We start from the raw sequence: 72,089 nt of genomic DNA on the forward strand, positions 1-72,089 counted from the left end.
AGAGGAAACCCGTTACACGTTTCCATTAGTAGCAATGGATCTTTTATATGCACCGTCCCACAGACAGATCGAGGGATATCCCAATGGGACTACCGATGGGGATCGATCCTAGACCGACCACGCATGATGCGAGCGCTTTACCACTGAGCTACATCTCGCCCTCTGCACGGGGCCGGGACGTAGCCCAGTCCTAAAGCGCTCGCTTGATGCGCGGTCGGTGTGGGATCGATCTCCGTTGGTGGGTCCATTGAGATATTTCTGGATTTCAGTATATCAAAGGCCATGGTATGTGCTATCCTGTCTGTGGGATGGTGCATATAAAAGATCCCTTGCTGTTAATCGAAATGAGTAGTCAATGAAGTGGCAACAGCAGGTTTTCTTTCTCAATATCTGTGTGGTCCTTAACCATGTCCGACGCCATATAACCGTAAATAAAATGTGTTGAGTGCGTCGTTAAATAAAATATTTCCTTCCATCTGAACGAGGTATATATAGAATACTAAACGAACTTGACTGTTGTACCATTTTTATGAAATGCGTGAAAAGGTTTGGTATCTGGCGAGCGAAAGCGAGTCCAATACCAACACTGTTTACGAGTTTTATTGAAAATGATATGACAGGCATGCCAGTTTAGTATTTTATTTATTACAAACCAACTGCAAACAATCCGCAACGTAGAAGTAAGCAGATGTCGGGACCTACTACACGTTATTTTTCTACGAATTGGGTCAGCGAGTGATTTACATCCGCTCACGCGTGACAATATTAAACTAGTTAAGCCCCAGTCCCACTGTAGCGAATAGTTTGGGGAATCAATACGAATAAAGAAAAATGGATTCACCTGCGAATGGTGGCGATATTTTGTTAAAAGATTCTGTGTCCGCATTGGTTCTACCTCAAGACAATTAATATGATGCGGTACGATGATCTGTGCGAATCAATAAGAACTGAACACGAACTGGTAGGATGCAATGCGATGGCATTACGATGCAGTACAACGCAGTACGATGGTGACGGAGAATAAATACGGATGCGATGAGATGCGATGCGAACACGATCAGAATTAGTAGGAACCAGTACGAACCAATACGAAACAGTGAGATCCAATAGGCACTAGTACGGCGGGTCACGACTGTATAAATATCGCCAGCATTCACAGCGATCCTCAGTACATCTGCAGTTCTGCTAGAGTGAAGAGATCATGCCAAGAGGTTCCATAATTAGGAAGGGCCACGGGGGTCCTGCTAGGCGCGACAAGGCGAAGGCCAAGGCCCCACCCACCAGGAAAGCTAGCCCACATCCACAAGTCACCTCCATCGAAGAAGAAGGTGATCTGCCTATTGATCCGGTGGAGAGATCCCCACAGCAGGAGACTCAGACGGGCAATGAGATGCCATCCATCAAGCGCAAGCGCAAGAAGGCTCCGCCCCTCAATCTATATCGATGGCGTCCTTCAGCTCGCTGTGGTTGAAGACTTGGGCATCGGAGTGGGAGCCGGCCGTCCCGATGTCGATCCACATGAACTTGTACTCCGCATCGACAAGGGCCATCATAATGATAGAGTGAAAGCCAATGTAATTGTAGTACAATGATCCCCCCTTGGCCGGACATCGGATATGCACGTGTTTGCCTCAAGGCGTGGGAAAACTGCCATTTCGCTGCAAACAAATCTGCAATCGCCTGCCACTCCTGAGGTGTCGTTGGGCAGGAGATGACCTCCACTGCCAACTCTGCCACAATGGCACTGCTCACGTCAAGCACAATCTTCGAGATGGTGTTATGAGCCACTCTGAAGCTGTACATGAGGGAGTGGTAGCTGACCCCTGCAGCATAGTAGCGGAGTGCGATGGACAGCTTCAGACCAGGTTCCAGAGGTTTCCTAAACCAGGTGTTCTGCTTCGTGATGCGATCACCGATTCTCTGCAACAGCTCATAGAACCGGGCTGGTTCCATCCGGATAAAGTTCTGGAACCCTGCCACGTCTTCGCGCTCCAATTCCCCCATCAGTTTCTCGTACATGCCATACAGTGGTCTCCTGATAAGCCATTCTCGGACCCAATATCTCCTCCGCTGTTGCCGGCATGCCCGACGTCGCACATGGAACAAATGGACCACAGTTAGGGTGTTAGCAGCATGCTGTTGTTGGACCACCAAGAGACCATTCATGAAGTGTACTCTCTGAAGAGGAGTAAGTAGCGCCATAGCTGCTCATGAGTACAGATGTTCACTGCTCAAAACTTTGTCAGGTAATGAAACAAGCAGGATTTCACCCTCAATATATACCAACTGCCCCCTAATTCGTACCAGTTCTGATTGCATCGTTCTACATCGTTCTGAATCGTACTAAATCGTTCAGCATTCTACCTAGTCCTTACTGAATCGCTGTACATCGTGTCAATTCGTGTCCGTTCTTACTGGTTTGTGTCTCATCGTTGTGCATTCCTATCAATTCGTTGCGATTCTCACTGGTTCGTGTTAGTTCGGTCCACACATTCCTACTGCATCGTTGTACATCGTGTCTACACTGTGTCAATTCTTATTGATTTGTACGTTATCGTTGCACACCTTATTTCATCGTATCGAATCGCACCAGGAAAGCAACACGAACCGGTGCGAATCCGCAACGAACTGACAGGAATGCACAACGATGAGATATGAACCAACAAGAATTGACATGAATTGACACGATGCAGTACGAATAGGCTTCAATTCGCAGGACCCCTGCGAATGTTTTGAACATTTCAAAACAATCGTATTGGCTTGCGGTTGTGGCCGATCTAATACGAAAGAGACAGCGAACTAATAAGAAGTAATTCGAACCTTTACGATGATGCACGATGCGCAACGAATGCCGGTTCGTATTAGTTCGCAGCCAAAAACGCTACAGTGGGACTGGGGCTTTAGATATTGAGTTTAGACATGAGCAATATCTTACACTGGTGCGTAATAAAATATTTGTACATAATAACATACGATGTTCATATGACATTGATAATGTTAACAACCCCCCCCCCCCCACCACACACACACACACACACACACACTACGAACAAAACGAACATCCCCCCAACAACAACAAACTAAGTAATTTTAAATTAAATTAAACTACATTACTATTCGTGTGTGTATATAGAAACTGTCCACCTGAGACGTTCGTGGAATTATATTAATATACACTTTAATATGGTTTTATTTCTTCTATATTTACCTTCCTGGTTTATATACAGCGAAACCTCTCAAGACCGGACCCTCTGCAAACCGGAATTCCCTCAAAACGTGACACTTTACAGAGTCCCCTTTTTTAAAACCAAGACAGAACTTAACCTCTCTAAACTGGATCTTCATTAAAACCGGACATTTGTCTTGGTGGTAAGGGTGCCCGGTTTAGAGGAGTTTCACTGTATTTAAATGTATATATTATGTGTGTGTGTATGTGTATTTATTAATTTTTCGAGGGTTTTCTTCTGACACACACATGCATATCTGTCTGTCTGCCTTGTCTGTCTGTATGTATGTATGTATTCAGGGTTTCTGCTAGAGGGTAAAATGGGTATGCGGCATACCCAGATTTTTTTTTTTAAGTTAACCTTTTGACAAAATTAATTACTCTTTATCATTAATGTATTATTTTCTTAACCCTAACCCTAAACTTAACCCATTTTCTTTCTGGGGGATGCCTCTCATACCCCCTGTTGACTGTGGTTGCATTCAATGACATAGTGCCATACCCCAAAAATTTCTTTCTGGCAGAAACACTGGTATTGAACATGTAAATAAAAACCTGTTCCAGAGTATACCAGATAACAAGAAAAAACACAGAAATAACACAATTTCCTTTTTAACCGTAAGCGCTTTCATTTTCAACCTTCAGTCGTACTGGTAGAAGTTAAATGATGTATTCTCAATCTTAGGGGCGGGACGTAGCCCAGTGATGTGCGGTCGGTCTAGGATCGATCCCCGACTGTGGGACCATTGGTCTAATTTCTCGTTCCAGCCAGTGCACCACAACTTGTCTATCAAAGGCCATTGTACATGTATGTGATATCCTATCTGAGGGATGGTGCATATAAAAGATCTCTTGCTACTAATGGAAACATTTAGCGGGTTTCCTCTCTAAGACTACTAGTATATGTGAAAATTACCAAATGTTTAACATCCAATAGCCGATAATTAACAAATCGATGTTCTCAAGTGGTGTCGTTAAAAACAAATATTTCTTCTTCTGAGACTTGTGCCCCGTCCCCTACACCTCCCTCAGATATTATCACTACGGGTCTGATTCTATGTGTTGTGTGTACTTCCAAGAAATATTCAGCTTTGGTCGCTTCGACTTAGAAATCAATATGCAGTGTTCCTAGAATTGTACATATCGTGTCGTTGTGAATTGATTTCTCTAGATCTTGGGTACTTGCCAAGTCACCTGCACACATTTATTAATTATTTTAAGTAAATACATATATAGGAAGGAAGGAAATGTTTTATTTAACGACGCACTCAACACATTTTATTTACGGTTATATGGCGTCAGACATATGGTTAAGGACCACACAGATACTGAGAGAGGAAACCCGCTGTCGCCACTTCATGGGCTACTCTTTCCGATTAACAACAAGGGATCTTTTATATGCACCATCCCACAATCAAGATAGCACATACCACGGCCTTTGTTACACCAGTTGTGGACCACTGGCTGGAACGAGAAATGGCCCAGTGGGACCACCGACGGGGATCGATCCTAGACCGACCGCGCATCAAGCGAACGCTTTACCACTGGGCTACGTCCCGCCTCTATACATATATAGGCGCGGTATCGTGGATTTTATAAAGGGGGGGGGGGGGGGGGGGGGGTGTCAAGACATGATCCCCGGAAAATGTATTGAAAAGAAAGAAGAATATTTTCCTGAGCAGGAAGGGCTGCACACGCACCTAATATTCTACATCTTTCGCCGAAATGTGACACGGCGTCAACAAACATGTATTGCCAGAAATGATTTGTGTATTTGGTAGCACTGGTTAATCATTATTGTGTCTTGTGGGCGGGACGTAGCCCAGTGGTAAAGCGCTCGTTGATGCGCGGTCGGTTTGGGATCGACCCCAGTCGGTGGACCCATTGGGCTATTTCTCGTTCCAGCCAGTGCACCACGATTGGTATAACAAGGCCGTGGTATGTGCTATCCTGTCTGTGGAAACGTGCATATAAAAGATCCCTTGCTGCAAAAGGAAATGATGTAGCGGGTTTCTTCTAATAACTAGAACAATTACCAAACATCCAATAGCCGATGATTGATTAATCAGTGTGCTCTAGTGGTGTCGTTAAACAAACCAAAAGCCTGTAATCCATAAAAGAAAAATAGTATTTATCAGCTGATCTAGTTTCAGTTGTGAATTTAGGAGGGGGATGCGAACGTGCGTGTATGTGGGGGAGGGGGTCGAGGTTCGAAACCCTCTATTCAAAGCGAATATTGTTTTAAGAATATTTTCGAGACGAGCACGAATCAAGCCCTCTAAAGCCTTCGTAAACCAGTCTAGACCCCCCCCCCCCCCCCCCCCCCCCCCCCCCCATAATTCTCACGCTCCAGTTAGCCGTAGGATCAAAATATATCGGTCGGTCTGAGATAGATCCCCGTCGGTGATTATTGGGCTATTTTTCATTCCAGCCAGTGCATCACGACTGGTATATCAAAGGCCGTGGTATGTACTACCCGTCATCAGAGGAAACCCGCTACATTTTTCCTAATGAATCATGGGATCTTTTATATGCACTAGGAAAGTGCATACCACGGTCTTTGTCCAGTTGAGGCACCTCAAGCGAGCACTCAACCGACTGAGCTAAATCCCGCCCTATAAAGTAACAATAATAATAATAATTATGTATTGTAATAATATACTGAACCGCTTTATAAACACAACACACATTGCACCAAACATTTCATTTAATAAACAAACTGAAATCAATTGCATATCATAACTTGATGTTCATTGTGTCTAAAGATCCCACACCGACCGGCGAGATGTAGCTCAATGGTAAAGCACTCGCATCATGCGTGGCCGGTCGATCCCCATCGGTAGTCCCATTGGGATATCCCTCGATCTGTTTGTGGGATGGTGCATATAAAAGATTCATTGCTACTAATGGAAACGTGTAACGGGTTTCCTCTCAAAGACTATGTCAAAAATTACCTAATTTTTAAAATCCAATAACCGATGATTAATAAATAAATGTGCTCTAGTGGTGTCGTTAAACAAAACCAACTTTATATCGCTTATCTTGTTCGGTATATCAGTCAGAATACATGCAATACCTTTTGAATAAACAAAAATAAAGTTTGTTTTGTTTAACGACACCGCTAGAGCACATTGATTTATTAATCGTCGGCTATTGGATGTCAAACATCTGGTAATTTTGACAGTCTTAGAGGAAACCCGCTACATTCTTCCATTAGTAGCAAGGGGTATTTTATATGCACAGACAGGAAAGCACATACCACGGCCTTTGTCCAGTTGTGGTGCACTGGATGGAACGATAAAAAAAAAAACCTCAATTAGTTGAATGGATCCACCGAGGTGGTTAGATCCTGCGACGCAGGCACCTCAACCGACTGAGCTAAATCACTCACCCAACAGTGAACATCTGACAACAATGACAGTTGTGGTAAATCGGTTAGTTTGTATCAAGGGGAATGACTACCATTCCTGTAAGTGTTTTTGCCTCACCTTTTTTTCTCATATTCCATATTTGTGAAACTCCAAGCGTCGATCCAATCAATATGCCCCACAGATGGTCGATTGGGTTTTAATCTATACACAACAGCAAAGTCGTGTAGTCCTTAACCTTTGCTGTGGTGTATATATACCCATATCCAGGTATGTCATTGGACCATACACGAATTTCGTGAAAATTTAATGCTGTAGTCATTACAAATAGACGTGTTGTCGGTTTCATAAATTAAACGCAGTATATGGGAGCAACGGATATTACTATCCTAAAACGTAAAACAAACAACAATCGGTATTAGGTGAGTTGAGTATTTATTTATATTTCATTCATTGTCCTTTGTCTTGTTTGTTTATCGTTTACCGTACGGTTGCGTAGCGTTTTATACTAATACTGTTACAAAGACAAAAGCGAGAATAATGTTACTATTAACACAGCGTAATTTACGAATGTAAATGAAGTAAGAGAAGTCTCAAGTTGGTGATGTAGTTTCTTGTATTTGACTTTCCAAACATGAAACGTGATTAATAAGTTAACAACATGGTGATACAGATAATATACAAGTCAGAGCTCTTGACGATCAAAAGAAAGTATACCAATTATTTTTTCAAAGTATTAAAAACAACACAAAACACAAGTTGATGGAAATGTTATATTTTGAAAGTATAATAATTTGGCGATAAATAAACACGAGTATACTCAATAAAACCCATAAAATGATAATATCACAACAGCACTAGGGGTGAAATGTGCGATTTCATAAAGGACCACTCATAACGAAGGTGAATAAATTTGACCACAAAGAACATGTTTCAATAGCATGTATGTCCACCATGTGCAAGCAAGCATGGACCTGATGTCGGACAGAGTTTGTTAAGCGCCTAATGACATCAGGTATTGCCCTCCACTCCTGCCTCAGTGCCTGTACCAACTGATCCCTGTTCATTGGAGGGTTAGGACCACATCGAATTGGCTGGCCAAGATGATCCCACAAATGTTCTATCGGCGACAGGTCAGGTGAACGGGCTGGACATGGCAAAACATTGACGTTGTTTGCGGCGAAGAACTGTTGCACCACACGAGCTGTGTGAGGTCTGGCATTGTCCTATTGAAACAAGAGTCTAGGATGGTGTTGCAAGAACAATAACAGGACGGGACGTAAAATCTGGTTGATGTAACGGTGTGCGTTAAGATTTCCGTCAATGACAATAAGGTCTGTCCGCTGTTGGCCACAGATACCGCCCCAAACCATCACATATCCACCACCAAACGGTTCAGTGTCCTGAACACAGCACGGAGCTGTTCTCTCTCCTGCATGTCGGTATATCCGAGTCCTGCCATCAGCTCTGGATAAATGGAACCTGCTCTCATCAAAAAAAAGAGTACACGTTGCCAGTTCCGATGTTGCCAACGTTGAAACTGACGTGCCCAACGTAAACGTCGAAGTCGATATTGCCTTGTCAATGTCATCCCTCTGAATGGTCGATAGGCCCTGATACCATGCTGTCGTAGTCGACGACGTACAGTGTGATGACTGATGACATGTCCAAGGCCAGTCGCTGCAGATGACGTCATAGTGAGGAATCTGTTACGTAAGTGTAAGATGCGGAGATGGCGGTCCTCGTTGGCTGTTGTGACGAGGGGTCTTCCACTTCATGGTCTGTCTGCAGTCCTGCCAGTCACCCTGTAATGCTGTATTAACCTGGTGATCGTCAATTTTGTGCAATTCAGGATTCTTGCCACATGGGCATAACTGGCACCCACCTGCACCATACCAATAGCTCTCTCTCTTTGTTCAGCAGTTAGCCTTGCCATATTCGCTGGTGTTTTACTGTTGACTGAGACATGTTCTAAGCAATGGCACCCTTTTTTATACCCTTATGTGCACGAGTATCATGTTTCTCGTGCAGTATAAAGTTGATGAATAAACTCATTTTGCACGTGCGGCATCGCCCACACGCAGCAATGTGCGACTATTCGTCATTGATTGCATTATAACGAACAATACTGGAACCTATCTAACCTTCCATAAACGTGTATTGTGTTTATTTATAATAAAAATAATATGTATACTTTCTTTTGATCGTCAGTTTATACATATATATATATATATATATATATATATATATATATATATATATATATATATATATATGTGGTATTTAACACAGATCTTTACCAGTTGAAATGCACCCCCGACAGAATGACATAAGAACTGGGAAATATACGTGAAATCAAAGTTGTATATATGGTTAGTTTTTAATGTACTAGTATTTCGATATTTATTTACACATTTTCTCAAATAATCTTCGATTTAGGTGCGTCAACTATTACAAATGATAATATACTTGAAAACCAAGACAGCATACACTGACACAAACATACTTGTACACGTATGTAGGTCAACCTAGGATACGGAGTTTGTGTGTGGATGGTTGTACGCTTTCTGAGACGTAAAGATCTATTACTCTGGGTGTCATTTCTTTGAACGCACCAGTGAATAGTCAATAATAACGCACCAACTTCTACACATCGATATAATGACGGTTTCCATCAATGGAATTGCTGAATAGAACACTTGGTGGGTTTAACCAACGTCAATATTATGAACTGTTGTCAAAACTCATCGGAATTTACCGCAGGTCTGTAAACAAGCGAAATGGAACGGCGAGAGGGGGAGTGGGGTGAAGAGGTTGAACGGGGAGCGATCGAGATGAAGGTAGATTGCTCACAATCTGATTAAAATTAGGTCTACTGGTCTAATAATTATTGACCAGTGGAGCTAATTTTAATCAGATTGTATTGATCGCAGATATAATTATTATGAAGGGTCCAATGGGTAAACCAGTGAAATCACATTTTGGTCATTTTCGTAATAACATTGTATTGTCTGCGAGAGGCCTCGGTGGCGCAGTGGTTAAGTCATCGGACTACAGGCTGGTAGGTACAGGGTTCGCAGCCCGGTTCCAGCGCCCACCCAGAGCGAGTTTTAACGACTCATTGGGTAGGTGTAACGCCACTACACCTTCTCTCCCACTAACCACTAACAATTAACAACGAACCCACTGTCCTAGACAGACAGCCCAGATAGCTGAGGTGTGTGCCTAGGGCAGCGCGCTTGAACCTTAAATGGATATAAGCACGAAAATAAGTTGAAATGAATGAATATCGGTGAGATATTCAATATTTTACCTTTACTGTTAAAGTTTGTTTTGTTTAACGACACAACTAGAGCACACTGATTTATTAATCATCGGCTATTGGATGTCAAAACATTTTGGTAATTTTTATTCGTAGTCTTCAGAGGAAACCCGCCATATTGTTCCATTATCAGCAAGATGCCTTTTATATGCATATTCAAGGCCTTTGATATACGTGTACCAGCCGTGGGCAACTGGTTGGAACGGGAAAAACAATCGGCGAATTAATCCTACGACGCAACTACCTCAGGCAAGCGCTCTGTCGCTTGAGCTAGCTCCCGTCTCCGGTTTCCTTAAGGGGTCGGTCCGAGATCGATCCTCGTCGGTGGGCCCGTTGAGCTACATGTATTTATTGTTCCAGCCAGTGCACAGAAACTATCATATCAAAGGCCGTTGGTATGTGCTATTGTATTACATTTTAAAATTTTAAATAAAAAATTGACATTCAAAACGTTCAAGCCCTAAAAGAATATACACCATTGTCTACGATTCACCATCCATCAATTCATCTATCCATTCGTTTATTTATCCATCCATCCATTTTATTTTCTAGACAATTAACGATTACGCGAGATGACGTCATCCTACACTATAATAGACCGAGTGGACAGGGCAAGAACTGCCGTCCAGGAACTGATGAAAGAAGACTACGTGTCAGTTGACGCTGACGGGGTTAGCATGTCGAAGACAGGACCTCTAACTGTACTACAAGTGGGCAAAAAGGACGGTCACGTCTTTCTCTTTGATGTTCTGACATGTCCTCAAATATTTAAAGATGGTGGATTACAGGACTTGTTAGAGGGCGTACAAGTTCTGAAGGTGAGTCTTTCGCGGATACCATATACACGTAGTTCTGTATTGAGCAGGGTTAAAACATTTCATTTGTGGAACTTGTCTTGAGAGTGGCTGTCTTCCTGCAGACATACCAGAAAAGATGTATCGACATAGAGAGTGATAGTGCACCTTTAAAGAAAAAGTGTTTTTTTTATTTAACGACGCCACTAGGGCAGATTGATTTTTGATCTTATCATCGGCTATTGGACGTCAAACATATGGTCATTCTGACACTTTTTAAGAGGAAACCCGCTGTCGCCACATAGGCTACTCTTTAGCGACACACAGCAAGGGATCTTTTATCTGCGCTTGTCACAGGCAGGATAGCACAAACCATGGCCTGTGTTGAACCAGTTATGGATCACTGGTCAGTGCAAGTGGTTTACATCTACCCATTGAGCCTTGTGGAGCACTCATTCAGGGTTTGGAGTCGGTATCTGGATTAAAAATCCCATGTCTCGACTGGGATCCGAACCCAGTACCTACCAGCCTGTATACCGATGGCCTAACCATGACGCCACCGAGGCCGGTCCCTTTAAAGAAAGCACCACAGTTTTATGTCACAACCTCGGGGCCGTAGCTAGGATTATTATTATTTTTTTTTTTTGGGGGGGGGGGGGGGGGGGGGGGGATGGAGGAGCAGATGAATTCTTGGACCGAACGAGCATGGAAGATGCAAGACACTAGTGGGTCCGTAGCACATCCCCCCCCCCCCCCCCCCCCCCCCCCCCCCCCCCCCCCCCGGAAATGTTTGTATAATCAGTCAAATCCTAAACAAAATTCTTTATTTTTATTTGTTTCTTATAAAAAGAAGAATGGACAACTAATATTAATAAAAGACCACTACTAATGGCTAGATAAGTGTGACTGAAAGCAGCATAAACAATAAAAGATCGTGGTCACAACAATAGTAAACACCGTTTCTGATCTTCAGGTTACTAAATTTTCGAATAACTAGTCAAAAATTGCAAATACGATAAAAGGGTATGTTTTCCTTGAGCAAATTGAAATTGAATTGTATTATTTATGGATGCATGTCAGCTAATATTACACTGATATGGTATCAGTATGTTGATCTATAGTCCTTTCCATCAGGGAATGTCGTTTTCTGATTATTGTATTTACTATAACTTATTTATTTCTGAGCTGATTGTTTTCTAAATTGCACACAAAAATAGTTGGGTTCTTTTATTATTATTATTATTATTATTATTTCCAAATCCCAAAATTCTTTTATTTTATTTTACTTACGTCAAATCAAACTGAAATTATTTACAAAAAACCCAATGTTCATGGAGGCTGGGAAGGACTATAGGTTGTTAATATCCGTCAAAATACGTAATAATGTTAGGTCTACGGTGTCACGAAATGATGTGGAAGCAGCCAATTACAATCATGTTTGCACTAACAACTAGGTGTGTGTACAGATGACCCTCGCGTATGACCGATATTCATAGCTTTGTAAACGCCTGTAAATACGCGTCCAGCCCAGTACAAATATATAGTTTTTGAAAATAGAATTTAAAGGTCTCCTCTCTCGTGTGGCCACCAGCAGCAGCAATCACTGCGCGACATCCCCTTGGCATAGACTGAATGAGACTCTGAATCCGGGCACGTGGAATCCTAGCCCATTCTTCCTTCAGTGCATGTGACAGTTGCGGAAGCGTCCGAGGCTCCGGTCACGCTGGCGTACACGTCTGTCCAGTTCGTCCCATAGATGTTCAATGGGGTTGAGATCTGGCGATCTTCATGGCCATGGCAGCACATTAAATGTTCTCATTCTGTAGGAAATCCATTGTTGCACGTGCCGTATGCGGCCTGGCATTGTCCTGCTGAAAGACCTCTCTGTCGATCCAAAATGGGAAGCATGTGACGGCGAAGAATTTCATCCCGGTAGCGTACAGCTATCAGGTTGCCTTGTACGAGCACAAGTTCACTTCTGCCGTTGTATGACATGGCTCCCCACATCATGACACTCCATCCACCGAATCTGTCAACTTGGGCGACGCAGTTGTTGGCAAAACGTTCATTGCGGCGTCTGTAAACACGTTGTCGTCCATCACGTCGCTGTAGAAGGAAACGTGACTCGTCGCTGAACCATACTCGCCGCCAGTTTCCCCAAGGTCCACCCCTATATATTCGTGCACCAGCGAAGACGTAAATGTCGATGTTGACATCGCAGGACGGGGCCAAAATACGGTCTCCTAGCCCGTAAACCAGCTTCTCGAAGTCGGTTCTGAATGGTTTGTGCAGACACCCATCTCAGACCAGGTATGCGTCCAGCAGTGTTCGTTGCTGTGGCAGTTCGGTGACGCAAGTGCAGAACCCGGATGTAGCGATCTTGTGCTGCAGTTGTTATGCGAGGTCTTCCACTTCTGGGCCGGTCTTCAGCTTATTGAAACTGCTGGTACCTGTCCCAGAGACGTGACGTGGCGTGCAACTGCTGACTGCGATTCAACTAACTGAAGGCGGCCTATTGCAATGTTTCGATTCGGTAGGCTTAGTCTTGGCATCTTGTAACTCGTCTACGTCGAAATGGAATCATTGCAGCTTTAAATACCCATCAATACCCCAATCTTTTCCCCGAGTTTCACGTGCATTCGCCAAAATCTCACGCTTATTTCCTGTAATTGTCGCACAACGTGCGTTAAATTTGTTTTAGGGTGCATTTCGGCATGCTGTCCCATTCCAGGAACATTAACAAACATGGTCATTTAGCAACATTGTACAGAAAAAGATCTTTTGTAAAATCAAACACTTTTCTTCTTTCCCTATCACCTATGCGTTTCTTTTTTGTTTTAGGGTGCATTTCGGCATGCTGTCCGATTCCAGGAACATTAACAAACATGGTCATTTAGCAACATTGTACAGAAAAAGATCTTTTGTAAAATCAAACACTTTTCTTCTTTCCCTATCACCTATGCGTTTCTTTTTTGTTTTAGGGTGCATTTCGGCATGCTGTCCGATTCCAGGAACATTAACAAACATGGTCATTTAGCAACATTGTACAGAAAAAGATCTTTTGTAAAATCAAACACTTTTCTTCTTTCCCTATCACCTATGCGTTTCTTTTTTGACAGAGTATATATATATGTATATGTTTATATATAAGAGTATATGTTGTTCTTAAAGACAAGATCTCACGATAGTTAACCTTACACGAGTTGCACGGATTGAATAACTTGAAATATATACAGTGCGTGTACGTTCCTATTCAGATAACGCTCCCAACCATAAGCTATTTTGCAAACATAATTGTTGTTTTTATACAGCTTGCGTCTGTTAAAGGTGAACAGTTATATTTCTGATTAATGGTTACGTTGCCATAATTCAGTGTATACAAAAAATATAAATAATAAGGACTTGGTTACTGTAATTAGACGAATACATTACTTTTTCAAGGTATTTATTTATTTATTTGTCATTATTTTATTAGTTCATTTGTTTCACTAGGTGATGCACGCATCGTCCAACGACAGCACTTCACTGAAATGTCAGTTTGACATCTTACTACAGAACGTCTTTGATACGCAGGTAAATTTTGTCTTTCGATTGATTTTTATTCTGTCCCAGACCACTGGCTATCCAGAGGCCGGGCCCGGGATAGACATGCCCGAAACAGTGGTATAGGGCATGTTAAAAGGGTAATTCACACACACACACACACACACACACACACACACACACACACACACACACACTCTCTCTCTCTCTCTCTCTCTCTCTCTCTGATTGATTACAGGTGTTTCAAACTCGTCTAGAATTATTTGATGACCATGAACCAAATTATGGCTGTAGCCTTAATACTAAATAAAGCTTGTCGTGTATTATTTCGTCTTGATATCATTATTGCTGTTGCCGAGACTAAAGTCCCCGCCCCCCAAAAAACCCCAACAAAAACAACAACAAAAAAACAAAAAACAAACAACAAAAAACCCCCAACAACAACAAACAAACATAAACCTCAACATACAATACAACAAAACAAAACACGATTAAATATACTATTCTTTCACAATTGCCATTGTTTGTCTAGCTGAAGAAGACCCTAGTTTAAAAAAAGTTAGTCTGTTTTGTTTAACTACACCACTAGTGCACATTGGTTTATTAATCATCTGCTATTGGATGTCAAACATTTGATAATTTTGATATATTAGTCTTAGAAAGGACACCAGCTACATTTTCCTATTAATAGCAAGGGGTATTTTAAAAAGCATTATCCCACAAACAGGATAGCACATACCACAACCTTTGAAACATGTATACCAGTCGTGGTGCACTGGCAGGAACCAGAAATATCCCAATGGGCTTACCGACTGGGATCGATCCAACACCGACCGCGCGTCAGACGATCGGTTAACCACTGGGTATGTACCGCCCCTAACACTAAATTAACACGTTAATGAATCGTCCACCTGCTACAACATGAAACCCGACACACCTGTTTGAAATCGGACCATTCTGTGTTTGGGATAGGGGTGTCAGCTGTCTTCTTGTGGCGTTTGTACTAGTCGGAACAATACACGTTTAATGTTATGAGTGAATCCTAAACATTCAAACTGATAGCCTGTAGATCAGATTCAAGAAGCTATATATATTTTTTAGACCCTCTAGTGGTCTCAGATTTCGAAATTGATAGTTTACTACACTACATGCATTGGTTTAACGTACACTACTATTGGACGATTTGACGCCAACAAACCAATCACCTTGTCGGTACTAAATATGACGTCATCACGATTTGACAAAGCACACACAATGACGTCACGTAGTTTAAAGCGTTTGCGTTTGCGTCTTTTTGGTTTCAGTGTTAAACTTGTAATAGAATGATAGTTTAATGCAATTCATTATAGATTTTCTTTACAGAATATATAGAACTTTGGGTTCTGAAAATTATCTGTGAACCGTGAATAAAATACGAAGTTAAAGCAATACCCAGAATAGTAAAGTAGTTTACGTCGTTTCTGTATACATGGACGTGTAGCCGATGTAGGCTATATAGAAAATAAAGGCTTTCTAAAAAACCCACCAAATAGCTGGGGTAATAAATAGAATAACAAACTCAGTACCAGTTATTATCAAATTTGATAAATTTTTCCCTCGAGGGACATAAATTTGATAATAACTGGTAACTCGTTTATTATCCTCTATTTAATGTCTTAGGTTGCAGATCGGTTGATAGAAGAGAACCAAGGGAGACAACTCCCACCCAAAGCAAAGTTACTTGACGTTTGTGAGAAATATGGCGTCGATGTATCTTCAATGAAGAAGAAAGGTGACATTGAGGTAAGCACTGAGTGGAGTAAGAATGTGTGTGTGTGTGTGTGTGTGTGTGTGTGTGTGTGTGTATGAAGTGATTTTTTAAAGATACATTAAGGCAACACTTTCACTGTTAAGTTCTAAACAGATAATCAAAAGGCTGAGACTCTTTGCTTTCATTCTGGATTCGTTCTCTGCGTACTTAATTATCATTTGAAGATCAAAAAATAATAATAATAAAATAAATAAATAAACAGACAAATAACACAAATTATAACTAATCAAATAATTATTTTTAAAAGGTGGTATATAGTTAGCACCTTTTGAAAACTGTCTATATGGACAATTTTAACCAATGAAATTATAATATGTTATAAATATAGTAATTAACAACGCACTCAACACATTTTATTTATGGTTATATGGCGTCGGACATATGGTTAAAGACCACACAGATAGATATTGAGAGAGGAAACCCGCTGTCGCCACTTCATGGGCTACTGTTTTGGATTAGCAGCATGGGATCTTTTATATGCACCATCTCACTGACAGGGTAATACATACCACGGCCTTTGACATACCAGTCGTTGTGCATTGGCTGGAACAAGGAATAGCCTATTGGGCCCAGACGAGGATCGATCCTAGACCGACCGCGCAACCAAGCGAGCACTTTACCACGGCTACGTCTCTCCCCCCCCCCACCCCAGTTCGAGGTGAATGCGTGACAGGTTTAGAATTTCGATTGGGCCAATTCTGATTTTTAGAATGTCTCAAGTAGTGTATCCATTGTGTCCGAATGTTTACATCGGTTGAACACGTGGTGTTGTAATTGTTTGTATGACCGTAATCTGATTTAAAAATTAAATTAAATTAAATTTTAAAAAGGTGATATCACAGAGGTTTTTGAAGTTTTAATCGTGCAGTTCGCTGTGTGTGTTGTTGGGGAGACTGTGTTTTGATGTATTCGACGATTGTGCAATAGTAGACCTACACACACTTCGCAATTGCACATTTCCGACATTGTTGAAATGTCCATGGGGAAGTTAAGTATGCGTCTGTCACATTCATGGGGACGAAACTTCAGTAAGTCTATCTCAGGTCCGTATGAACGATAATTGGTTAGTGTGTGTGCGTGTGGGAGAGGCGTAGGCACATTCTCTAGTGGGGGGGGGGGGGGGGGCACAAGTCAGTTTCTTTTCTTTATTGATAGGGAGTAGGACGAACAAAAACGTGGAATGTCGTATTTGTTTAAAATATTTAACTGTTTAATAGGGTTACAATTTTATTATTTGGATACACATATGTTAAACAAATTATTGGGTACAATGGGATAATGGACGAAAACCGACGGGGCACACCAATCAAATTAATAATAACTCCACTGGTTAATAACTGTTACCTATGGATCAACAGCAGCCCGTTGGAGCTCATGTCCAGTTGACCTTTCAATTGACCAGTAAACACCTTATTGCAGAATCATGCCAGTGATTTGAAAAGAAGTTGAAAACATTCGGAATTTTGCCGAGGGTATACGAAATGATTCGGTTGAATTACGAAGTATGCCGGAAACTAATTTCAATATAAAACTTTTACTGTTGAACTTTTGTTTCAAAACAAAAAACAAAACAAAAACGTGATAGTATAGCCATAAAATCTATTTATTCTTGTACACAATCCACAGTTTATTACTGCTCTTTCCCCCTGTTTTCTTAACGTTGAAATAGGCCAGCAAGTTCGCCTATTGCTCGAGCGACAATCTAATTGAAATGGAGCTCGGCTATATGAACTACGGCCGTAACAGTCGAGGACTGCGTATATAAACTTAATGCAAAATAGTTACGATTATTATTTAATCACGTTGCAATAAAGTATTAAAATAACTATCATTATCTTAAACACCAGTAATTTAAAATGTACTTTCTTTTCATACAATCTAAAAAAACAGCAACAACACCCATGACAAAATAATATGGTGGTATATTTAGACACACATCTTTTTCTTACTTTAAAAGATACTGAACTTCGACTTGTATCTCGAAATTTGGACTTATTTGTCGAGTGCTTAAGTTATTATCTTTAAATTATCTCTCAAGCTCTCTAGCATGACCATATGCCACTGAAGATACGCACGCAATGACATGACATAATTTGAGAGCTCAAGATAATAGGTTCAGCCCTCAACATCAATATAATAACTCGAGATCTCAACATAAGGCCCACTTTCCTTTAACATGATCTGCACGCGGAAACGTGCATTTTCATATCTACATTTTCGAAATCCGACATCTTCAAAGTACTTTTAAACCACAAATAAACACCGATCGACTTTGTTGTTTCTGCGCATTCTGAAGGCACACTCGACTTATTATCTCGAGCTCTCGACTTATTATCTCAAGCGTATTACTGATTATTAGTGCTCAACTTATTATCTCGAGTGTTCGATTTATTATTTCCAGCGCTCGACTTATTATCTTGAGCTCTCAACTTCTGCATCAGTACTGTACAGACAAAAATAGAATTTCGAAAGAAAAAGACATACATGTTGTCTAGAGTTAATACGTTGAGCGCTTGACATAATGCATTGATAGCTTGAGATAATAAGTTGAGAGCTTAAGATAATAAGCTACATTTTCCCATTAGTAGCAAGTGATCTTTAATATGCACTTTCCCACAGACAGGAACACAAATACCACGGTCTTTGACCAATTGAGGTGCACTAGTTGGAACAAAACCCAGCCAGTTCAATGGATTTATCAAGGTAGTTCGATCCTGCGACACAAGCACCTCAGGCGAGCACTCAACCGACTGAGCTAAACCCTATCCGCGCCCAGCCAGAAAGAGAATTGCAAAAGATAAAGGCATATTTGAGCGCTTGACATAATAGCTAGAGATATTTTTTCCAGTAGCAGCAAGGGATCTTTTTTATGCACTTTGATAGGCTTTTGATATACAAGTCATGGGACACTGGTTGGGACAGGAAAAACATTCACAAATCATCCACTGAGGAGATTCGTTTCTGTAACCAAAGAACCTCAGATGAGCACTCTACAGACATCTAGATCCTGCTCCATTGAGATAAGGCAAAAAAAAAAAAAAAATAGGTGTGTTTCCGGTCGACCGACCGTCCCTAGTTTTACCCCCTGACCCTAATTGTTTTTTCTCTTAAACTGAAAAAAAAAAAAAATTATATATATATATAATAATAAAAAAAAAAAAAAAAAAAAAGAAGTAAAAATAAAAGAGGACAACATCACCAAACAAGAGTATTTCCTTCCTTGCACATTGTTTACGTACTATTATACCATACATTTTGCACATGTAATTCCCTTCCGAAAAACATCGAGAAAAGCTTTTGTAATAGAGTTCCTTCCCCTGATTAGCTACCACCGAACAGCTTGGTCGGTCACGGAAGTATCCGAATGTATGAACATAGCCTTGGTACAGGTTATTTCGATTAAATATAATCGTATCAATTCAGCTTAATTCTCGTCTTCACTTAAATCAACAGGTCTTATTATTAATGCATCTCAAATGTTTGCATAAAGTATTTAAATTAAGAACAACGAAATTAATACAAATGTCCCATTAATTTAAGGAAATACACAAACAGTGCATACCAATACTACTACTACTACTACTACAACAACGACAACAACAATAACAATAATGATTTTGATGATAAATAATAATAATAATAATAATAATAATTATTATTATTATTATTATTATTATTATTATGATAGTATTCAATTTTTAAAACAACCCCCCCCCCCCCCCTTAAAAAAAAAAACACACAAAAAAACCTTGATAGTCTCGTGGAATAACTCGGGAGGCAGTCTATTTAACGTCTATAGGCATGGCGTCAATAATTGCCAACGCTGGCGACGTTTCAGTTTTGGCACTTGTATTCTCCAAGTGTCCTCATTTGATGGAGACCAGGCGTATACTGCCTTTTCCACATACGTACACTCTTTTGCAGATTTTCGAAAGTATCCATGGTAAGTGTCCGAATGGATACAACTTGACTATAACATGTTCCAGTGACAATGAAACGATCGATTCCGGCAGAAGTTTTAATGTTGAAGGCAATATCACCTTGGGTGACGTGTTTTAAGTTTTAAAAATATTAAGTGTTTCAAATTTATTTGTACATTCGTTGATGATGAACCGCCAGAACCAAAACAACCAGAAAGAGGGATTTCCCTCCGAAAAAAACTTCAAGGTGAGTTCATTTTTAAATGGATTAAATTTGTGTGACAATTTCCTGGCATGAGCTTTCATACACACACCTGAAAGACACTAGGGATTTTGTCTGGGTCTGCATTCATGACATCAAATGGTTGTACTTGTAGCTAAACATATGCGGGCGTGGGTGGGTTAAAAATTAGACGTGTGCGGTATTATCGGTATTTTTTCTCTTTTGGAATGTACCAAGTACGTTTTTTGGCTGTATCGGTATAGTTCGTGACTTTTCGTGAACATTAATTTTACGGAAAACCCCGACCAATAAATTATCATTGCTTTAAAATAAACAAACACTTATACTTTCGAGAGATTATTTTAAAAGCAAAATGGTAAATGTTAATTAGTATTTGTGTGCCATTAACAAATCTTCTCGATCACTGGCGAAACAAACATGGCGGACGACCAGTTTGTTGTCGTTTGCAACACGCAATCTGACGTTTGGGTCCATTTCACCCATTGCTACTGATGAAGTGTACGGTGCGCCCCAAAATTGTGAAACGTCCACATGTCACTGTAAGCAGTGCTGGTGTCATTGTACCTGTTGAAATACCAACCCTAATGAAAATAAATACCCCCCCCCCCCCCCCCCCCCCCCCCCCCCCCCCGCAAAAACAAACAAAACAAACAAACAACAACAACAAACAAATTCCCTAATTAAATAAAACCAGACCTACACATCTTGTTTTAACAGTACCTGATTTTTTAAAACAGTATTTGAATTTACTTAAATAAATTTTTAAAACAGAGATTCAGAGGTCAAGTGTTATTTTAAAGGTGCTATATCAAAGTATTTTCACATTCATTTGCAAAAAATAGCTACAAATGAACTGACCCTACAATTAAATATACACAATTAACTCTAGAAATAATAAAAGTAGTTTTTTTAGAACTAATTTAAATGTGTATGTATAAAACTTTAACACATTCTAAAGATTGCCCTCCAAAATAAAAGAAACAAAACGAAACACAATTTCTACTATTAAATAAATGAAACGATTTAATAGTAATTTTATTGTAGGCATACCAAATCTATAAATATGTTTGGCAGGAACCTTTAATGCATTTAATATAAAGAACACAGTAACACCTTTCTTCTTTAATTCTTTTGAATATTGAAATCCTGTATAATTTCTTCACAGTGCTGGCAAGAAACATGGAGAAGGACTTTCGCAGAAAGATGAACTATATAATAAACTGGTTGAAAAGTTTGAAAACGATCACCTGGATTTCCCCCAGTCTTCTGTGAAAACCGACGGCTCATATTTCCTTCAGGTACCATATCAAATTATGGGAAATTCATAAATTAACCTTAAAAAATAAATGGTTTGCTGTAGCTCATTATGACTGATTGAGTGTTTTTTTCTCTGTATTATTCTGAATGTATTTTTGTTTATTTATATTGTTGTAATATCAAAAAGAGAAAAATGTTAATGATTGTATGAGTCAGTTGGGCATATACAGCAAATCATTTATTTAAAGTTATAATATCCGGAATATTTTTAATATCTAAGCATTTAGAATAGATCATCTTCCTGTTGTTTCTTATTGCGGCGTGTGAAATATCGCATCGATTCAACTACGCGAAGTATCTAAGTCAAATGGTTTTACGTTAGTTGACGTATTAATGGCAGGCAAAATAGCGGGCTTCCTTTCGAGAAACAACGTCATGTAAGTATTTGAATTTTGACCTATATACGCGAGCGCTTTGTTCTCTCTACGAAGATCGTTACTTCAAATGCAGGAAAGCGAACAAGATAATCTATTCTAAATGCTTAAATATTAAAAATATTCCGGATATAGTAACTTTAAGGCTGGCCTTGCATTTACAATATATATGGAAACCAAATAACATTTATTAAACACAAACACAAACATTTAACAATGTTCAGTGGATGGAAATGATTTATTATGGAAGTCTTGAATCATGCTGTCAGGTAGTTTTTATACATCTGTTTTTGTCCATTTGTCCATCCATCTGTATGTATAATAATTTCTTTTTGACCGGACCATATATTTGATTCTGATGTATACATGATCATTAAACTTGACATGCTGGAACAATTTGGGATGGGTTGGTTGTGCATATCATTATTAGCTCATGGTGACCTGTTTTGTTTATTGCACATTTAGGAAATCCTGGTCTTTAATATTCCATACTACATTTAATATGCAAGACAATGAAAATGCATAAAAGTACAATTTGGGATGGTAACGTGTCATTTACCATAATACTAGGTTACGATTACGTACATTTCATGCTTCTAAATATTGGTCCTGCTATTTAAATATGCATACCTGTACATAAATACATTTGTCAGAACACCACAGATGTGTATGCTTCTCTCTCAAATGCTTGATGAGTGAATCATGTACCTTTATACAGGTACTGGTATATGGGTTTTTTGTTTTTGTTTTTTTAACAGTGACTATATTAGATGGTGGTTTTCTTAACTAACTCCTGTCAGTTTCTAATCTGATTTTTTTCCAGGTCCTCTGCAATCCATTATGGTATGTGACCAATCACCACACCACCATCAATAGTGCTGCTATCAAAAAATCAAAGGTTCTTCCTATTCCGCCTGCATTTGAAGATTACGATGGCTACAATGATGTTCGGCGTAAAAAGTTGAAATGTGAACCATTATCAAGTCTGCAATTGAAAAGTCATAGTGAAGCTTTATACAGTTTACTTATGAAACCAATTGTAAATAGTTCTCCACATTGGGAAAAAGCAGGGATTGAAATTAAACAGCTTGCTGATTGTTTCAAGATGTATAAAAACCATATGGATGAACAAAGTAAAACAGTCATGAAAAACCAAAAACTTTAACACCCAGTCCGTACAATTGACAAAGATACAACTATAGAACACAGAAGGTCATGTATTGCTGTTAACAAAAAATATGAAATGGTTGACCAAGCCGTTAAGTCTTCTGGTAAGCTGAATCCAGTACTCTTCGATGAATTTGTTCACTTGGAAAAACCATTTGCAACAAATGATGAACGCTATCGGTACTTGCATGATCTTCAACTGTCTGGCCCAGTAGATATACTGCGTTTCAGCCCTGGAGGATCAAGTACAACAACAGTTTGCTTGTGTCAAGTTGAAGAAGATAGATGTGAAACTCAAATTCTAACTGAAGGTGCCCTATTCCTGCAAAAAATGAGGAACAACTTGAAGGAGTTTCACACAAGAACTCAAAGACGGTTGTTTAAAGAAAAACCGAAAAATGTGGCATGCATTTTGCCCTCCGTGGCAGATGTCCTGTATAAAGAGCTTGCTCTTGATGCGACTGCTCATCCTTCAACCCAAAAACGTATCCGTTTTATATTCTTGGGAGAAACAGGCCTTATCAAAGATTTGCGAAGTTTAAATCCTGGTCGACCAAGTAATGTGTATGACACTTTCTTTGATGCATTGGCAGGAATTGTGGAGAATATTGCTGCGGCTGATGATCGACGCCATGGTACAGCACACATGTCTGAGTTTATTTCATTGGAGGAAATGATTAACAAAGCAAGGGATGTCTGTCCTGAGGGAACCCCGATACCTTCAAAGAGTTTAGTGCGACTGCAGTTTGCCCCTAAAAAACCCTATGCAAAGGTTGCGCTCAATTTCACCAGTCGGATAAAGGTGCAATACAAAATTCAACGTCGCCAACTCCGTCTTACTCATCCAGATGACCATTTCTGTAATGCCCAGTTTCGATACTTAAAGGAGCGAGCTATCAAGTTGAAGAACAATTGTACCCTCATGTTTTGCGATGATAAAGCCAAAGTACCATATGGTGAACCTGGAAGTTCAGTGTCAACGGGTGTCAGAGGAAAAGTGAGTATTGTGCCAACATCCACAACCCTGGTTGCCTTAGATCACGATATGACCAAAGCATCCCTGACCCCATCGGTTGTTCTTGACTGCAATATACCTGAAAGTATTGACAAGTCCTTTGTTCAAGGAAGGGTAACAACTGTTATCAATGACTCCATCTTTCAGACAGCATCACCATTTCGTCATGCTATAGTCCTTGCCAAAGTGATGAAACAAAAAAAGGATATCCCTCCTGTATTGTTGAAATTTACGGATGGAGGAACAGATCAGAGAAAAACCCTAGAGAGTGTCAAGTGTGCTTCAATTTACCTTTTCAAAAATTTAAATCTGGATATGTTACTTTTAGGAAGGTGTGCACCAGGTCATAGATATGTCAATCCAGCAGAAAGAGTAATGAGCATCTTGAATATTGGGTTACAAAATGTATCACTTGAGCAAGCAAAATCTTCTGATGAAGTAGAAGCATTGCTGAAAAAGTGCAACAGTGTGGCTGATATCAGAACCATGGCAACAAAAAACCCACATATTAAGCCTGCTTGGCTTGAACTTGTACAACCTCTACAGTCTTTGATACAGAATCGATTTCTGCGTCTGAAGTTGAAGGAAGAACCTATTGGAGTGCTAAATCCTGTAACTGATGAGGAACTAGAGGAATTTAAGCATGGTCTCTCTGAACTGTTTCCCGATCTGCAGCTTGACAAACTACAGAAAGTTCACACTTCAAAAGTAGAGTCCTACAACAACTGGATGGACAACCATTGCCGAATACGCCACTACACCTTCCAAATAAGGAAGTGCCATGATCAAGGTCGCTGCTCAGCCCCAAGACTTTCGTGGGAACAGCTTGAGTGGTTGCCAGACCCAGTGCTTGATGAGACCGGCAACCATTATAAAACATATCATGATGTTCAACACATCGACACCACTGAGAGTGATCGACCATCAATAAGTTGCAAAAAGCCTGCTGTGAAAAGAGCGTGTGAACAAATATCTGACTCTGAAACTGAAGTGGACCCAATGATTCCTGAGCCAGATCCCCATCTGTGCACTATTCAAAATGCCAGAGCATTGGCCGTTTGTGTGGAGTGCCGGAAGCCAAGGATGGTGTATGCTCACCTCAAACTCTCAGAAAGGCAAACCATTTCAGTTGCTTTGTCCATTAGCGAGTTCGACTATACATGTGGTGCACCAATTCTACCACCAACTCACTCCCTTGTCAAAAAGGTCATGTGCCGAACTGCCATGAACTGTTCAACACATGTTGAGCTGGCATTTTATGGCAGACCAGATATGTGGAAAACTGACATATGCTGCCATTGTGGTGCTGAAGGAGCCGAGGTAAATCTTGATCTCAAGAAGAACTACAAAACAGTGTTGCCACAGTGCATTTCTTGCACACAGGAAGGGAAACAACCAGTGGTTCAACGGCCGTTTGGGGTGAAAAAGTAATGTGAACATAATTATTACTTACATGTAAGCTGCAAAGAAAAGACAACATACGTTATTAAAAATCATTTGTGTTTTCAAGATTGCAACATCTAGAATTTCATCATGGGAATTTTTTTTTCACTGTTTTAACATGTCTCCTAAAGACAATGCATGAGATAGTAGATCATGGAAGCAACCTTGATATTGCTTAAAATTTCCCTTTGACTATGCCTTGTGACTGTGCAGATACGATTTTTGAACACTCATATTGTTTTGTCATTCAGATTTAAAATTATTTCAAGATATATACCGGTAAGCTCCATATCAGTCCGACAGTTCTGTTAAGATTTGTGAAAATAAAATAAATCAGGGGTATGATGCATATAATTTGTCTGCTATCTTTTGCACCTACATTTACAAGGACTCTTTCCAAACTCTACATAAACACAGACAAAAACAACATTTTAAACATCTGTTTATGCCACAAATCCATATATATTATTTATAGATAATGTTATATAAGTACACACACATTAAGGAAGAAAGGGAAGGGGGGAAAAAAAAAAAAAAAAAAAAAACCCCTACCTACCTACCCTAATTTTTTGGGGAATGCAATCGAAAACACCTATTTTTTTTTTTTTTGGCTTAACAAGTCGAGAGTTCGAGATATTTAAAGTAAGAAAAATGTAAGTTTGTGTCCTAAATATACCACCGTAGTTCTTGGTAGTCCGTAGAAACGAAAACAAATACGTGTATATATATATATATATCTATATATATCTATATATATATATATATATATATATATATATACAACTGGTTAAGCTGTATCCCAACCGGCCGCGAGCGATGGGAGCGATTGTTTTAGAAATCATTGATTTGAATTGCCGTATCCTAACAATACAGGACAGAACTGAACTTTATTCAACTCGGATCACCAAACGGTGATGCATTGATGTGGTTTACAAACACATTATACAGACTGCTGTAGTAAACGCTTGAAAACCCCCCAAATATACACACATATAATATACGTAATATAAATGTGCCGCGTCGTACTCGTCCAGTTAGGATACAGCAATTGAAATCAATGCTTTGTAAAATAATCGCTTGCCTCGCTTGCGGCCGGTTAGGATACAGCTTTAAAGTTACAGTCTCTGGTTACCATATTATAACATCATGTACAAATATGAAATACAAGCTCAAATGCACTTTTAAAAAACTCGTGCACCTTTGATTCGTCGCCTGTGCCGCCATAGATCGACAAAGCGCAAACGACAGCCTGTTGTTAGTTTCAGTTAACACGTGCGTTTGCCGATTCCAAATTGTAGAGTTCGTCTCAAAAAATTAAAAGACAAATCTTGCGCTGTACGAAGAACGTTCGGTTGAGGATACGGTACTATTTCGTTAAAACCGGTTTGATATTGACAACGTATTACTGACAGTCCTACCTTCCTATTTCAGAATTGATATTTTATAAAGTGTTAGTAGAGCTTTCAAAGTTTAGTTTGTATACTAGTAACACATTAATCATGTATATATTTTTAAAATAAAATATACTAAAGTAGACCATGAACGTTTTCACTTCTTACCTTTACGTCTTAAAATCGACAAATTCAAATAAATATTATTTCGTTTGGAAAGGGTAAAGTTAGGGGGGTTGTATAGGGTGTATACTACCAAATCAAATCCCATAGACGACAATAGTAACATATGTGGCTAAAACTCCTACCTGCAACGTATCAACCGACATAAACGCCACGGATATAAATACTACCACCCCTTACACTTAAAGTGAATCAGAAAACAATGGGGGTCAAGCTGCTCGTTTCTGAGATAACGGGTAGCGTCTATGACTACCCTAGTTTCGCACAACATTCGAGTACTTTTTTTTACAGGTACCCCATACATGTTTCAAGCACAAGGCTACTTGACACATTGGTACTAGATGAAATAAAATTGCACATTTTTGTTACCCAGATGAAACTATTATTTTTTACAACCAACACACTCACATTTATAACCAACCACAGGACTTGTGGTGTTCACTTCTCTATCAAAAGTTGGGTGCACCTCGAACTTTGACCCAGCCGGAAGTTATTTGGTTTAGTACTACCTATACTGATAACATACATTTTTCAAAAAGTGTCCAGCTATGTGTCTTTATGACAACCAGGATCTGGTCTATTCTGACATAAACTGACAACCTCACTGAAACTGTTGTTTCTACAGTGCAACCTAATATAATGTACACCTCAAAAAGCATATATATTGCATATAGTTTTGTATAAATGCAATATGTCATATTAAACAACAAAATGTTTTAAAATAAAACTCCTGAAGATATTTACTTTCAGTTGGGTGTGTGTACTCAGGTATATATGTAGAGACAACAAAGATAGTCAGAGTACCTCTACCCCTTTAAAGAATTCCATTAAAACACATGCACTTGATTGACCCCTAGATTATGAAGACCTTAACAGGCACATCAAAGAAATATCAGTATTAAAAAAATACACTGTCTGAGGAAGGAAACACAAACATGACTGTACCTGTATGAAGTAATGACTTAATGTCCTGAACTTTAGTGTTGGGAGAAAATTCTGTATGCTGGGAGTGGGTGTCTTCAAGTTACCAGGTGTGGGAATTTCATATCCATCGGCCATGCTGATTTTCATAATGAACCATCAAAACTATTGGCAGCCACCAATATTCCTGACTATATTTTATTTATAGCCTACTGTAGTTGGAGGTTTTAACAGTTGTGATATGTGGAATAATCATGCAGCTTTAACACATTTATTTTTGATTAATTACTGAAAAAAACTATTTTTAAATGACAAAATTACCCGAACATCTATTTTCTTGCATTATTTTCTAATCCGGATGAATACAATATGTACATTAGATGTATTCCTACAATCTGTAATCCAGCATTTTATTTAGCTAGTAACATTAGGTAATACAGCTTTAACAATAAAACAAATTATCAACTTAATCCAAGGCAGATAATGAAATTTGAAAAAATTGGTTCTGAATCTAGTATAAACTCAAAATGCTTTTCATGAGAGCTAACTAAGTGATTATTAAGAAGAAAAAAATGATCTGGAGATCTAAGTATATGTTTAACAACCTTATTGTTATGTACAAATAAGAACAGAAGACACAATAGTGACAACAAATTTAATTATGTTTTTGGTAAAGTTTTTCATCAAATTTACTTTAAATTTTGCATAAAACTACAAATTTGTCTAAAATATAACTTAGCACCCAATAAATATGTTAAAATGACAATAAAAATCAACTTCTTTACAAATTTGAGTTTTCAGAATTTCATACATAAAAAATTAACAATGTTAATGGAAACTAAAGACATTAACCCACTATTGGCACATGCTATTTTTAATATAAAAATAAATTGCTATTAAAATCTTAGTTCAGGTTGCCTATATATAATACCATATTTAAGAGCAGTTGTATATGGCAAGTCAAATACCATGTAAAAAGAAATTATTGAAATCTTTACAGTATGAATTATATGCCAAAACCAACTTTTCTTCAGTGCTAACTTTAATTCAAATTCCATTCAGAGCCATGTACAGAGATTATTGTCAAGGTCAAGGTCATTGTGAACTTGCATGATCGAGTGATGGCTAATTAATCAACCAGTATAGTTTAACTAAATAAAATGACAAAATCATAATATTTTTTATTATGCACTCAATATGTGCTATAGGGTGTATACTACCAAATCAAATCCCATAGACGACAATAGTAACATATGTGGCTAAAACTCCTACCTGCAACGTATCAACCGACATAAACGCCACCAATATAAATACTACCACCCCTTACACTTAAAGTGAATCAGAAAAAAATGGGGGTCAAGCTGCTCGTTTCTGAGATAACGGGTAGCGTCTATGACTACCCTAGTTTCGCACAAAATTCGAGTACTTTTTTTTACAGGTACCCCATACATGTTTCAAGCACAAGGCTACTTGACACATTGGTACTAGATGAAATAAAATTGCACAGTTTTTTTACCCAGCTGAAACTATTATTTTTTACAACCAACACACTCACATTTATAACCAATCACAGGACTTGTGGTGTTCACTTCTCTATCAAAAGTTGTGTGCACCTCGAACTTTGACCCAGCCGGAAGTTATTTGGTTTAGTACTACCTTTAACGACAGCAAAGTTAAAGAATATTGATTTAATAATCATCAGACCCCATACAACCGTAAATAAAATGTGTTGAGTGCGTCGTTAAATAAAACATATCCTATCCTTCCTTCCATCTGCTGTTGGATGTCTAACATTTGGTAATTTTGACATATAATCTTAGAGAGGAATCGGGTGCATGTGCAGGGGGAGGGTATTGGAGGTCGAAACCCTTACTTGCCCAAGCTTAAAAAAAATTGAAATGTATTTTCTGGGGGAGCATGGCCCCATATAAACTTCGCTCAACACAGTCTATAACCCCAACCCCGCTGAAATCCCTGCACACGCGCCTTGGAAATCCGCTACATTTTTTTTTTAGCAAGGGATCGTTTATATGTACCATCCCACAGACAGGATATCACATACCATGGTCTTTTATATACCCGCCGATGGGGATCGATCCTAGACTGACCGCGCATTTCCAAAAACCACCTTTTTAAGTCTAAGTAATGAATAAAAATAACATATAGTCTTGAAAAATGTTACGTAAATCGAACACAGTACCCTCTTCCTCTACCCTTAGAGCGTTACGTAATTAGTAACACTCCCTTACATGTAACGCGTATGCCAACAGCTGGCCACTGTTAAAATTTCAAGCCAAATCCACCACCCACCGACCCTTGGAAAGGCGTTGTACCATACCTCTATGGATATAATTATGTTTTGGAGATATGAGACGACCCCCTCAATCAAGGCAGTTAAATTTGTTCAAAAATTGCGAAATCTCACGTTATCTCTTGTTGGGGAATTCCACACTTGTGATAAGCCAATGAAAACCGAGATTGGTAGGAGCCCGTCAAAAGTGTCCCACTTTCGAAATACTGACTTTGTCTTTGACCTGGATACGCCAGCGTAGTGAAACCAATGCGGAGTGCGGCGTCATATATGCACCAAACGTAATTGGATTTCCTGTTCTATATGCTTAAATGATAAAAATATTCCGGATACTGCTGCTTTAAAGGCCATGCTATATGCTTTCCTGTGGAAAAGTGCATAATTATATAAAAGATCCCTTGCTGTATTTTTGTTAGCGGGTTTCCTCTGATGACTACGTGTCAGAATTACCACATATTTGGCATCCAATAGCTGATGATTAATTAATCAATGTGCTCTAATGGTGTCTTTAACCCCCCCCCCCCCCGCCAAAAAAACAAAAAAAACTACAAAAAAACCCCCACCTTGTATCTAACCAGACTGATCTCGTCAATGCATTAAAGCATGTTTTATTTTATAAAATAAATAATTTGTAATGTAAAATTTGTAATGTGTGTGTGTCATATATATATATATATATATATATATATATATATATATATATATATATATATATATATCTTGTGAGCCACCATCTCTATTATGTCAAGAACACGAACAACGAACAACATTAACACAACTTTACTTTACAGACAAACATTTAACAAGTGACCAGCTGATCCACACGATACAGGAAACACGAGAACCACGAGACATGCGCGCGCACATAACACGATACGAATCATACCGAAGTACAACGAATGTTCACAACACCGAACAATGACGAATGTTCACGGACAATGACGAGTGTTCTTCGTAGATTGACAATAGATCTATATATATATATATATATATATATATATATATATATATATATATATATATATATATTGCAGTTGAGCAGTCGCCTAACCCGGTCCGCGGAGTGTGTGTGTGTGTACATACATACATACATATACATATACATATACATATATATATATTTATCATATAATATCTTACATTTTCAGTGCAATCAAAGTATGTGATATTTTTCAGATCACATACTTTAAGAATTTGATAACTTTGCAAATTAGATGTAAATTAGTCGAGGTCTCGGCACTAGGTTTTATGACATTTAAGCAAACGTACTTGGATGACACTCCATGATTGACGTATGCATTCATAGTCGTCAAATAAAAACATTTCAATGGTTATTTGACACTGAAAGCTGCCCAGCGTTCAGAAAACAAAAAACGTTAGGCATAACTTTATTTTGATGTAAGGATATCCAAAATGACGTCATTGGAGTTTGACGTCATTTCCATTCAAAAATACATCGCGCCAGATATTCTTACGTCATTTGAATATCTAGTAATAGCGGACTGGAATTAAAGTTGCGTGTACAGTTTACAAAAACACGTTGTATTAAGACAGAGGCTCGCATAATACAATTTTTATTCCTAATATATGATATTGACGATACCGAAAAACACTCTGGTAATAACCTCTCTCTCTCTCTCTCTCTCTCTCTCTCTCTCTCTCTCTCTCTCTCTCTCTACAGATATATATATATATATATATATATATATATATATATATATATATATATATATATATATTGCAGTTTAGCAGTCGCCTAACCAGGCTGGTACGTATTGGTATGGTTCGCGGTACGACGGCCGCATAAATAGTCTCGCCCGATATTTTAGAATTTGTATGCTCCAAAATAGTGTGATTGGTCGATATTTAAATTATAATGTACAAACGAAGTGTCACCTGGACACGGGAGTCCACGCAATGCTGGTAGACCAGTAGAGCTAATTATAATCAGATTGGGGGCACACTAGACTGATTATAATTCAAATGTTTACCCTTTTCAAGATAAATGGACGAAAACCGATGGGGAGTACTGGGAACACCGTCTGTTTACAGAAGAGATGACAGACTACGCAACAACAGACGTCAGAGTCCTCATTCCGGAGTTGTACGAAGAAATGAAACGGTATAGACTACAGATATTAGCCCGAGTACTCTGACTGTAAGACAGCTAGACGGACATTTGTACATAAATACGCTCTCATTACAGTCAGAGACCGTGGTATGTGCTATCCTGACTGTGGGATGGTGCATAGGCCTATAAAAGATTACTTGTTACTAATGATAAAATGTAGCGGGTTTCCTCTCTAACACTGATAAAATTACCAAGTATCTGACATCCAATAGCCGATGATTAATGACTCAATGTGCTCTAGTGGTGTCGTTACACACAACAAACTTCTTTTTTTGGTGATTGTCGAGCACTTGTGATCTATCTGTCCGATTAAGACTTAAAATTTATTAAAATCGGAATGGTGTCACATCTCAGTGTCATCTACGTCACGACATTTCTTGAACTTCCATTTATTTTCTTTCCTATATTATTTAACCTAATACTGTCAATCCCAGTATATTTATATTACTTTGTAAAACTAATATTCACATTTTTTTTGATATCTTAGACATAACTGAACGGTGTTCAGGCTCTCGAACTGTAGCGGTCTGTCAAATGTCAGACTTTCACCGTAATCAGATGTAGACAATCGCTCTATCAAGATACTTTTAAATCTTATTAGTACGCGAAATTGTGTGAAGTTAAACAAGTGCAGTCCCCACTGAACACCGTTATCTTTCAATTATATTAGTTTCAACAGTTTATAATTATTAAGCAAAAATATCTGTTGTAGTCCAGAGGATATGTGCAAAAAAAGAAAAAGAAAAAAAGAAAAAAAAAGAGAGACCGAATCGTGATAAAAGCATGAGTCTTGGCACACACATACTAGACATCATAGAGAGCATTTTAAAAGATTGAAGGCATTCTCAATATGGCCTGTGGCGACCGTAGCGGCCATTTTCCAAGATGGCTGCTTCGGCAATAAACCAATATCATTACCTATGTAAGTTAGCCCTCAGAAAGTATTTTGGACCATTTAAAAGTAACAAATGTCATTAAAATGTATTTGCTGGGTTACACAAATGATGTATAACCTGATATTTGATGATATGTGTGACATTTAGAGGTAACATGAGTAACCAGTTATTCCCTATATATCAAATATCAAACTTTGCGTTGACCAGCTTGACTTCCTGCCAATGTCGCTTTGTAAACACAGTGATCACGTGCTTTGTACACAGTCACGGATGAATGGAGAAAAACTTTATTAATATATATTCATAGATAATAATGAAGTGTTACGTATCTGTGACGACGAAGCGACAAATAATTATGTGTTAAGTATCTGTGACGACGAAGCGACAAATAATTAAGTGTTACGTATCTGTGACGACGAAGCGACACTGTCGCCACAGATATATAGTGTAGACATTCAAATAGTAATAGTAATGTTTACATTGCAGACGTATTGAGCTGAAGGGTTTAACATCACTCCTGAAAGAACGAACTGAAGATGATCTGAGATACCGATGGGACGATAAGGTGCATGACATCCAGGAAGCCAGACGGATTGAAGTCAGTACCGCGATTCTACACCAGATGGAAACCGAATACAAACAACCTTTGGACCTAAGTGACATGGAAAACGAAGACCACAAAGCGGTTATTAAACGAATGGGGATGTCAGAAGCGAAAGAGTACAACCGGATTATCCAGGACATGAAAAGTAATCAGATAAAGCACGACATAGAAGCTCTAAAGGCGGAAGTGGCCGAAAAGGGCGTCTCGTATGTCCCTATAAATGCAGATTTGCGCATCTTGAGAGACGGAACAGAACATGTTGACAGTCGGGTCCACAAAATCTGCGAAACAGTACTTGGGAAAATTGACGCCATTCTGCAAAAAGATATGGCAATAAAGTACAACCTCCAAACGCCACCGAAGCATATATCAGAACTGGAAAAACGATTCCTGCGTAGATTGAGACCAAAGGGAGAACACGACAGCACCTTTTCACCCGTCATTCTCAGGCTGTTTTGGCTTTGTGCAGAAGAACGTTTGGACGAGCGAATAAAGAAGTTTCACGAAAACCCGTCCGCTGTGGAGATAAACAGCGGAGAGCACGGGAAGTACAAGTTTTACTTGAGCAGTCCTAATGTCCCCAGGCGTCTAAAACAGAAAGCAACTAGCTTCCTTCATGAATTGGAACGAGCAGGTAAAGTTCAGAGGCCTCAACCCAGAAGACGCCAACGATATCATAATTCTGGTTATGGCTATTATTAACCCTTCACAGACTGGAATCCAGAGACGCCAATGATATGATTATGTTTATTATTAACCCTTCACAGACCGCAACCCAGAGACGCCAATGATATGATTATGGTTAATATTAACCCTTCACAGACCGCAACCCAGAGACGCTATGATTATGGTTATTATTAACTCTTCACAGACCGCAACCCAGAGACGCCAATGATATGATTATGGTTAATATTAACCCTTCACAGACCGCAACCCAGAGACGCTATGATTATGGTTATTATTAACTCTTCACAGACCGGAACCCAGAGACGCCAATGATATGATTATGGTTATTATTAACCCTTCACAGACCGCAACCCAGAGACGCCAATGATATGATTATGGTTATTATTAACCCTTCACAGACCGCAACCCAGAGACGCCAATGGTATGATTATGGTTATTATTAACCCTTCACAGACCCTTCACAGACCGCAACCCAGAGACGTCAATGATATGATCATAGTTATGATTAACCCTTCACAGATCGCAACCCAGAGACGCCAATGCTATGATTATGGTTATTATTAACCCTTCACAGACCGCAACCCAGAGACGTCAATGATATGATTATGGTTATTATTAACCCTTCACAGACCGCAACCCAGAGACGCCAATGGTATGATTATGGTTATTATTAACCCTTCACAGACTGGAACCCAGAGACGTCAATGATATGATCATAGTTATGATTAACCCTTCACAGATCGCAACCCAGAGACGCCAATGATATGATTATGGTTATTATTAACCCTTCACAGACCGCAACCCAGAGACGCCAATGATATGATTATGGTTATTATTAACCCTTCACAGACCGCAACCCAGAGACGCCAATGATATGATTATGGTTATTATTAACCCTTCACAGACCGCAACCCAGAGACGCCAATGATATGATTATGTTTATTATTAACCCTTCACAGACCGCAACCCAGAGACGCCAATGATATGATTATGGTTATTATTAACCCTTCACAGACCGCAACCCAGAGACGCCAATGATATGATTATGGTTATTATTAACCCTTCACAGACCGCAACCCAGAGACGTCAATGGTATGATTATGGTTATTATTAACCCTTCACAGACTGGAACCCAGAGACGTCAATGATATGATCATAGTTATGATTAACCCTTCACAGATCGCAACCCAGAGACGCCAATGCTATGATTATGGTTATTGTTAACCCTTCACAGACCGCAACCCAGAGACGTCAATGATATGATTATGGTTATTATTGACCCTTCACAGACCGGAACCCAGAGACAACAATGGTATGATTATGATTAACCCTTCACAGACCGGAACCCAGAGACGCCAATGATATTATTATGGTTATTATTAACCCTTCACAGACTGGAACCCAGAGACGCCAATGATATTATTATGGTTATTATTAACCCTTCACAGACCGGAACCCAGAGACGCCAATGATATTATTATGGTTATTATTAACCCTTCACAGACTGGAACCCAGAGACGCCAATGATATGATTATGGTTATGATTAACCCTTCACAGACCGGAACCCAGAGACGCCAATGATATTATTATGGTTATTATTAACCCTTCACAGACCGCAACCCAGAGACGCGAACTATATCATAATCATGATTATGGTTATTATTAACCCTTTTTTATCGTTTGCTAATAGACTTTATTCATGAAAGTGATTTATATTGTATATTATATTCAACTTTGTTTTAATGCAATTAAATATACTCAACAAATTTAGATTTGTACAGCATGTTTTGTTAAACATCGTGAAACATGCTCCCCCCCCAAAAAAAAAAAAAAACACCCCAAACAAACAACAACCCCAAACCCTAACAACAATACCCAACCCCACCTTCTGTTGTAAGGTATCAACATTGCAGTATGTTTTTAAATTTAATGATTTAAACAATTTGGAGCAAACAAAATGACAAGTATCGGTATGCTAGTCTTAGTCTATCAGCTGTCACGACGAAGTTGGCCAATCGACGGTTGCGTTGTAATTTCCCCAACTCCCGACTTAGAAGGGTGCGCTCAGATTAACAACTAATCGGTCGTAGGAGTTGTATACGACGAGAATCGAGTTGTGAGAGCGCTCAGACAAGCAACTGGACAGTCGTAGAAGTCGTGAGATAAAAAAAAGTTGGCAAACTTTGTCGTGGCAGTTGGTAGTCTGAATGTAACTGGCTGGACATTTCGGTAGTTTTCATAAACGCACGAAAACGCCACTGACTGGAAGGTTTCTGCGTGTATGACTAGTCAGATTTTACTAAAACGATGTTTAGCAGTCATCTGTGATCAAAATGTTCCGAAATATTATGGCAAAGAATTACCAGAAATCTAGTGGCCCTTAATTAATTTTGTACAAGTATATTATGTGAACTGTTGTTTTGTTTATTATGCATTATTTCCTGTCCTGGACGGAGGAGCCGGCAAGAGCCGACACCTGTACCCATGACAGGCGTGTGCTACAACAGCTTTTTCTGAATGCGCACCTTAAATTCTATTACCTGACCTGACCATCATGCACTAGACTGGTCACAAGACCGATTCCATTTCCCGTTGCAACCAGTAATCGGTCTCGGTGGTGTCGTGGCTAAGCCATCGAACATAAGGCTGGTAGGTTCAGGGTTCGCAGCCCTTCATCGGCTCGCACCCAGAGCGAGTTTTAACGACTCGGCGGATAGGTGTAAGGCCACTACACCGTCTTCTCTCTTACTAACCACTTAACTCGCTGTCCTGGACATACAGCCCAGATAGCTGACGTGCGACCTTGAACCTTAATTGGATATAAGCATGAAAATAAGTTGAAATGAAATGCAACCAGTAGTACACAATTGGTATTTACAACCGTTGCTGTCCTGTCTGTGTCCTCGCAAGCCGTGGTACCATTCCGTGCACTATACGGACCTCGGCTTGTGAAGATATCCTGTCTGTGGAAAAGAGCATTTAAAACTATCTTGCTTCTATACAACTGGAAAAGAGTAGTGCATGAATTGGACGCAGCGGATTTTCTCTATCAATATCTGTGTTATCCTTAACCACATGTCCGACGCCATATAACCGTAATTAAGTATCTTGGTTCTATACAACTCTGGAAAAGAGTAGCCCATGAAGTGGCCGCAGCGACTTTCCTCTCTCAATATCTGTGTGGTCCTTAACCATATGTCCGACGCCATATAACCGAAAACAAAATGTGTTGAGGTCTTCGTTAAATAAAACATTAGCTTCCTTTCTATACAACTGGAGTAAATGAATGAATTAATGAATGTTTAATGACACCCCAGCACAAAAATACACATCGGCTATTTGGTGTCATAAAAGGTAAGTATACCAATTAAGGTTCAAACACGCTGTCATGGGCAAACCCCTCAGCTATCTGGGCTGTCTATCCAGGACAGTAGATTAGTGGTTAATGAGAGAGAAGAGGGTGTAGTGGCCCTACCCACTGAGCCCTTAATAACTCGCTCTGGGTTGGAACCGGTACCGGGCTGCGAACCCTGTACCTGCCAGCTTGTAGTCCGATGGCTTAACCACTGCGCCACCGAGGCAGGTCGTGCACTATAAGCACCTTAGCTTGCGAAGATGTGTTGAATGGAAACATCATTTAAAACTATCTTGCTTCTATACAACTGGAAAAGAGTAGTCCATGAAGTGGCCGCAGCGGGTTTCCTCTCTCAATATCTGTATGATCCTTAACTTTATGTCCGACGCCATATAACCTTAGCTTCCTTTCTCTACAACTGCAGTAAATGAATGTATGAATGAATGTTTAACGACACCCCAGCCCAAAAATAGACATCGGCTATTCAGTGTCAGAAAAGGTAAGTATATTGAAATATTATTTATTCAATTATATAAAACCAGTGTAAAAAAGCTGTGGAAAAAGGTATTACACAATACAAATATTAAGGTAATATAAATCAGTGTTTTAAAAACTTTAAAATTAATTCTGGGTGGAATTAAACAAATTCAAAAACATTTCTGTTGCTAAAGAAAATCGTTTCTCGTCGGCGTACTCAACACATTTTATTTTAGGCTATATGGCGTCAGACATAATATGGGTAAGGACCACACAGATATTGACAAAGGAAACCCGCTGTAGCCACTTCATGGACTACTCTTTTCGATTAGCAGCAAGGGATCTTTTATATGCACCATCCCACAGACAGGACAGTACATGCCACGGCCCTTGATACACCAGTCGTGGTGAACTGGCTGGAACGAGAAATAGCCCAATGGGCCCACCGACGGGGATCGATCCTAGACCGACCGCTCATCAAGCGAACGCTTTACCACTGGGCTACGTCCCGCCCCAGTCAGCTTCAGATGATTTATACTCCACCAAAATGTGGCGCACAGTCGATTCTTACCGAGGAGGTGGGTCCTTCTTTAAAATAAATGAATGCGTGAAATATGCCTGGCCGATGCGGGCACCGCACAAAATGAATAAATGTTTAACGACACTCCATTTCAACTTATTTTCGTGCTTATATCCAATTAAGGTTCAAGCACGCTGTCCTGGGCACATACCTCAGCTATCTGAGTTGTCTGTCCAGTACAATGGGTTAGTTGTTTAGTGAGAGAGAAGAGTTTGTAGTGCCTTACACCTACCCAATGAGCCCTTACGAACTGACTCTTTGTTGGAGCAGGTCCCGGGCTGCGACCCCTGTACCTACCAGACTGTAGTCCGATGGCTTAACCACTGCGCCACCGAGGCCGGTACGACACTCCAGCACAAAGTGCACTCTACTGGTCTCGTTAAACAAAAACGTTTAACTTTTCAACGACAGCTTATCACATTTTAAACTACGGCTAATTGTGTATGAGATATGGATATTTCAACACTTTTAAAGAATAACAGAGGAAACCTACTGCCGTCTCATAAATTATTCTTACAGGCTAGCAGCAAATCAACTTTAATTATACGCACCGCCTTAAGAGGCCCCCCTTTCTCAATGTGAGCCACATTTTGGTGGACTGTAATTTAGTTTTACATAATTATATGGTGTAAATAATCATATTTATGTACTTACCTTTGTTTGACACGGAACAACCGATGTGCATTTTTGTGCTGGGGAGTCATTAAGCATTCATTAATTCCTGGCCCAAAGCTTCGGGACGTAGTTTCATTTGGAGAGGGTGGGAGGGGGATTACGTAGCCCAGTGGTAAAGCGCTCACCGTATGCGCACTCGGTGTAGGATCGATCCCGTTCAGTGGCCCATTTCTCGTTCCTGCCAATGCACCACGACTGGTATATCAAAGGCCGTGTTATGTACTATCATGTCTGTAGGATGGTGCATATACAATAATCCTTACTACTAATGGAAGAAATTTACGGGTTTCCTCTCTAAAACTATGTCAGAATTACCAAATGCTTGATATCCAATAGCCGGTGTCGTTAAACAAAAACTTTAGTTTCATTTGGAGGGGCGGGGTGTGAAGTAGTGTTAGTATAGATAGTACTAAACCAAATAACGTCCGGCTGGGTCAAAGTTTGAGGTGCACCCAGCTTTTGATAGAGAAGTGAACACCACAAGTCCTGTGATTGGTGATAAATGTGAGTGTGTTGGTTGTAACAAAAATAATTTCATCTGGGCTAAAAATGTATGCAATTTTATTTCATCTGGTACCACAGTATCAAGTATCTGGTTCACTTTAAGTGTTAGGGGTGGTAGCATTTATATCCCTGGCGTTTATGTCGATTGATACGCTGCAGGTAGGAGTTTTAGCGCCATATACGTTACTATTGTCGTCTATGGGATTTGATTTGGTAGTATACACCCTATAGAGTGATCCTAATGGCAGTCGTTAGTGGGTGTTTCCCTATTAGCTCAGTTGTTAAGAGCGCTGGACTTTCATACTGAGGGTCTTTGGTTCGAATCTTCTAAGTGAAGACTGATTTATCTGTTTCATGTCATACCATACAACTAAAGGTAAATACATATATAGGTCACAGAAGTTATTTATTTATTCGTGTGGATTTACTGGGTTGAAATTTAACATGAAAACCATGGTCGCAAGCAAGGCCAGTTGAAAACAAAGTCTTTCTGGCCCTCTAATTATCACATGGAATTTAACTGCACAGCCAAAATCAAAATTAGAATGTTCTTTATTGAATAATAACCATGTGCTCACCGGATATAGTCCGTTTGCTTCAAAAGAAAACCGATGGATTGGGATGTAACTTAATAATGAGTAAAGTTAAGATTCACATAAAACATATTCTTCAACCAATACCAACTCAAATAGCATTTATTGAAAAAAAAAGAAATCAAGTATACATAAACTGTTTCTTTACAAATTACCATTAAATTATACAGAAGATATCTAATTTTTAATACAGGGGTGAAGACAAAATCCTAGAAAGCCAAGGCATGCAGCTTATCTTGCATTGTCTCTGAAGTAAAAAAAAACACCTAACCGTAAAAATAATACAAAGAGAATAAAGGTAGAACTGCACGTGCTGTAGTATATACACTAGTCTGGGGTGGCAGTCATCTTTGTGGTAATGCAAGAGAGATGAACTAAACATTCTGGATATGCAATAACAGGGTACAATCTCCGTATCTTTAATGCAGTCTTTACACGCATCAGTCAGTCAATCAATGAGCGGTCGTAACATTGCAGTAGTGGGTACACATGGAGGCCATACGCGCTACTGAACCTCTGATTTTATCAGACGATCCTGCTTGTGAATGACCATTTTGACTGCTTCAAGTTTTGACGAATGCTGTGGGCGCATCGAACTGATATTTGACTCAAAATCCATTCCTATTCTTTGTTTGGACGTCATACAATAAAAAAATACCTTATTTAACACGTTCTATCATATTTGCTGATTAGCCAAGATGAAACGGTTGTTTACCTGTGCAATATATGCATATAACGTTTGGCTCTTTATTTCTCTTGCAGTGAATGGAACAATGTCACATTATTTATTTACTCATTTTATTTATTTGCCCTTGTGGTGTCATTAAAAAGAAAAAAAACAAAAACCCAAACTTTGCCGTCTTCTCCTTGCCATTAACAGCCCCATACTTAGTTGCTCCTACAACCACCCGGCGGGACGTAGCCAAGTGGTAAACCCCAGACTTTGCCGTCTTCTCCTTGCCATTAACAGCCCCATACTTAGTTACTCCTACAACCACCCGGCGGGACGTAGCCAAGTGGTAAACCCCAGACTTTGCCGTCTTCTCCTTGCCATTAACAGCCCCATACTTAGTTGCTCCTACAACCACCCGGCGGGACGTAGCCAAGTGGTAAAACCCAGACTTTGCCGTCTTCTCCTTGCCATTAACAGCCCCACACTTAGTTGCTCCTACAACCACCCGGCGGGACGTAGCCAAGTGGTAAAACCCAGACTTTGCCGTCTTCTCCTTGCCATTAACAGCCCCATACTTAGTTGCTCCTACCACCACCCGGCGGGACGTAGCCAAGTGGTAAAACCCAGACTTTGCCGTCTTCTCCTTGCCATTAACAGCCCCATACTTAGTTGCTCCTACAACCACCCGGCGGGACGTAGCCAAGTGGTAAAACGCTCGCTTGATGAGCGGTCAGTCTAGCACCGATCCCCGTTGGTAGGCCCATTGGGTTATTTCTTGTTATAGCCAGTCAACCACGACAGGTATATCAAAGAATGTGGTATGTGTTATTCTGTTATGAAATGGTACATATAAAAGATCCCTGGCTACAATGGAAAATGTAGCGTGTTTTCTCTCTAAGACTATATGTCTGAATTACGAAATGTTTGACAACCAATAGAGCATGGTTAATAAATCAATGTGCTCTGGAGGTATCTTCCCAAATGTCTTCATTACAGCAAGTTTTTGATGGTTCTTGCTTCAACACCATCAGTATTTGGCTTCCGTCTGAAACTAGTAATCTTCAGATTGATTGAATGAATTAATGTTTAATGAAAAAATGAATTAATGAATGTTTAATGAATGAATTAATGAACGTTTAACGACACCCCAGCACACAAATACTCATCGGTTATTGGGTGTCACGAAAGGTATTTAAAGGATATTAAACGACCTTCGATTTCGTGTCATGTTTATGTCCCAGTAAAATAATTTTCAATTGTCACGAGCTTTAGCGAGTTTAATATCCTATTTATTACCCATTATCTGTTTTAATTTAAAATAACCAAAACAAATAAACGTTTACCTTTTATGGAAATAGACTATGCGAAATGAGTGCTTACCCGGGTATCGCCTGATTCGTTCACTACAAAATATAGTCCCAAATTAAAATGTGTAATTTTCGTGCATTTTGATTGAAAACAAACATTATGGAGAAAGAGTTTTAACACTTTATGACCACTTTACGTTTTTTGTCATTAAACATAGTACATATACGTTTTAACAAAATTAAGAAATTGCAGAACTTTGTAAATATGTGACAGTCTTTCACAATGTCAAAGATGTCTAATTTGTGCGTCATTGGAATTTGAACTTTTTTCTAAGAGAAATTACGCGAACATATGAAAAGTTGTGTAAAGAAATTAAATTAGAACTCTAAATATGGATTTAAAATACAGAATGAGGTTAATTTCCATCAGAATTTTCCGATTCATTTGATGTTATGATGCGACGATGTTTTGAACATAGTGAATGGTGGGGCTCATTCGATTGACGTCCGGTGTTGACACTGATGTTAAAAATGCCACCGTATATTGGTCATGCAAATAATGTACCCAATATATCACAGTTGGATGATTTAGTGGAACCAAACATTTGCTTGTGTGTTTGAAATTATGCAGATGTCGAAGCAACTGCATTTTACTCAGGTGTGGAAACGGGCAGGCGTGTAGGAGATTTCGATTTGCAAACAAGCATTTTGCCGATATTCTGGCATATGCCTTGGCCGATGCAACATTTTGTTTTGTGCCCTGACAACTGCATGATATGTGTGGGAGCACACTTGTTATCATTTAAAGTCTGAAGCATTGTTTTCCGTGCACTGTGAATCGTTTATGCCAGTTAAATTAGCAGCTTGTGTCATGGTTTTCGTGAAATTGCTCAGTTTGTTTCTGCCCACGGCTGACGTTTGAACCAGAATTCACCCTCTTTTGGAAAAGATCTGGTGTTGCTGGCAAAATAAAAGGGGGTGTTGTGGACCTGAGAAACTGGTTAGTCTTAAACGTTGATTCCTCAGTGTGAACATTGTCAGCGTACACTAACTGTGCATCACATTTTGGTGGAGTGTAATCATTTAAAGCCGACGAGAAATTATATATTTGTGAACAGAAATGTTTTGGAATCTTTTAAATTCCACCCTGAATTCATTTTAAAGTTTTTAAAACACTGATTTGTAATACCAAATTTTAAATTAGACTTACCTTAATATTTGTGTAGCATTGCATTTTTCACATAGCTCTTTACACCGTGTTTTTACATAATTGTATAAATAATATTTCCATATACATACCTTTATATGACACACAATAGCCGATGTGTATTTTTGTGCTGGGATGTCGTTAACATCCATTCATTCCTTTGATACTTTTTAAACAGTGGTATCGGACAGCTCAGATGGAATCGCCCAAATACAATGGGGTATTTTTCTGACATTTTTGGGGTTTGCGTCTGTACGTGTTTTGGTCTGACATTCATTGTTATCAGCGTTAGTTTTTAAAGGGACATTCCTGAGTTTGCTGCAATTTTTAAGATGCTATCGACTAACAGAGACTTTTTGACGACTGAAATTACATATCAAATATATTTTTCTGCATAAAATATAAATGGCTGTATATTAAACGTGTTTCTGATATTTGTACTAGGTTAAATTTCATTTTATTTCCTAAAAACTATCTTTTTCGTACGTACGAAATTATTTGAAGACAAAAAATCCAGTTTGGGCTTCTTACAAATATTAAGACTACCAGAAACACATTGAATATACACACACTGCTATTCTAAACCAGAATATATATATATATATATATATATATATATATATATATATATATATAATATATATATAATATGTAAGTTTAATTGTAGAAATATTTTATTAGTCGGAAACATCTTACAATGCAGCAAACTCAGGAATGTTCCTTTAAAGACGCGTTACTCCATGCCATCTGTCTGTGCGGGAGTACTGATCGTAGCCTAATCCAAAATAAAGTGTATTGTTCCACCATAGTGTTTTCAGTATTGTATTTGGGGTATTCTTAGTTTATCAACTTCGCTTGGAGATACTGGACGGAAATGTTTTATATAACGACGCACTCAACACATTTAATTACGGTTATATGGCGTCAGACATATGGTTAAGGACCACACAGATATATAGTGAGGAAACCCGCTGTCGCCACTTCATGGGCTACTCGTTTTGATTAGCAGCAAGGGATCTTTTATAACCACTTTCCCACATACAGGATAGTACATACCACGGCCTTTGATATACCAGTCGTGGTGCAGTGGCTGGAACGAGAAACAGCCCAATAGGCCCACCGACGGGGATCGATACCAAACAGACCGCGCATCAAGCGAGCGATTTACCACTGGGCTACATCCCGCCCAATTTGGAGTAAAAGGTTCAATGGGAATACAGAGGACAGAGATGAAACCTGTAATCCCTTCCGGTTGGACCGGTACAGAGGACTAAACACAACAACCATGTTTCTCAATTCCTTTATTGATAAACATTCACATCTACAACCATCGATTATTATTGTCAAGCTGATGCAATTACAAGTAATCTACTCTATAATATAATGTATCCTGAACACAAATGCAAAGTGATGATTTCCTATCATTTACCACAAGCGTGCGATAAAGTTGTTTTTATTTTATAATGTATTTTGAGCCAGTGACCTTAATACTAAATAAAAGTTTGTGCTGTCTTATTTTGTCTTGATATCCGTATTGCTGTTGCCGAGATTAAAGTCCTCTAGCAGATCAGAAAACCAGGGGAAATTAGTAATCATAATTAGAAAAATAATAATCATCATCATCACCATAATCGTCATACCATTGGCGTCTTCTGGGTCGTGGTCTCTGAACTTTACCAGCTTGTTGCAGTTCAAGAAGAAAACTCTTTTCTTTCTGTTTTAGACCCATGGGAACGCCAGGACCGCTCAAGAAAAACTTGTACTTCTTGTGTTCACCGGTGTTTATCTCCACACCGGACGGGTTTTCGTGGAACTCCTTTATTCGCTGATCCATACTTTCTTCTGCGCAAAGCCATTTTAGTCTGAGGATGACGGCTGGAATGGTTTCGCCCGTCTTTGATCTCAGTCTACGCAGGAATCGTTTTTCCAGATCAGATACATGCTAAGGAAATTCCCTCTAAACGTAATCTCGGTACAGCTGACTTTCCAGAATGAATACTATGCAAGCGTTCGAACCCCCGACAAAGAGCTCCCCCCCCCCCCCCCCCCCCCCCCCCCCCCCCCCCCCGAAAGGAAACTAATACCCATAGAAGAGGAAATTTTAATATCGGAAGTCTAACATTATTTTCTCTTCTTTTAGCTGGTTAACGGTGATTAGGCTACATTAGTCGTACAAAGTACTATATATACACATAAATCAATTTTCAAAATTTGTTTTATTAGGTCTATGTAAAGCTTGGAGAGAAGTACGTACGAAGTTATTTGAAGACAAAATCCAGTTTGGGCTTCTTACAAATATTAAGACGACCAGAAGCACATTGAATATACAGACACTGATATTCTAAACAAGAAAATATATTTAATAAGCAAGTTTAATCGTAGAAATATTTTATTAGTCGGAAACATCTTACAATGCAGCAAACTCAGGAATGTCCCTTTAAATTCTATTTTCAAAAACAAGAACGGCTTTTGGGCCCACCTCTATTAAAAAATCCTGGATCCGCGCCTGCTGGTAATAAATGAAAATATTATTTGTATAATATAAAACCACAGTGTAAAGAGATGGGGTGGGGGAGTATAATACAATACATAAATCAAGGTAAAGTATATTTTAAAATTTTGTATAGAAATCAGTGTTATAAAAACTTTAACATTATTCTGGGTGGAATTTAAAAGATTCCAAAACATTTCTCTTGCCAAATATATAATTTCTCGTCGGCTTGAGATGATCACACTCCACCAAAATGTGACGCATAGTCGGTGTACACTGACAATGTTCACACCGAGGAGGAGGGTCCTTCTTTGAAAGAAATGAATGCGTTAAATATGTATGGAATGTCCCTTTAAAAGTAAAAAAAAATGTGTGTCTGAATATAGCACCATATTATTTTTTTATGGATGTTTATGTTCATAGATTGTATAAAAAGAAAGTACATTTTAAATTACTGGTGTAAGATAATGATAGTTATTTTAACACTGTTGATTCATTTCTATGGCAACGGGATTAAATAATAATCGTAACTATTTTGCACTAAGTTTACAGAATGTTTTTAGGTATCGTGTTCATTAGTTAATTTGATTACTGAAAAAAAATAAAGTGAACAAAAAATGTGTAAGTATACATACGCGATCTACTTTGATATTTTGCGTCTTCTGCTATACCGGGTTTTAGCAGGTAATCAATTATTACGTAAAAAATTGATATTTGAGAAATACGAAAATCGCACCAAAATGGCAAGTGATGGACCTTGTATCTTTTATATACAGTAGGGATCGAAATTTTTGGTATATGTAAATAGACGTTAAGTGGCAATAAATTTGTCAAGTTTGTCTGTGGGATGTTGCATATAAAAGATCCCTTGCCGCTTATCGAAAAGAGTAGCCCATGAAGTGGCGACAGCAGGTTTCCTCTCAATATCTGTGTCGTCTTTAACGATATGTCCGACGCCATATAACCGTAAATAAAATGTGTTGAATGAATCGTTAATTACAACATTTCCTTCCTTCTTTCTTTGTTGTCACTCGCCTCGGGCGACCGTAAAATGCACACCCTGCCATTTCTAACACATACCATAATTTCGTTGGTTAAAATTGTCCATAGACAGTTTTTCAAAAGGCGCTAAGTATATACTACCTTTTATAAATAATATTTGATTAGTTATAATTTGTGTTATGTTTGTCTGTTTACTTATTTTATTTGTTTTTATCTTCAAGTGATAATTAAGTACGCAGAGGACGAGACCAGAATGAAGGCTAAGAGTGTCTCAGCCTTTTGGTTATGTTTTTAGAACATGACAGTGAAAGTGTTGCCTTGATGTATTTGTTTAAAATCACTTCACTTCACACACACACACACACACGCACGCACACACACACACACACACGCACACACACACACACACACACACACACACACATTCTTACTCCACTCGGTGCTTACCCCAAGGTCATCTTTCTTCTTCATTGAAGATACATCGACGCCATATTTCTCACACACGTCAAGTAACTTTGCTTTGGGTGGGGGTTGTCTCCCTTGGTTCTCTTCTATCAACCGATCTGCAACCTAAGACATTAAATAGAAAGAAAGAAATGTTTTATTTAACGACGCACTCAACACATTTTATTTACCGTTATATGGCGTCAGACATATGGTTAAGGACCACACAGATTTTGAGAGGAAACCCGCTATCTCCACTTCATGGGCTACTCTTTCCGATTAGCAGCAAGGGATCTTTTATTTGCGCTTCCCACAGACAGGATAGCAAAAACCAGTTATGGATTACTGGTCGGTGCAAGTGGTTTACACCTACCCATTGAGCCTTGCGGAACACTCACTCGGGGCTTGGAACATTAAATAGAGGATAATAAACGAGTTACCAGTTATTATTAAATTTATGTCTCTAGTGAAATAATTTACCGTTAGTATATAATTTCAGTTTCATTAATTGCATCCAGGGTATGGTATAGGGATTAACGTGCACATTCACAGCAAGCTGTTTTAGCTCACGCTTGTCATGGGCACAGGTGTCGGCCTCGGCCGGCTCCTCCACCCAGGACAGGCAAGGTTGGGGTGGGTGGGAGAAGGGACCAGGGGGTTGGTTTGGGTGCTATGGATTCGCGCCTGTTTTTATACGCCAGAAGAGGACTAGGTGGCTCTTAGTGTAGTAAACTATCGATTTCGAAATCTGAGACCACTAGAGAGTCTAAAATATATATGCCTTCTTGAATCTGATCTACAGGCTAAGAGTTTGAATATTTAGGATTCACTAATAACATTAAACGTGTATTGTTCCGACTAGTACACACGCCACAAAGAGACACCCGACACCTCTATCCCAAACACAGAATGGCCCGATTTCAAACAGGTGTGTCGGATTTCTTGTCGTAGCAGGTGGACGAGTCATTAACATGTCAATTTAGTGTTGTGAATAAACTAGGGTTTGGGACGGGACATAGCCAGTAGTAAACCGATCGTCTGACGCGCGGTCGGTGTTGGATCGATCCCAGTCGGTGAGCCCATTGGGCTATTTCTGGTTCCTGCCAGTGCACCACAACTGGTATACATGTTTCAAAGGCCGTGGTATGTGCTATCCTGTTTGTGGGATAATGCTTTTTAAAATATCCATTGCTACTAATGGAACAATGTAGCTGGCATCCTCTCTTAGACTAATATGTCAAAAGTACCAAATGTTTTGACAGCCAATAGCAGATGATTAATGAACCAATGTGCACTAGTGGTGTAGTTAAACAAAACAAACTAACTTTTTTTTAAACTAGGGTCTTCTTCAGATTGACAAACAATGGCAATTGTGAAAGAATAAAATATTTAATCGTGTTTTGTTTTGTTGTATAGTATGTTGAGGTTTATGTTTGTTTGTTTGTTTTTTGTTGTTGTTTGTGGGGGTTTTTTGTGTGTGTGTTTTTTTTTTTTTTGGGGGTGGGGGGACTTTAGTCTCGGCAACAGCAATAATGACATTAAGACGAAATAAGACACGACAAGCTTAATTTAATATTAATGCCACATCCATAATTTGGTTCATAGACACCAAATAATTCTAGACCAGTTTGTGCTATCCTGTTTGTGGGATAATGCTTTTTAAAATATCCCTTGCTACTAAAGGGAAAGTGGAGAGAGAGAGAGAGAGAGAGAGAGAGAGAGAGAGAGAGAGAGAGAGAGAGAGAGAGAGAGAGAGAGAGAGAGAGAGAGAGAGACAGACAGAGACAGACAGACAGAGACAGAGACAGAGAGACAGAGAGAGAGTGTGTGTTTGTGTGTGTATGTGTGGTCTGGTCCGGGACAGAATAAAAATCAATCAGAAGACGTTCTGTAGCAAGATGTCAAACTGACATTTCAGTGAAGTGCTGTCATTGGAAGATGAGTGCATCACCTAGTGAGACAAATGAACTAATAAAATAATGACAAATAAATAAATAAATATATATATATTTCATATACCTTGAAAAAGTAATGTATTCGTCTAATTACAGTAACCGAGTCCTTATTATTTATATTTTTGTATACACTACTGAATAATGGCAACGTAACCATTAATCAGAAATATAACTGTTCACCTTTAGCAGACGCAAGCTGTATAAAAACAATAATTATGTTTGCAAAATAGCTTATGGTTGGGAGCGTTATCTGGATAGGAACGTACACGCACTGTATATATTTCAAGTTATTCAATCCGTGCAACTCGTGTAAGGTTAACTATCGTGAGATCTTGTCTTTAAGAAAAACATATACAACGTACTCTCTTATATATAAACATATACATATACTCTGTCAAAAAAGAAACGCATAGGTGATAGGGAAAGAAGAAAAGTGTTTGATTTTACAAAAGATCTTTTTCTGTACAATGTTGCTAAATGACCATGTTTGTTAATGTTCCTGGAATGGGACAGCATGCCGAAATGCACCCTAAAACAAATTTAACGCACGTTGTGCGACAATTACAGGAAATAAGCGTGAAATGGTCAGATTTTGGCGAATGCACGTGAAACTCGGGGAAAAGATTGGGGTAGTGATGGGAATTAAAAGCTGCAATGATGCCTCATTTCCATTTCGACGTAGACGAGTTACAAGATGCCAAGACTAAGCCTACCGAATCGAAACATTGCAATAGGCCGCCTTCAGTTAGTTGAATCGCAGTCAGCAGTTGCACGCCACGTCACGTCTCTGGGACAGGTACCAGCAGTTTCATTCAGCTGAAGACCGCCCAGAAGTGGAAGACCTCGCATAACAACTGCAGCACAAGATCGCTACATCCGGGTTCTGCACTTGCGTCACCGAACTGCCACAGCAACGAACACTGCTGGAAGCATACCTGGTTCGAGATGGGTGTCTGCACAAACCATTCAGAACCGACTTCGAGAAGCTGGTTTACGGGCTAGGAGACGTCAACATCGACATTTACGTGTTCGCTGGTGCACGAATATACAGGGGTGGAACTTGGGAAACTGGCGGCGAGTATGGTTCAGCGACGAGTCGCGTTTCCTTCTACAGCGACGTGATGGACGACAACGTGTTTACAGACGCCGCGATGAACGTTTTGCCAACCACTGCGTCGCTACGGCACGTGTTAAAATGGATTTCCTACAGAATGAAAACATTAATGTGCTGCCATGGCAATCAAGATCGCCAGATCTCAACCCCATTGAACATCTATGGGACGAACTGGACAGACGTGTACGCCAGCGTGTCCCGGAGCCTCAGACGCTTCCGCAACTGTCACATGCACTGAAGGAAGAATGGGCTAGGATTCCACGTGCCCGGATTCAGACTCATTCAGTCTATGCCAGGGGAATGTCGCACAGTGATATATATACATCTGCTATTGGGTGTCGAATTATGGTAACGGCAAACATGAAGTGATGAACGAGATCAAATATAAACATTAAAATAGTGTACAAACAATACAAATATCACGGATAGGTAAAATAAACATTGTGAATGAAAATCGGTATCACGAAGAAATTGCAGCAAAAGTTCAGGATGGAAACGAAAAGACTGTATCAACATTTCGTCGTCGAAATATATATTTTCCAATTTCCTTCAGGTGATTGCACACACACACACACACACACACACACACACAGAGATAGAGATAGAGAGATAGAGATAGCGATAGAGATGAGAGAGAGAGAGAGAGAGAGAGAGAGAGAGAGAGAGAGAGAGAGAGAGAGAGAGAGAGAGAGAGAGAGATAGAGAGCCAGCCCTGTAAATTCTAGTTTGAAAAACAATGTATTTGTACTGGGCTGGACGCGTATTTACAGGCGTTTTCAAAGCTATGAATATCGGTCATACGCGAGGGTCATCTGTACACACATAGTTGTTCAATTAAAATATTTTGTCATACAAATTATGTAGTCAGTTTAATTAAACACCATCATGTTAGTGAAAACATGATTGTAATTGGCTGCATCCACATCATTTCGTGACACCGTAGACCTAACATTATTACGTATTTTGACGGATATTGTTAACAACCTATTGACGTAAGTAAAATAAAATAAAAGAATTTTGGGTTTTGGAAATAATAATTATAATAATAATAATAATAATAAAAGAACCCAACTATTTTTGTGTGCAATTTAGAAAACAATCAGTTCAGAAATAAATAGCTTGTAGTAAATACAATTTAGTAAGAAAACGACATTCCCCGATGGAAAGGACTATAGATCAACATACTGATACCATATCGGTGTAATATTTAGCTGACATGCATCCATAATTAATACAATTCAATTTCAATTTGCTCAAGGAAAACATACCCTTTTATCTTATTTGCAATTCTTAACTAGTCATTCGAAAATTTAGTAACCTGAAGATCAGAAACGGTGTTTACTATTTTTGTGACCACGATCTTTTATTGTTTATGCTGCTTTCAGTCACACTTATCTAGCCATTAGTAGTGGTCTTTTATTAATATTAGTTGTCCATTCTTCTTTTTATAAGAAACAAATAAAAATAAAGAATTTTGTTTAGGATTTGACTGATTAAACAAACAACGGAAGTGATCAGATTCTTCGTAACGATTACATCTTGGGTGATAAACTGAATGTACACCGGCTTTATGAAAACGAAACTTGATTATCGTAGCACACCTGTTCTTGAGAAAAAATTTCTAAAAATTGTGTAAAAGCCCATAGAAAAAAAATCTTTAATTAATAAGATGTTAGGACTACGTTCAGTGACAGCGAACAACGCAAACGTGTGGCTGAAGTCAAACCTAACTCATTGTAAACATGACAGTGTGCGTGAAAAATAAAATCGGAAAAAAGTCGATTTGACAAAAGGTCACGTCGATCGGGTTTGTAGAAACACTGACTTAAGTACCTTTATCCTTGAATGTCAGATTTCGTTTTCGCCAGTTTGACGAAACGGGAATTATTTTGTTCGCTAGCTTGCCTCAGACCACAATTAATTTCGCTATATGTTTCTATATAGCCTTAGTGGCTATACCATTTTTATTAATATCAGCAGGCCCGTGAAGTTTTGTATGTACCTTTGCCTGCATGGGGGACACATACCCTGAAAAGGACAACCCCTGTTGTCCAGCTCTTTCTCCCAGCATATTGGTTTAAACAGACACACCCTCTAAACCAGGCCGGAGTACACCCATTTTACACAAAAAGCACTACTTTTGCATGGGCCGGAATTACCACAAACAAGTCTTCAATGTCAACAAGTTACACATGTTTACAAACTACATGCTATCCCCTGTCACTTCAGTCAAACAGTTGCCACTTCATAGCTGTCTGCCATGAAATAATCACAGTCAAACAGCAGACTACTTGCGCGGTGAAATTTCCGGATTTTGGACAACCAAATGGAAAGATAACTGTAATCTGAGGCCAGCTGATATTTCCATTAGACCATGGCGAAATGGCGGTCGGCTGGCGTGAGGAAGGATATAATATGCTCCCTGATATGGCAGCAAAATGGTATTTCAGAGCCTCTGGATTAAAAAAATTTCGCGGGTGGGGGGAGGGAGGGGGATGTGCCCCGGACCCACTAGTGTTTTGCACCTTCCATGCTCGTTCGTTCCAAGAATTCATCTGCTCCTCCATCCCCACCCCCTCAAAAAAAAAAAAAAAAAAAAAATCCTAACTACGGCCCCGAGGTTGTGACAAAACTGTGGTGCTTTCTTTAAAGGGACCGCCCTCGGTGGCGTCGTGGTTAGGCCATCGGTATACAGGCTGGTAGGTACTGGGTTCGGATCCCAGTCGAGGCATGGGATTTTTAATACAGATACCGACTCCGAATCCTGAGTGAGTGCCCCGCAAGATTCAATGGGTAGGTGTAAACCACTTGCACTGACTGATCCATAACTGGTTCAACAAAGGCCATGGTTTGTGCTATCCTGCCTGTGAGAAGCGCAAATAAAAGATCCCTTGCTGTCTGTCGTAAAAGAGTAGCCTATGTGGCAACAGCGGGTTTCCTCTTAAAAACCGTGTCAGAATAACCATATGTTTTACGTCCAATAGCCGATGATAAGATAAAAAAATCAATGTGCCCAGTGGCGTCATTAAATAAAAAACACACTTTTTCTTTCAAGGTGCACTATCACTCTCCATGTCGTTACATCTTTTCTAATATGTCTGCAGGAAGACAGTCACTCTCAAGACAAGTTCCACAAATGAAATGTTTTAACCCTGCTCAATACAGAACTACGTGTATATGGTATCCGCGAAAGACTCACCTTCAGAACTTGTACGCCCTCTAACAAGCCCTGTAATCCACCATCTTTAAATATTTGAGGACATGTCAGAACATCAAAGAGAAAGACGTGACCGTCCTTTTTGCCCACTTGTAGCAGAGTTAGAGGTCCTGTCTTCGACATGTTAACCCCTTCAGCATCAACTGACACGTAGTCTTCTTTCATCAGTTCCTGGACGGCAGTTCTTGCCCTGTCCACTCGGTCTACTATAGTGTAGGATGACGTCATCTCGCGTAATCGTTAATTGTCTAGAAAATAAAACCACAAAAAAAAAAAAATGGATGGACGGATAAATAAACGAATGGATGGATTGATGGATGCAGAATCGTAGACAATGATGTATATTCTTTTAGGGCTTGAACGTTTTGAATGTCAATTTTTTATTTAAAATTTTAAAATGTAATACAATAGCACATACCAACGGCCTTTGACATAATAGTTTCTGTGCACTGGCTGGAACGATAAATACATGTAGCTCAACGGGCCCACCGACGAGGATCGATCTCGGACCGACCACTTTGCTACTGGGCTACGTCTCGCCCCTTAAGGAAATCGGACACGGGAGCTAGCTCAAGCGATAGAGCGCTTGCCTGAGATTGTTGCGTCGTAGGATTAATTCGCTGATTGTTTTTCCCGTTCCAACCAGTTGCCCACGGCTGGTACACGTATTTCAAAGGCCTTGAATGTGCATATAAATGGCATCTTGCTGATAATGGAACAATATGGCGGGTTTCCTCTGAAGACTACGAATAAAAATTACCAAAATCTTTTGACATCCAATAGCCGATGATTAATAAATCAGTGTGCTCTAGTTGTGTCGTTAAACAAAACAAACTTTAACAGTAAAGGTAAAATATTGAATTTCTCACCGACATTCATTCATTTCAACTTATTTTCGTGCTTATATCCATTTAAGGTTCAAGCGCGCTGCCCTAGGCACACACCTCAGCTATCTGGGCTGTCTGTCTAGGACAGTAGACCTAATTTTAATCAGATTGTGAGAAATCTACCTTTATCTCTATCGCTCCCCATTCAACCTCTTCACCCCCCTCCCCCTCCATCCGTTCCATTTCGCCTGTTTACAGACCTGCGGTAAATTCCGGTGAGTTTTGACAACAGTTCATAATACTGACGTTGGTTAAACCCACCACGTGTTCTATTCAGCAATTCAATTGATGGAAACCGTCATTATATCGGTGCGTTCAAAGAAATGACACCAGAGTAATAGATCTTTACGTCTCAGAAAGCGTACACCCATCCACACATAAACTGCATATCCTAGGTTGACCTATATACGTGTACAAGTATGTTTGTGTCAGTGTATGTTGTCTTGGTTTTCAAATCTATTATCATTTGTAATAGTTGAAGCACCAAATCGAAGATTAATTGAGAAAGTGTGTAAATAAATATCTAAATACTAGTACATTCAAAACTGTAACCATATATACAACTTTGATTTCACGTATATTTCCCAGTTCTTATGTCATTCTGTCGGGGGTACATTTCAACTGGTCAACTGTGTTAAATACCACATATATAAATTTATATATATATATATATATTATTATTATTATTATCATTACATTGTGTATTATTATTATTATTATTATTATTATTATTATTATCATTTTTGTTTTAAACTTCATTTTATTTCCTAAAATATATTTTGTTCGTACGTTGGACATTTTGGGGAATTAAAAAAAAAACATTAATTTTTTCATAAATATTAGGACACTACATTTTATAAAATCATGACATATCCTGAACAAAATAAGAAACTTCCGCTAACTTTGCTTGAACATAACTTTATGAAAACAAACCGGGGGAATAATTGTTATATATGCGTTTACAGAGTGTTCCATGATGCATCGTTTGGTGCAAAAATTATGGCCATTGGTTAACAGAAACTGGGAGAAATTTTGACCAAGTGTGGTAGGACTTGAACTTGAACTTGGGGTTAAAAAAACAACAACACCCACTTAAAGGGACACACCCTAGTTACGGCTATTTGTTAACCATTACGGCGTTGTTTTTCGCTATTAAACCCCATTTTTCACAAATAAAATTGCACTTTACTTACATTTTATTATTTAGAATACACAGGCATCGAAATAAGCATTGTGTCTGGTAACCCATTTACAGGTTACCACAAAATATAACCTGGTAACCTATAGGTTTCCACAACTATATGAAAGTTAGAATTGAATTCCTGTTACTACTACGCGGTCGTTCTGAAATTGTAACGGTGCGCGCGAACATCGGTACGAGAAACGAAATCCGGAAGTAAATTTATCTAGTGGGCGCTGCTTAAACGCGGATTGCCAAAATTTGCTTTGCAATTGCACAAGTGCGCACGAACATCGGTGCAATTTTGTACGAGAAAACAAAACGCGGACATAAATTCATCTAGTGGACGCTGCTTAAACGCGGAGTGACTTGCGCGCGAACATCGATGCAATTCCTGATGAGATAATGAAACGCAGAAGTCCTGAATGCATTGCCTGGTTTACGTTCGGAAACGAAACTATCGTTCGTTGAAATTTTTGTCGAGAACGAAACACCGTTCTCGACTTCTCTAACATGTGGTAACCTCCCGGTAACCTGAACGACCGTTCTCGACTTATTTCGATGCCTGAATACACATTTCCATTCACCTGAAGTGCTTTTTGGTAATCCTGCTGTTTGTAAAACCACGAAATGCATTTTTTGCATTTTTTCACAAAACGTTCTGTCGAGGTCCAATCTATTTTTAATGTCACAGACGTTGGTATATCACGTGACCGTTATCATTTTGGTTCGGTTTGTTTTCTCGTGCACGGTTCGCGCAATCAACATCCGATTTGTTGTTGTTCATTTGTGAGATTTTTCTTCACAGTTCGTGAACATTTTCAGTAACAATAAAGTTCAGACAAGTAAGTGTCTCAATACAAAACGTTACAAACCCTTAAAACCAATAATTTTGCTAAGTCTTACGATATCTGGAGAGGGGATACAACCAGGACAGAACAATTGGAACAGGTCCAGGAGAGGTGAAACGAACGCACCCCAAGTCTGTGAAATTTGTTGTGACGTAGGCATTGTTGTGCTTCGAGCGACATCTACCGGTGACATCAGAATACTAACTTTCAAAATTATTTCAAGCAATTGGGACATGGGGATTCCCATGGTATTTATCGATATAAAACCTGCTTTTTCACTCCATTTGATAAAAACGTGATCTAAGTGTGTTACAGGTTTGTAGATTAACCAAATTATAATTTATTTTCGCTGGATGGAACTAGGGTGTGCGGCTTTAATAACGGGTATGACCACCTCTTGAATTGACCACTGCAGTGCATCGCAGGCGCATAGAATTGACTAAAGTGTTGATTTCTGCCTGTGGAATATTGTTCCATTCCTGAATGAGCGCTTGACGAAGTTCGTTGACGTTAGCAGGTGGGTTGGGACGACGCCTCAATCGTCTGTCCAGACTATCCCCGACATGCTCGATGGGGTTGAGATCAGGACTTTTAGCGGGCTAGTCATCAATGAAATCAATGTTATTTGTCCTAAGAAAATTTACAGTGTCTCTAGCTGTATGAGAGGTGGCATTATCATGCTGAAAAATCGAGATGTTGGCGTTGTTATGGAACAGAGGAATGACGTGATGAGCGAGAATGTCATCGTGGTAACATTGAGCATTTAGTGGTGAACGATAACCATGGGCAATGGCTGCCCAGACCATGACACAGCCCCCACCCCCGAAACGATCAGGTTCAAGAACACAACAGTCAGCATAGCGTTCATTTCTCCTACGGTAGACGCACACCCTGCCATCACCACGTTGTAAAGAAAATCTGGATTCATCCGAAAAAAGAACGGTATTCCAGCGTCGCCGTATCCAACGAGTGTGTACACGTGCCCAATTAAGACGATTTAGACGATGACGTTGCGTTAAAACGCATCCGACGTAAGGACGTCGTGCATGTAAACCGTTCTCCCGCAGACGATTACGAACAGTTTGCCCACTGATTCGGTTATTATGAAGCCCAGGTGTGTTAGCAGCAGTAGCAGTGGCAGTTTGGAATCGATTGCGCAAATGCGTGTTCATGATATAGCGGTCTTGACCACGCGTTGTAACACGCGGACGTCCACGAGGTGGCAAGTCGTTGGTGCTTCCTGTCGTTCGAAATCTTACGTGAAGAGTTCGTATCGCTCGACTAGAACTCCCAACATGCCTTGCAACGTCTTCTGTCGACATGCCAGCATCAAGCATGTCAATCGCCCGTTCGCGTAAATTATTGGGTATTCTTGGCATACTAAAAATGCTACAATGTAAAAAAACGTTAATTTTTTTTACAAATTTTGAAGCGTTTTCCTTCACTTGACAACAATGTCAGTAAGACAAGTAAAACAAATTGACCGAATACTACACGGGACATGTCGAACCATGCATGCACGTGCAAATTGAATTTCACGTTGTCGACGATTAACAGTGCAAAAATAATCGATAAAATTCATGAATCCTGATAATACAGCTCAAGGCTAATACTACCTATATAATTTCATTACACAATGAATTCTTTAACACAACAAATACTATATGTACAAATCGGAAGTTTCTTTTTTTATTCAGTATATATACATAGTGTGGGTTGCCCTCCTCCTAACATTCTGGCTCCGCCGAGTGTTTCCGCTGTAAATCTATTACCAAATGTTTGACATCCAATAGCCGGGGGCGGGACGTAGCCCAGTGGTAAAGGTCTAGGATCGATCCCCGTCGGTGGACCCATTGGGCTATTTTTTGTTCCAGCCAGTGCTCCACAACTGGTGTAACAAAGGCCGTGGTATGTATTATCCTGTCTGTGGGATGGTGCATATAAAAAGTCCATTGCTGGTAATCGAAAAGAGTAGCCCATGAAGTGCCGACAGCGGGTTTCCTCTCTCAATATCTGTGTGGTACTTAACCATATGTCTGACACCATATAACCGTAAATAAAATGTGTTGAGTGCGTCGTTAAATAAAAACATTTCCTTCCAATAGACGATGATTAATAAATCAATGTACTCTAGTGTTGTCGTTAAACAAAAACAGTATTTGTTTAGTTAAGGCAAAAATAGATATCATTTGCAATACAGCCAAAATAGTAACATTATTCTCGCTTTTGTCTTTGTAACAGTATTAGTATAACACGCTATTTAACCGTACGGTAAACAATAAACAAACAAGACAAACGACAATGAATGAAATATAAATAAATACTCAACTCACCTAATACCGATTGTTGTTTGTTTTACGTTTTAAGATAGTAATATCCGTTGCTTCACTATACTACGTTTAATTTATGAAACCGACAACACGTCTATTTATAATGATTACAGCATTAAATTTCCACGAAATTCGTGTATGGTCCAATGTCATACCTGGATATGGGTATATATACACCACAGCAAAAGTTAAGGACTACACGACTTTGCTGTGGTATATAGATTAAAACCCAATCGATCATCTGTTAACGAGCTACTCTCGAACCACTAACGAGTTACACTCGAATTCCAAAACCTATACTAGCTCATTTTTCACCTTTCGACCGACCGTTCAAAATTGCGCCAAATCACTCAACAAAACTGCGCACCTTTTCTCTTTTGGTAAATCGCTCCACTCAAAATTCCATAGCACCCCAAAACCCATCCGCCTGCTACCGATTCAATCGGACTGCTGGTGCTCCCTTGCACCTGCCAGTGCAGACGGTCCCTTCTCCTTCCCCCCCCCCCCCCCCCCACCTTTCCTGTCTTGGACAGAGAGGCCGGCCAAGGCCGGCACCTGTGCCCACGACAGGCGTGCGCTACAACAGCTTGCTCTGAACGTGCACGTAAAACCCTTTGACCTTGACCTTGATCATCTGTAGGGCATATTGATTGGATCGACGCTTGAAGTTTCACAAATATGGAATATGAGAAAAAAAGGTGAGGCAAAAACACTTACAGGAATGGTAGTCATTCCCCTTGATACAAATTAATCGATTTACCACAACTGTCATTGTTGTCAGTTGTTCACTGTTGGGTGAGTGATTTAGCTCAGTCGGTTGAGGTGCCTGCGTCGCAGGATCTAACCACCTCGGTGGATCCATTCAACTGATTAAGGTTTTTTTTTATCGTTCCAACCAGTGCATCACAACTGGACAAAGGCCGTGGTATGTGCTTTCCTGTCTGTGCATATAAAATACCCCTTATCCCTTACCTTGGAAGAATGTAGCGGGTTTCCTCTCTAAGACTATGTCAAAATTACCAGATGTTTGACATCCAATAGCCGATGATTGATAAATCAATGTGCTCTAGCGGTGTCTTAAACAAAACAAACTTTATTTTTGTTTATTCAAAAGGTATTGCATGTATTCTGACTGATATACCGAACAAGATAAGCGGTATAAAGTTGGTTTTGTTTAACGACACCACTAGAGCATATTTATTAATCATCGGTTATTGGATTTTAAACATTAGGTAATTTTTGACATATAGTCTTTGAGAGGAAACCCGTTACACGTTTCCATTAGTAGCAATGGATCTTTTATATGCACCATCCCACAGACAGATCGAGGGGTATCCCAATGGGACTACCGATGGGGATCGATCCCACACCGACCACGCATGATGCGAGTGCTTTACCACTGAGCTACCACTCTTTACGGGGGCGGGACGTAGCCCAGTGCTAAAGCGCTCACTTGATGCGCGGTCGGTGTGGGATCGATCTCCGTCGGTGGGTCCCTTGAGATATTTCTGGATCCAGCCTGTGCACCACGATTGGTATATCAAAGGCCATGGTATGTGCTGTCCTGTCTGGGATGGTGCATATAAAAGATCCCTTGCTGTTAATCGAAATGAGTAGTCCATGAAGTGGCGACAGCAGGTTTCCTTTCTCAATAGCTGTGTGGTCATTAACCATGTCTGACGCCATATAACCGTAAATAAAATGTGTTGAGTGCGTCGTGAAATAAAATATTTCCTTCCTTTCATCTGTACGATATATATATAATATTAAACGAGCTTGACTGTTGTACCATTTTTATGAAATGAGTGAAACGTTTTCTGACGAGCGAAAGCGAGTCCGATACCAACACTGTTCACGAGTTTTATTGAAAATGGTATGACAGCCAAGCTAGTTTAGTATTTTATTTTATTACAAACCAACTGCAAACAAGCCGCAACGTAGAAGTAAGCAGATGTCGAATCCTACTACACGTTGTTTTTCTTCGAATTGGACCAGCAAGTGATCTACGTCACGTCCACGTGTTTGTGTGTATGTATGTATTAAACGTGTAAATAAAAACCTGTTCCAGAGCATACCAAATACTTGCTTGCTACTAATGGAAAAATGTAGCGGGTTTCCTCTCTAAAACTATGTGTGAAAATTACCAAATGTTTGACATCTAATAGCCGATAATTAACAAATCAATCTTCTCTAGTGGTGTCGTTAAAAACAAATATTTCTTCTTCTCAGACTTGTGCCCCGTCCCCCACCCCTCCCTCAGATATTATCACTACGGGTCTGATTATATGTGTTGTCTGTACTTCCAAGAAATATTCAGCTTTGTTCGCTTCGCCTTAGAAATAAATATGCAGTGTTATCAGAATTGATTTGTACATATCGTGTCGTTGTGACTTAATTAATAAATATGTGCACGTGACTTGACAAGTACCCAAGATCAAGAGAAATCATTTTAAGTAGATGCATATATAGGCGCAGTATCGTGAATTTTATAGGGGGGTCAAGACATGATTCCCGGAAAATGTATTGATAAGAAAGAGGAATATTTTCCTGAGCAGGAAGGGCTACACACGTGCCTGACATTCTATATCTTTCGCCGAAATTTGACACGGCGTCAACAAACATGTATTGCCAGAAATGATTTGTGTATTTGGTTGCACTGGTTTAATCATTATTGTGTCATGTGGGCGGGACGTAGCCCAGTGGTAAAGTGTGGGATCGACCCCAGTCGGTGGGCCCATTGGGCTATTTCTCGTTCCAGCCAGTGCACCACGACTGGTATATCAAAGGCCGTGGTATATGCTATCGTGTCTGTGGGAAAGTGCATATAAAAGATTCCTTTCTGTATTACGAAATGATGTAGCGGGTTTCTTCTAATGACCGGCCTCGGTGGCGCCGTGGTTAGGTCATCGGTCTACAGGCTGGTAGGTACTGGGTTCGGATCCCAGTCGAGGCATGGGATTTTTAATCCAAATACCGACTCCAAACCCGGAGTGCGTGCTCCGCAAGGCTCACTGGGTAGATGTAAACCACTTGCACCAACCAGTGAGACTCTCAGTCGAACTAGCAATGAAGTTGGACGTAATTTCGTGCGCTCTCGACTTACACCCCCCCCCCCCCCTGGGGGGATTGATGGCTAGCTATGGCTTGCTGCTAGAGTACCGCGTCGCGTACACCGGGTCACGGGCAACCGTGACTTTGGTATATGGGGACGCGGCTACAGCCAAGAGGAAGAGAACAAGGAAGAGGAAACGTGCGCCAGGGGCGGCTCAGGCGGGGACAAAGCTGGCGGCTCAACCGCCAGCGGCGGTCCCGTCTGCGTCGCCGCCCCCACCACGACCAATCCGGACGGAGCGACAGGAGGCGACTCGCCAACCAGCCGCACCGACTGTGCAGATGCGGGAAGTGGAGCAGCCAACCAGTGCACCGCGACCAGCGTCACCTGTTCCCGCTCGTCGTTCGTCTGCGTCGAGACCCCCACCCACGGGGGACTCCGCGACGGCGACTCTGGATGTTGGGGCTGTCAAGAGGAAGGCCGTGACCCCGCCGGGGGACCAACCAGCCAAGACGCGGCCTTCTACTTCCTCTTCGGGTGACTGGAGAGTGGCAGCGCGGAAGATCAAAGGCCAGGACCCATATTCACAAAAAAGTGTAAATTTACGTCTACGACTAGCACTTACGTGTGCCGTAGATTTACGTTTACGTGCAAGAAGCACCTTATTCTCAAAGATGGTCGTAAATGTAAACGTAACTTAGTTGGACGTAAATCTACGATTTAACATTCTCACTGGAGTAATTAATAAAAACACATTAGAAACGATGGCTACCGGGTAAATAACAAATGCGCAAAACGCAATTTTGTTTGTCGTCTGCTAACAATAACATTGCGAACAGTGAACCATGGCATTTTGGTATTGGTGGGGATCCGCGTTTTGGTACGAACTTGAGGACATTTCTTAAAAAGGAAAAGATAACTCAGGAGAAATTGGCCAAGTCGAAAACATCCGTTCGATCACGAACAAAAATATGTTCAATCCGTGGGCGTTCGCCATAGCAAACTGCTTCATTTATTGGAAATGCTGATAGTTTCCGTAAATAATAGTAAATAACGGCGATCGTGCTTGATTTATTATATGTACACAACTTACGTGCAGCGTTAGTTGCAACCTGAGGCACTCTTATATTTACGTCCAACTTTACACGTAACTTACGTTTTCGTTGTTTTGTGAATAGCTCTTCAGTCGTAGATTTACGTTTACGTGTAAAACTAGGCTTACGATATTTTGTGAATATGGGTCCAGTACTCTAAGTACTTGGTGGGAGACGTCACGGACCCCGACAGACTGCCAGGCGGGGTCTACGAGGAAACCTTCAAGACGTTTCCCGATGGCCACCAGGTCGCCATCCACACGGTCAAACTACGGGGAGTGGAAGCTATTGTAGTGACGTCGCGCCGGGATGATCTTTACCGACAGGGATTCCTCAGCCATGACAAGAATAACAACACCATCCACAGAATCATGAAGATCGTCACCGGCGCCCAGTACCCACAGATGGTCCACTGCCTTAGCACCCACAGCTACAGGAGACTGGTGCCTCACTTTGAGGAGAGGAACATCATCACCTCCCCGTAGATGCTGTGCACCCAAACGGCCTTAACGAGGCCACTCGCGTGGACATATCGATCGGACTTTAAACTTTTAGATCTGCGTTCAAAATTTTATGTCGAAATTACTTTTCTTTTTTTTTAATTATTATTAAATAGTCCGATCCTCTCTTCTTTCTCGTATTTAATTTTGGACTGTCCTTCTAAAATGCTCCAAATTATATAAATATTCGACCGAGCAGTCAATTCTTTTTTATTTTTGGCTTGTAACCTTTTTATTTTTTTTATTTTATCTATTAATTTCTTTACTAATTGCTATTTTCAAATTTCTGCCCAGTTTCAACCCCCCCCCCCCCCCCCCCCCCTCCATCCCGAGTCAGGCCACCGATCTTATCGGAGGTCGGACTCGGGATGGGCGTGTTCGAAACCCTAGTGGTATATGGGCACGTTAAACTAGTTATCATCATCACCAACCAGTGATCCATAACTGGTTCAACAAAGGCCATGGTTTGTGCTATCTTGCCTGTGGGAAGCGCAAATAAAAGATCCCTTGCTGCCTGTCGTAAAAGAGTAGCCTATGTGGCGACAGCGGATTTCCTCTAAAAAAAACCTGTCAGAATGACCATATGTTTGACGTCCAATAGCCGATGATAAGATGAAAAATCAATGTGCTCTAGTGGCGTCGTTAAATAAAACAAACTTTACTTGTTCTACGCGTTCTACGAGTCAGAATTACCAAATGTTTGGCATCCAATAGCCGATGATTGATTAATCAATGTGCTCTAGTGGTGTCGTTAAACAAACCAAAAACCTGTAATCTAAGAAAAAAATAGTCTTTATCAGCTGATCCAGTTTCATTTGCGGATTTAGGTGGGGGATAGACACGTGTGAACGTGCGTGTGTGGGAGGTGGTTGGGGTTCGAAATCCTCTATTCAAAGCAAATTTTGTTTTAAGAATATTTTTCAGAGGAGCACGAATCAAGCCCTCTAAAGCCTTCTCAAACCAGTCTAGACCCCGCACCCTCCCCCCATAATTTTCTCGCTCCATTTAGCGGTGGATCAAAATATATCGGTCGGTCTGAGATCGACCCCGTCTGTGATTATTGGGCTATGTTTTATTCCAGCCAGTGCATCACGACTAGTATATTAAAGGTCGTGGTATGTACTACCCGTCATCAGAGGAAACCCGCTACATTTTTCCTAATGAATCACGGGATCTTTTATATGCACTTCCCACAAACAGGAAAGCACATACCACGGCCTTTGTCCAGTTGTGGTACCTCAAGCGAGATCTCAACCCATAAAGTAACAATAATAATAATCAATTATATATTGTAATAATATACCGAACCGCGTTATAAACACAAGACACATTGCACCAATCATTTCATTTAATAAACAAACTAAAATCAATTGCATATCATAACTTGATTATCACTGTGTTGTCGCGTAATGCTAAAATCAGACTGTCAATTGACAGCACAAAGTTGGCTAACTCCTCGACTCCCGACGGGTGCGCTCAGATTAACAACTAATGGGTTATACGACGAGAATCACGTTGTAAGAGCGCTCAGACTAGCAACTGGACAATCGTAGAAGTCGTGAGAGCAGAACGTTGGCCAACTTTCTGTTGGCAGTTGGTAGTCTGACTCTAGCATAATTCTAGCGTATTAGGTATGGTCGCCACGTCACTGCATTAAACGTCGGATGGTGCCTTGTGGTATGCCCTGTCATTCGTGGATGTAGGAGAAAATATCAACGGTCAAAATGTCAGTGGAAATAATGTCAACAGTCAAGGAAAATCCAATATGGCGGTCGGTGAGAATGGCGGTGTGTAAACAGTGGGAAGAAAATTTATCCATATTGGTAATTAATTAGTTATTATACACTTTAATTATTGTTTACTATCAGCTTGGAGTATTCCGCAAGTGTGTACAAGTGTGTAAGTCTGTTGTGACGTTTTGTACTACGTAAATACTTCGTTAATAGCTACCGGGGCTATTTCTTTTGTTTACATTGTGTTGTGACCTTGGCGAGTATTGCCAGATACCTACCAGGTGTGAACACGTGTTACTTAGTAATATATTTATCCTGTTCTAACAATGTCGTGCCACCGTGAGGTCGACAGGGTTATCGCTAGCCTTGACAGGAGTTTAAATTCTATAGCAGTGCAGTTGGCTACCGATAAAATTAATATATCCGGCACCTCCTCCCTCGATAGGTCGTGGGGGGGGGGGGGGTCGGAATTGCCTGATGTGTCTCATATAGCCAGGGTGGACCGCATGACGTGGGACCCCCTGGGGGACACAAAAGCAAACTGCCAAACTGTACCGCTTTCTTCCACACCGTTTAAGCGCGCCAGGCGTGACACCCCACTCCCTGATGGTGGCCTCTCCTTCACGGTTGAAAAATACCTGAGGGGGATGCCTGCCCGGGGGGAGGGTTTTTGCACACGAGGAATAATGTAAGTCTCGCCCGTGAGCTTTCGTTTGACCGTGAGTTGGAAATGAGCAGAATAACCGACCCGGTCGATGATAACCGTTCTGCTCTCAGCCCGGCCCGGTCGGAATTTTGCTATGTGTCTAATAGCTTAGGGGTGACAGAAGAGAAGTTGGAGAATTTGTCAGAAAATAAAGATACAAATGATTCTGTGTTTGTTGTTGACAAGGGCGAGGTAAGTGCCCCAACCTCTGATTCACCAACGCTCTCGGCCGAGCAGCCCACTATACCGAGGTCCCCGACCCCACCTCCGGGACTCATGGTAGAAGAACCAAGAAAGAGGAAGGTGCCTGCTGCTCGGCGAGGAGTGACAGCAGTGGTGGAAAATAAACAAGGTAAGAGTAGTAGTCTTAATAGTAGCGGCTCAAATATTTATGCCGTTCCAACCAGCAACCCCTTCGCCGCTCTCAGTGGTGCCTCCTCTCCAACTCCTCATAGCCAATCCAAAACAAGTTCAAAACAAAATACACCAAAAAAAGGTATCCAAAATGTACCGGGCCTGAAGAGAATTATGTTTGGTAATTTTGACCCCACCCCCTACGGACTTGAATTCTTGCAACATCAAGGATATGTAGAATAAAGCCCCCCGGGGAATTTTCAAACAAACAGTCTTTTTCTATTCCAGACTATCTAATGGGCAAACATTTATACAAACAACTGGTAACGCCCCTTTTGCTGCCCTGGGGTCAGTATTGAGTTTGAGGCCCCACCCTGATTGTGGCGATGAGGTTGCTGTGTTGTTTAAGGAATGTACTGCCGTACCCACCGAAAATGATAACAACAACTTATCAAATAAGTTGTCTAGCAGTAGTTACATAGAGACGTTTGGACCCGGCCCTAGCCAGAGCTTGGCCCTGGCTGGGTCCATACACCGCCTCATTAATAAATCTTTTAGTCCCCGGGCCGGTGCCGCTGTCAATGTTGACAGTCAGGAAGGCATCGAAACGGGTATCGAGATAGCTGATAAGCCACTGGTGCGGGGCTACGATTGCGTCAGCGCTCCGAGCGGTGAAGCCAGTTTCGATTCCTTTTCTGGGCGAACTGGCAAAACTGCACGTACGCATCAGACCGGCGAGCCTGCTGACGCTAGTAAACGACCAAACCCGAAGCGACCTTCGGTAACTCCCGGTGGCTCCTCGGAGGGTAGCACTTCGGTTGCTGCAGCTTTGGGAACTGTCGGGAGTGACTCCCAATACATAGTGAAGGGTTACGCTTTTTGGAACGGTTATCTGGCGGAGATACAAGCCCGGGGCCCCCAAAATGGCGAGTTCAAGGAGGTCACCTACAATAAAAGGAAACGCCGGTATGCGAACTCACCCGGTTCCAATACTGTAGAATCCCCCGTCGTGGGGGATTTCTTATTAACCAAAACGGTGTCCCCATCCCCCGCGGCCAAACGAGCTAGGGCCAAAAGGAGGATTGAACTAGCTTCTACTAAAGCAAACACTAGTTTGCCCACTAACCTTAACTCCGTGGAGATGGCGGTGGAGCCTTCCCCAGGGGTGGGGGAGGTTTCCCAATTTTATAAGAATATCAAGCCAACGAGAGAGGGTAGGGGTGCGGGCCAAGTACGACCACCCCCCCCCACACCCACAGCAAATAAAGTCCCCTTTCAAACTGAACAGAGGAGGGTTGACTCATGAGGGTAGAGCCAAGCCCCCCCCCCCCTTCTCTAAGGAGAGTCGTTAAAACTGATCTGAGGGGAGTTCAGGGCAGTGCGCTGCTCCACTCAGTCAGACTAGCCAACCCGAACCATTCCATCACCAATATTACGGTGTAGAATAATTGCTACTTGGATGTCCTCTTTGCCCGCCCCCCGGGACTGGGACTATTCGGGTCAAAGGGGTGGATCATACGCTCCACCTCTATCATATTAAACCGATCAAATGCGCCAGGTGCCAGAGATGGGGCCATACCCAGAAAAAGTGTAGGTCGACACGGGAGCACCCAATATGCTTTAGCTGTGGGGCCGCCCACCCCAGGAGAACCCCCGATAGTCCGTGCACCAGACCAGTCTCTTGCGCGAACTGTAGGGGGGACCATTGCACTCATGCCAAGGAGTGCCCTGATTATAAAAGGGGACCGCCTTATGGCGGATGGGGTTCCTCCCCTAAGACCTACGGGTAGTCAAGTCGGTGAGCCCCACCGTCCCGCTTCGGCGACTGGCGCAAGGAAGACTAATAAGACTGAGTCGCATAGGTTCGGTCTGTTACCTCAAAAACATATGCCGGCGTTAAGGTTAACTCTGCTGCCATTGAGACCCGTAGTGTCTCATGGTATAAAGCCAGGGATCTAATAGTTATGGAGACGCGAGCTAATACTGACGTGGATTAACTTTATAGTTATTATCCATTAACCAGTACTGTTCCGTCCCCCATTATGTCTACACATAATATTAATGGTTGTAAGACAAAACACATTAATTATAATAATAATAATAAAGTTAATAATAGGAGAGTTGACAACTCGGGCCTGGTCATTCTACAATGGAATGCCAAGGGCCTGCGAACAAACGGACCGGAGCTAAAAAAATATTTGGACTTAAATAAAAATATAGATATTATTGCCATTCAAGAGTCCTGGATTGCAAACACTACTGATAAAATTAAACGTACTAAACTATTTACTGAATATAAAATTCCGGGATACACTGGAATCTTTTATACGAATGACAATAGTATTAGGGGAGGAGTGGCTACCTTTGTTAAAAATAGTATCTCCCAATCACAGATTAAGACCGAGAATGGTCATCCAAGTATCGAGGTGGTGGATGTTACCATACACGCTAAGTCTGGGGATATAAATATATTTAATTATTATGTTCATCCTGCTGCTACCGGTATTAAATTAACTCTAAATAATTTTTTGGCACCGATTGGTAACTAATAAAAATTTAATTATTCTAGGAGATTTTAATATTAAAAATAAACTGTGGGGGTCGAAGGTTACCAGTCTTCAAGGTCGGATTATCGATTCCTTTATCGAAAAGCTAGACCTAGTTTGTCTAAACGATGGTAGCAGTACTTTTTTTATCTGATGCGTACCACACCTGGTCTTGTCTTGACATTACACTGGTCTCCAGTAATATGGCCGCTGGCTGTGGGTTGGAGGTCCTTGATGACCTGGGTAGTGACCACCTCCCAATTAAAACTATGTACAATATCTCTGATTTATGGATTAATAAAACTAAATATAAATCTAAATGGAATTTTAATAGAGCTGATTGGTCCCGGTTTGGACACTTGTGTGCCAAATTAGATCATGAGCAAATAAGAGATATTAATATAGATAAATTTAATAAAAATCTGACTACAGCTATTATTGATATAGCTAAATAGACCATACCCTTTTATTCCACTAAAAATAATTATAATCCGGTCCCCTGGTGGACAGATGAACTCTCTAAATTAAAGAGACTTAGAAATAAGTTTAGAAGTTTTTTGAAAAAAACGAATACTGAGGAAAATATAAGGAATTTTAAAGACAGTAAATATAAATTGAAACTCAGTATTAATAAAGCTAAAAATGCCTCATGGACTCAGTTTTGTGGTTCCCTCAACAGGAACTCAAAGGTTAGAGAGGTGTGGGCAAAGATCAAAAGGGTGAAACCATCTAGTATTAAAGTAATACTTAAAAATAATAAAAACTGTAAAACTAATCAAGATAAAGCGAATATTTTGGGAGCCACCTTTAAAAATAACTCAGCTACTAATAATTATAATAAAGAATTTCAAGGCAGAAAAATTAATATTGAGAAATCTAGTCCTATCCCTGATGAATCCTGCTCCCCGAAAGATGACCTGCCTTATAATGCACCATTTAGATTGCAGGAATTGTGTAGTGCTTTTGGTGGCCGAATGGCCACGGCTCCGGGCCCTGATAATTTTAGCTACATGTTTTTGAAAAATATGCCCCAAGTCTGTGCGCACTCTGTGAAATTTGTCGTGACGTAGGCATTGTTGTGCTTCGAGCGACATCTACCGGTGACATCAGAATACTAACTTTCAAGCAATTGGGACATGGGGATTCCCATGGTATTTATCGATATAAAACCTGCTTTTTCACTCCATTTGATAAAAACGTGATCTAAGTGTGTTACAGGTTTGAGATTAACCAAATTATAATTTATTTTCGCTGGATGGAACTAGGGCGTGCGGCTTTAAGGGGACGGATGGCAATGCTTGTTACTGCAAAATCAAAACTGAATCGGTGCATAGCTCATTCGATCTTTAAAACTTATCTTGCAAAATAATTATAGTTGTTTTGCTATTCAGATCAAACTAATAAATATTGAAATTTGTTTTGTTCAACGACACCACTAGAGCACATTGATTTATTAATCACTAGCTATTGGATGTCAAACATTTGGTAACTCTGACATGAGTACTGGAGATGAAACCCGCTACATTAGCAATGGATCTGTTATATGTACTTTCCCACAGGCTGGACAGCACATACCACGGCCACTGACCAGTTCTGGTGCATTGGTTGGAACGACAAAAAAAAATTCGGTTGAATGGATCCATCGAGGTTGTTCGATCCTTCGACGCAAGCACTCAAACGACTGAGCTGAAACCCACTCCCTAAGAAATATGCGGAAATGACTCAAATGTGAAACTGTGGTGTAAAATCTCATTAAAAAGAAAAAAGAAAAAAAAAGAAAAAAAAGGCGCCAGGATACTAGTAAATTAAGTAATAAAAAATAGTTCAATTTTGTTTTGGGTTGGTTGTAAGTATTCTGTTTGCTTAATAATTAATTTTATTTGAACGATCGTTTCATCCAAGCAAATGTAATTCACATACGGTAGTTAATAATTATTGGCAATGCATTAACCTACGTAGAACACAGCCTAATTGTTTTCAACAACTGAACAAAGACTGATTCTGTAACACAGTACTCAATGATCAGCTGTAGACAGGAGTTCCGTCATAGTAGACAAGCTGACGCCTAGGGACCGATGGCGATGAGTTTCACCGTATGTATGTATGGCCACAAATGACTGCCAGGTCCGATGTCGGGAATTAACCTGCTTATATCAGTTTGATGTTCAAGTACGCTCGTTGCTACTACGATTTCTGACCAGGGTCACAAACTATACTCAGAACGAGAGGGGGTATGGGAGTTTTAAAAACAGGTTTACAACTTTTTTCAGCGTAGAATGTAGCCACAATTAATGAGATTACCCATCGATACGCATTGGCAGTTAACAGTACGACAATGATATTTGACGCTGATTTACAAGTTCTTTTTTGACTGACGTTGCAGCTGATTTGTTTATGAAAATAATAACCTCTCCGATTAAAAAAAACAATTCAAACAAATTTTTTACATTTTAAACAGTTAAAAGAAAGACATGTTTGGTGTTATAATATTTACTTGCATATATATATATATATATATATATATATATATATATATATATATATATATATATATATATATATATATATCAAGGAAAATGAACTACAAACCTGTA

At 40.1% G+C, this 72,089-nt stretch overlaps 5 protein-coding genes across 6 annotated transcripts in view; 4 read left to right on the forward strand and 1 right to left on the reverse strand.

Moving 5' to 3' along the window:
* The first annotated feature begins 6,893 nt into the window (after positions 1 to 6,893).
* Positions 6,894 to 36,436, forward strand: LOC121390786 (piRNA biogenesis protein EXD1-like). Its single transcript, XM_041522711.1, has 6 exons — positions 6,894 to 7,016; positions 10,469 to 10,734; positions 14,203 to 14,283; positions 15,913 to 16,035; positions 32,351 to 32,471; positions 33,863 to 36,436. The coding sequence occupies exons 2-5, from the start codon at positions 10,489 to 10,491 to the stop codon at positions 32,408 to 32,410; spliced, it is 510 nt and encodes a 169-aa protein (XP_041378645.1). The 5' UTR covers positions 6,894 to 7,016; positions 10,469 to 10,488; the 3' UTR covers positions 32,411 to 32,471; positions 33,863 to 36,436.
* Positions 21,398 to 25,892, forward strand: LOC121390784. Its single transcript, XM_041522710.1, has 2 exons — positions 21,398 to 21,525; positions 22,742 to 25,892. The coding sequence occupies exon 2, from the start codon at positions 23,162 to 23,164 to the stop codon at positions 25,529 to 25,531; it is 2,370 nt and encodes a 789-aa protein (XP_041378644.1). The 5' UTR covers positions 21,398 to 21,525; positions 22,742 to 23,161; the 3' UTR covers positions 25,532 to 25,892.
* Positions 33,366 to 35,435, forward strand: LOC121389775. The gene is made up of 3 exons (XM_041521423.1): positions 33,366 to 33,421; positions 33,863 to 34,614; positions 35,407 to 35,435. The coding sequence occupies exons 1-3, from the start codon at positions 33,366 to 33,368 to the stop codon at positions 35,433 to 35,435; spliced, it is 837 nt and encodes a 278-aa protein (XP_041377357.1).
* Positions 36,437 to 49,852: 13,416 nt separating the features above from the next.
* Positions 49,853 to 59,560, reverse strand: LOC121389776 (piRNA biogenesis protein EXD1-like). Its single transcript, XM_041521425.1, has 3 exons — positions 59,514 to 59,560; positions 54,245 to 54,510; positions 49,853 to 49,927 (listed from the first exon to the last, which is right to left on the reverse strand). Exons 2-3 carry the CDS (start codon positions 54,488 to 54,490, stop codon positions 49,853 to 49,855), a joined length of 321 nt encoding a protein of 106 aa, XP_041377359.1. The 5' UTR covers positions 54,491 to 54,510; positions 59,514 to 59,560.
* Positions 59,561 to 64,923: 5,363 nt separating this feature from the next.
* Positions 64,924 to 72,089, forward strand: part of LOC121390471 (ATP-dependent DNA helicase Q-like 3) — an 11,721-nt gene continuing 4,555 nt past the window's right edge. Inside the window, exon 1 of one of the 2 annotated variants that reach the window (XM_041522295.1) lies at positions 64,924 to 66,947. Coding sequence is in view for 1 of the 2 variants with exons in the window: in XM_041522294.1 (XP_041378228.1) it covers positions 65,881 to 65,979 (99 nt within the window). In the remaining variant the exon portion in view is untranslated. The remainder of the gene's footprint in view (positions 66,948 to 72,089) is intronic. The other variant, XM_041522294.1, reaches the window with a different exon arrangement.

The sequence above is a fragment of the Gigantopelta aegis genome, chromosome 15, assembly GCF_016097555.1.
Source record: "Gigantopelta aegis isolate Gae_Host chromosome 15, Gae_host_genome, whole genome shotgun sequence".
NCBI lineage: Eukaryota > Metazoa > Mollusca > Gastropoda > Neomphalida > Peltospiridae > Gigantopelta > Gigantopelta aegis.

What these genes read in the sequence shown, in the direction of transcription:
- LOC121390786 (XM_041522711.1), top strand. Translation starts at nt 10,489, where the DNA reads ATGACGTCATCCTACACTATAATAGACCGAGTGGACAGGGCAAGAACT. An exon ending in AGGGCGTACAAGTTCTGAAG is followed by an intron (nt 10,735 to 14,202) that starts GTGAGTCTTTCG and finishes TTGTTTCACTAG; the next exon opens with GTGATGCACGCATCGTCCAA. An exon ending in AGAAGAAAGGTGACATTGAG is followed by an intron (nt 16,036 to 32,350) that starts GTAAGCACTGAG and finishes ACCCTTTTCAAG; the next exon opens with ATAAATGGACGAAAACCGAT.
- LOC121390784 (XM_041522710.1), top strand. Translation starts at nt 23,162, where the DNA reads ATGGTTGACCAAGCCGTTAAGTCTTCTGGTAAGCTGAATCCAGTACTC.
- LOC121389775 (XM_041521423.1), top strand. Translation starts at nt 33,366, where the DNA reads ATGGCTGCTTCGGCAATAAACCAATATCATTACCTATGTAAGTTAGCC. An exon ending in TGTAAGTTAGCCCTCAGAAA is followed by an intron (nt 33,422 to 33,862) that starts GTATTTTGGACC and finishes TTTACATTGCAG; the next exon opens with ACGTATTGAGCTGAAGGGTT. An exon ending in TCATGAATTGGAACGAGCAG is followed by an intron (nt 34,615 to 35,406) that starts GTAAAGTTCAGA and finishes AACCCTTCACAG; the next exon opens with ATCGCAACCCAGAGACGCCA.
- LOC121389776 (XM_041521425.1), bottom strand. Translation starts at nt 54,490, where the DNA reads ATGACGTCATCCTACACTATAGTAGACCGAGTGGACAGGGCAAGAACT. An exon ending in AGGGCGTACAAGTTCTGAAG is followed by an intron (nt 49,928 to 54,244) that starts GTGAGTCTTTCG and finishes TTGTCTCACTAG; the next exon opens with GTGATGCACTCATCTTCCAA.